Source organism: Panicum virgatum, chromosome 2N, assembly GCF_016808335.1.
Source record: "Panicum virgatum strain AP13 chromosome 2N, P.virgatum_v5, whole genome shotgun sequence".
Classification (NCBI taxonomy): domain Eukaryota; kingdom Viridiplantae; phylum Streptophyta; class Magnoliopsida; order Poales; family Poaceae; genus Panicum; species Panicum virgatum.
This window is the reverse complement of record NC_053146.1, coordinates 24,148,095-24,209,042: the sequence shown is the minus strand read 5'-3', so window position 1 is coordinate 24,209,042 and position 60,948 is coordinate 24,148,095. Positions and strand designations below refer to the sequence as shown.

The 60,948-nt window shown below is 45.0% G+C and overlaps 4 protein-coding genes across 15 annotated transcripts; 3 read left to right on the top strand and 1 right to left on the bottom strand.

Annotated features, from left to right (window-relative positions):
* Nucleotides 1-1,095: 1,095 nt before the first annotated feature.
* LOC120660102 (serine/threonine-protein kinase STY8-like) lies at nt 1,096-22,122 on the bottom strand. Of its 7 annotated transcripts, none has more exons than XM_039938453.1 (22): nt 21,967-22,122; nt 21,290-21,462; nt 20,588-20,846; nt 20,257-20,485; nt 20,010-20,160; nt 19,703-19,879; nt 19,390-19,523; nt 19,038-19,295; nt 16,110-16,224; nt 15,323-15,405; nt 14,275-14,347; nt 13,539-13,643; nt 10,617-10,667; nt 4,350-4,486; nt 4,161-4,268; nt 3,884-3,951; nt 3,454-3,632; nt 3,203-3,313; nt 2,580-2,660; nt 2,417-2,467; nt 1,726-1,866; nt 1,096-1,650 (listed from the first exon to the last, which is right to left on the bottom strand). In XM_039938453.1, the coding sequence occupies exons 2-22, from the start codon at nt 21,440-21,442 to the stop codon at nt 1,474-1,476; spliced, it is 2,841 nt and encodes a 946-aa protein (XP_039794387.1). In that variant the 5' UTR covers nt 21,443-21,462; nt 21,967-22,122; the 3' UTR covers nt 1,096-1,473. The 7 variants fall into 7 exon arrangements, 5 of the variants coding, with proteins under 5 accessions (XP_039794387.1, XP_039794391.1, XP_039794389.1 ...); XM_039938457.1 differs by having other exon boundaries at nt 2,428-2,467; XM_039938455.1 differs by having other exon boundaries at nt 19,390-19,520.
* A 1,888-nt stretch (nt 22,123-24,010) lies between these two features.
* On the top strand, nt 24,011-32,354 carry LOC120660103. 4 transcript variants are annotated; one of them, XM_039938459.1, is made up of 11 exons: nt 24,011-24,295; nt 24,565-24,738; nt 24,877-25,053; nt 25,191-25,364; nt 25,602-25,694; nt 25,870-26,463; nt 26,558-26,639; nt 26,716-26,782; nt 31,276-31,461; nt 31,563-31,623; nt 31,700-32,354. In XM_039938459.1, the coding sequence occupies exons 1-11, from the start codon at nt 24,217-24,219 to the stop codon at nt 31,894-31,896; spliced, it is 1,884 nt and encodes a 627-aa protein (XP_039794393.1). In that variant the 5' UTR covers nt 24,011-24,216; the 3' UTR covers nt 31,897-32,354. The 4 variants fall into 4 exon arrangements, with proteins under 4 accessions (XP_039794393.1, XP_039794395.1, XP_039794392.1 ...); XM_039938458.1 differs by having other exon boundaries at nt 24,012-24,295; nt 24,565-24,744; XM_039938461.1 differs by lacking the exons at nt 31,563-31,623; nt 31,700-32,354 and adding an exon at nt 27,605-27,778 and having other exon boundaries at nt 24,565-24,744; nt 31,276-31,413.
* Nucleotides 32,355-37,971: 5,617 nt separating this feature from the next.
* LOC120660101 (protein LONGIFOLIA 1-like) lies at nt 37,972-43,878 on the top strand. 3 transcript variants are annotated; one of them, XM_039938450.1, is made up of 5 exons: nt 37,972-38,599; nt 39,378-39,448; nt 39,542-41,614; nt 41,851-42,001; nt 42,813-43,878. In XM_039938450.1, exons 1-5 carry the CDS (start codon nt 38,455-38,457, stop codon nt 43,619-43,621), a joined length of 3,249 nt encoding a protein of 1,082 aa, XP_039794384.1. In that variant the 5' UTR covers nt 37,972-38,454; the 3' UTR covers nt 43,622-43,878. The 3 variants fall into 3 exon arrangements, with proteins under 3 accessions (XP_039794384.1, XP_039794385.1, XP_039794383.1); XM_039938451.1 differs by having other exon boundaries at nt 37,991-38,599; nt 39,381-39,448; XM_039938449.1 differs by having other exon boundaries at nt 37,996-38,599; nt 39,351-39,448.
* Nucleotides 43,879-53,607: 9,729 nt separating this feature from the next.
* On the top strand, nt 53,608-53,979 carry LOC120662497. The gene has a single exon (XM_039941632.1). The coding sequence runs from the start codon at nt 53,608-53,610 to the stop codon at nt 53,977-53,979; it is 372 nt and encodes a 123-aa protein (XP_039797566.1).
* Nucleotides 53,980-60,948: the final 6,969 nt, after the last annotated feature.

Sequence of the window (60,948 nt, the reverse complement as noted above, 5' to 3'; positions counted from 1 at the left end):
GTCGAAGGTTATCAAAGTGATGGTTACCGCCACAAACTCCCCTTGGTGACCCTCGCACTATCTCTGTTGTTTCCTTTACTGGTCCGCAGGTAGGAGTTCATCACAAGGAGTGCGCCCCCGCGAAGGACAAGAGCTAGGGACGGGCAGGACCTCCGACCTCATGGTCATCAACTCGCGCCTCGGGACGGGGGGGGGGGGGGGGGGGATCACGCCCGAAGGCTCCGGAGGACCCTCAGAAGCAGCGGAAAGCGTGCCGATCACAATTCGGAAAAACTGGCGTGGCGTGTATGGCTTTGCTACTCGAAGGCGAGAAAAGACTAGTTAGGGGCTCCGAAAGTGCTGACATAAGATGAAGATGTATGAGCAATATTGTAAAAACATCGCGAGGGTAGGGGGTATAAATACCCCCCGATTTCCCACACTGTAACAACTTTTTGATCATTAGAAGAGCTCGATTCGAGTTATCCGAAGGTGTTTAAGTATTTTTCCAGCATATTCTCCTTGTCTGTTAGGTGTTCTAGCAACCTTCGGGGTGCGAAGTCCCAACAATGATTATATAATTTGGTGGTACCTTTCAAAGACTAAAAAGACTTGTAACTGATATTCTTTTGTTGCTTTCTCACAAGAAGAAATGTGAGTGATCCAGTTATTGTTATGTGGGGCAGGGTCTATGAGAGGCGCCACAAGAAAAGGAAGGAGGCGCCGCCAACAGGAAGTCCTAATTAGTTAGGATTGCAGAGATTGTTTCCTATTTTCCAGGGATCCCAAGGCACATGCGCCTATATATATGTACTCAAAGGGTTAAGAAGTTAGGCAATACAATTATTCCCTCAATCCCTCTCCAAGCCGGTCGAACAGCAGGGCCTGACCCTGCCTTCCTCCGAAGACAAGCCGCCGGTGCAGCAGGGTAGCACCCTATCCACCGTCGAGTCCATCTGCCCACAACAGTTATTCAGTTATATCAAGGTTCCACAAATTGAGCAACACAAGTAATGGTAAAAAAATTGGGGACACAAATTGAGGCAGTATGCTTCCTGCCCTTTATTTCCACAAACTGAGGCACTCAACAAAACTTGAATTACGGTGACTGGAACATGATAAATCAGCCTTGTTCCAGTCATATCATATTGTATATATGTTTCTTCTAGTACACACACGAAAAAAAGAGTGCCTTCACGGAGATCTGAGTTTTGAGGCACTCGACAAACATGATAAATCATGGACAGAGTCAGTAATCTCGAAAACTTGAATTACGGTCAGATTTACATTTTAAACAATTTAAAATGGTCTGATTAGGCATGCTGCATCATGGCCATATATACAATATGATATGATACACAGGAAAAATGCAAATATATAGACACCAGATTTTTCATCGTCCCTGCTGTGTTCACAGTTCATTTTCCGACATTTTTAGCAATATTTATGTTTTTTTCTACTGCTTAGTGAAAATCATTACTGCCTGGGTAATCCTTATCTTTCTGGTTCGATGGTTCCTGTCGTAGCAGTGAAGAATGTTGTATTCTCAGATGTAGCAGTGAAGAATGTTGTGTGCTCCGAACCAGAGAGAGATTCATTTGAAAGCAACTGCAAGGGCTTGTGGTAGTGATCCTCTTGTTTCTGGCCAGTCTCCCGTGATGTCAATGTTCCCTAAAATAGCAGTGATCGTTGAAATGTCAGAAGGCTTCATTTGAGAGCAAGTTTGAGGGGCCTATGTAGTCATACCTGAGCATGTGCCTGAATGCCCTCCAATTCAGTAATTATATCTGAGAAGGAAGGGCGGGCAGATGGAATGGCGTTCCAACATCTCTGCATCAAGTTTGTTAGCCCTGGATGTGTTTTTGCTGGAAGTTGTGGGCGCAAACCCTGGTACAATCAGTACAATTCCTGTGAATACTCCTGGGACTTTTGGAAACATGTCTACTAAACAAATTGACGCCATATGCTCACAAAGCCAGCACCAATGGGGGGATAGCGACCCGGCCCCTTGCCCATTTAACACCACACCCGCTTCCGATGTAGTGCGTCGCTAAGAGGGTTACAACCTAACAAGTTTCTTATGGGTTTCATATCCATTAGAGTGGCTGTTTTTGACGCTGGTTCGCCAAACCTAACACAACCCTCCTCTTTTACCCGGACTTGGGACCGGCTATGTTGAGACGACTCAAAAAAGTCTTCCAGTCAACACAGGCGGAGTTAGCCAGGCACATGTATAAATGGGTCAAATCAAATCCAAGGAGAAGGATGTTCGCATAATTATCTCTTGTTGCACCTTCCGGTTAAAGATAGCTGCTAAAATGCTTCAAGCATATATATATATATATATATATATATATATATATATATATATATATATATATATATATATATATATATCTGCTACCAAGAAGCTGAGGAAGATGGGCAAGAACAAAACCTCTATCACACCTGCAGCTGCCTGGAGTGGGGTCATGATATCATAGGGAATCTGAAAAAGTCAGAGGTAAGACGACTTGAAAGACAAGAATTAGTAATCATGATTGGCAAACGAATTTCCTTGGCAAACATCTGTAAGCTTGTCATATGAAATAGTATAATACCTTGGATGTCATAAGCTCCCAGAGCACAATAGCAAAACTATACACGTCTGCTTTGGTGCCGTAGGCCTGATTGTTTATAACCTAAACATGCAGAACAAAAGTGATTGAAGAAGTTTACAGATTGTACTTGGGGAAAAATTACAAAGTTTCTGACGGAGTATTCAATGGCAACTAAGGTCTTGTTCGGTTATATGGGATTTATTCCGAGCTACTAAATCCCGATCCTTTGTACCTATCATAAGTATTTTATTGTAATTAGTTCCTGGCCCGGAACAAATCTTAATCTCTTATTGTACCTATCATGAGTTTCCTGGCTTCTTATACCTATTATTCCCGGTCCGGAATAAATCCCATATAGCCGAACAAGGCCTAAATGCATGACATGTGGAAAAATCAGAATTTAAATCCTTGTAAATACAACCAATCAAAACAATTATTTACTTGACAGTGCTCCTACAAAAATTTTGGAAGGACAAATAATTTATTCTTCAAATACATACTTTTCAATTTATCAAAGAACAAGCTCCATTTGGAGTAAAACAACACAAAACCCGGGGGGGGGGGGGATTTGGAATTGTGTTTCAAATTTCAGTTAGCTTTATCGGTCACGGCTAGAGCAATACCTCTGGCGCCATCCATCTACAGGTCACGGTTTCAGCCGTTACAACACCCTCTTTTATAACACCCTCTTGATCATGGAAACGAGCTAAGACAAAATTTGCCACCTTTACAATCTAGAGAAATGAGCAACAAAGATGACTCATAAATTGATATGCTCATCAGTACGTGCTTTCAATTTGTACAACCATGAACCTAAAGTGGGTAACAAAACATAAATAGTATGCACCACAAAATAAGAACTTAATAGTCATACGTGATTTTTATCCATTAGAAGAAGGTTAGCAGATTTCAAATCTCCGTGGATGATGCCGTTCTGATGCAAGTAAGACATCCCTCTGCATACATCTAATGCAAACTTCACAAGCATTGGAAGGTCCAAGACATTATGCTCATTGTGCAAGAAATCAAATAGGTTCCCTCCAGAAATGCATTCTGCAAGATGCAATAAGATATTGAGTCATTACATATAAGAAATTAAATGCTCTGTGGCGTGTATAGTTCTATGGATCAATAGACACGATTTTCTTTCCCACACACCTCCAAGGATGTGATATTTAACAGAGGCTGTAAGCCATTTTTTAGTGAATGGTAAAATACAAATCAAATTCTTTTGGAAGTTTGATTCTTTGTACGGGAATAGTCTTTTTTATCAAGAGACAAGTGTTGGTAGCATGATGTCTCACCTGTTATTATGCAAGGTGGCCTTGTGCATGAGTCAATCAGTCGAATAACATTGGCATGATCAAGTTCCCTGAAAAGAAGTGTGGAAGCAGAAGGAAATGTATGTATGTTCGTCTGATTCTTGTTACTTGTTATTACTTGCAAAAGATAAACTACCAACTTGTTTTCACTACAGCCTGCCGTGAGACTGTTTTCTCTAACCATAATATACCCAGGAAGTACAACATCAAGGAGAGAAGATAAAGACATAACAAGTGGTTTCGTATAAATGTAGAATACCTTAACTTGTAGAATTCTTGCTCAAATTCATTCCAAACCTTTTGATTCAAATTCTTAGAATTTAGTACATTAATAGCAACGTCCTTGCCAAAGTAAGTCCCATGAAACCTTCACATTAGCATGCACACATCATATGGAGAAAGCACTACAAGATGTTAGTCAGTCTAAGAGGCATACAAAGTGACTCACATATTGCCACAAGATTCAGAAGCAACCTTCTTCACAATCTTCACAAAACTTTTATCAGTATCTGACACACAATCATCTTCTTGGAATGGTCGTAACTTTGCTGAAGTTGAGCCGGACCATGAACCCCTTTCAATGTTCTAAAAGAAAGCTACTGTTAGACTTTTGGATAGTGGTTCTGTATGTCTTAGGATATATCATAAAGGAGTAAGTCCATTTTTAGTCCCTCAACTCTTATGTTTGTCTAGTTTTGACTCAATGTCATGCTCTATAAATTCTAGGAGTAGATCAAGTGGGTATAGAACTGTCTGTGGACGGCGTACCTTGTGCACTTGTCGGTGAAACTGTAGCCGGCACCATGGCCGGTGACGAGGTGGCGTTTAGCACATGGCAGCGACGGTCGGTGTAGAATGAATGCGCCATCACTGCACGTGGTCGAAAGGGTGGTGATGGCTTGCTGGTGGCGCATCCCGCCGCTAGCAGCCTCTCCCGTAGATCGGCTAGGGTTTGGAGGTGGGGAAACAGTGGCGGCGATGAACCTCGTGACCTGAGCCTCTAATCCCCACCTCCACTTTATAGGGCTGCACGACGGGGGCCCACCAACCTCATCTTGGGCTGGGCGTCCCCGATCAGGACGCGAGTTAAGGTTGGCCCAGTCGTTGGACTGGCCCGGTGGAGATCAATACTAACATTCTCCCCCTTGATCTCATCTTTGTACTTTAAAATTTCTCAATTTGAACTTAACTCTTTACTTTCTCTTTAGTTGCTTTGCTATTGGCCTCATCTCATTGCAGATCAGTACGTAGAGCGTGCCTCATCATGATGGTTATTAGTTACCGTCAGACTTAACAGCCACAATGTACCTTTCTGTATTGAAACAAGACCTTAACCTTTCTTTGAGCCCTTTAGTAATCCAGAAATCATAGGCCTCCCGTAAAACCCATGTCGACTTGGGCGGTAGGCCTTTTGATAAGCGGATCCGCAAACACTTGCTTGATACTTTGGTGCTCCATGATTTCATATGATTCTGGATTTTCTCCTTTGCAACATATAACTCACCGTCAATGTGTTTGGCAGCACACTTGACATGTTGCCATAGGAGACAAAATATTCGAATGGTATATTGCTGTTGTGTACCATTATCAATTCCGGGTAAAGGTTTCCTCAACCATTTTGCCTGTCCTGTAGCCTCATATCATGCTAAACTTTGGGTACACGACCCACGATATCACAACTATTTTGCTTTGGAGCTTTTCCACAATAAAACTCCAAGCGCGAGTGTTAGCTACTACTGTGGGCTTCACTAAACATCTCGCCAAAACTTAATTCCTTTTACTCACATCCTTTTGAGAGTACATGTTCCTTTCTTACTTAGCACGAGGCTGACAATATTTTGCAAAATTGCAAAATATTCTATAACTCCATTCCAGTGATCTATTGCTGGACTGGACTTCTGCCAAAATGTCCCGGATACTTGCACTATGTCAGGGTAAATTCTTTTGAGCACTAATTTTGCTTCCAACAGCTGAAGCACATGGAACTTTTTTCTTTTGATCGATCATACAACGATTCCTGGAATTCTGAAAATTCCAAAACTATTACCTTTGACAATAGGACAGGCGTAGGCTTACTCGCATGCATACTATATATATTTAGAACTCCTTTCTAAGTATGCTTTCTGCGATAGTCCTGATACCCCCTTTTCTTTTTATCCCGGTGAATTTTCTTTCCTAGAGTGAATGGCTCTTCACCGAGATTATTCTTAACAAAACTAGAGGTCATAATAACCTTATTTGAACTTTGCGGGAAAAAGAATTTCCCATCTTTAAACTTTGCATATTTGCAATTTGTCATCTTGACCTTTACTTAAAACTCTAAAATTTTATTCTCACAAAACTTTAGAGGCCACTGTTCTGTGATCTGATTTCATCAGGTAGTATTCCAATGTTCTTTTCTTTCCACAACAAAACCATTTAGTTATGTCATGTATATACTTTCTCGCACAAATCTCTGTTAGGAGATATCGTTCCAACATCCATCTAATATGATCCTAAAAGTAGTATGCACTAATGTCATTATGATTCTAAAAGAATCCTTTCATGAGACTGCATAAAACGTCTCATTATTTGCATAAAAACTTTTGCCACAAGTCGCGCTTAGCAACTTTCCATGTTCCCTCTGGAGTCACGTTTCAATCTTGTAGACCAATTATAGCCTACTGTCTTGACTCCATTAGGAACTTATTCTATGTTCCAAAATAAATTTAGAACTTTTAGGTCTCATTATATCTTCCATGGCTTCTCGCCACGTCGATGAATGAGACAACTCAATTTCTGTCATTCATACAACATCAAAACATATGTTGAGACAATTGTAGTGCTTGAATTATAAGAGTGAACATACCATCCCACTTCTCTTCAAGCCTTACTTCTCGGCATACTCCCCCAGATTATCTCATCTATAGTAAAATGGAATATCTTCGAGCTTGTGTTTGGATTCAGTCTTTACAAGCCTCGTAGGGTGCTTCAAGCACCACCTTTTCTTTTCAGTTGATTTGAGGCTCAACTATCTTTTCTTCCTATTTGGAGCTGAAAAACCTCAAGAATTTCACTTATTTTTGTGATTGGCGTATCAATGTTATGACCGTTGTACTCCCTTTTCGGTCGGTCATATTCACTTTAATAGATCATCTTTGCTTTTAAAAATGCATTGCATTTAACTTTGCGGGGAAATTCTCTCTAAATTTTAATCTTTCTTGTCTTTCTAATCTTTCTCCCCCTCAAAATATGGCACAAACTTTGCTGCCATAATTTCAAAACTATTTTTAACACTTGTGAACGAGGAGCATTTCATTACTAGAACTTTATTCATATGACCAAGTCATACAAAATAATGGGAGTACCATTTCCTCATTCCTTTTCAAGAGATCCTCAGAGTTATTGATTTGTTGCACTTTCAAGAACTCATCAAGTTCTTCATTTTGCTATACTTTTGCAAGTCATGCTTGCAATCTTGGTTCGCATACAACTTTCTTTTTGTCCTTCGATTATTTTCAAGTCACTATCCAACATGCCACTATAGTAGTGCATGAGAATTGTTGAGATAACTTTAAAAGCTTCCCCAGATTTCTTCATTTTTATATGATACTCATGTCGCACGTGAGTCATCACAAAAACTTTCCCTGTCATGCAGGATATGAATGGCACAAGTGCCAAAACTTTTCCGACTTGAGGTAATAAACTTTAAATGCATTGGTAACACATGTTTAATTCAACGTTGGTCAAATTGAATATGCGTCAAACTCATTTCAACCATTATCTTTACTGTTGTTGAATGACGAAAAAACTTTGGTCACAATGACTAAAACATGCATATATACTTTATTTTTTGATTAAATCTTCCCATTGGTTCCAATTTAATCAGAAAATTTAACGAATTATAATATTCGCAAAACTGAGAGAAACCAAAAACTTTTCGAAAACAGTTGCATCTCTTTTCCATATCAACTAAAAGTCAAAATGGAACAAGCACTTTTCTTTCTTACCCTCAACTATACAGCTGAGTAACCTCAAAACTTTATCTGTAGCGTTGATCGCAACTTTTGTCTGTTAATTTCTCTCTACTTGGGAAGGATTGTATGTCTTAATTTAACGTTGGTCAAAATTAAAATATACAACTTTCCTTTACTTTTAATTCTATATCACCGTTGGGCAGAAATAGAACACATGACTAGAATAAAAAATTATAATATTGCCATCATCAACTTTGGTCAGAAAATGACAATATCGTAATAAACTTTAAATTTCTTTTCTTTTAAGAGCAAACTAATACTCAACTTGACACTTACAATGGCAAAATGGTGCCAAAACATTCTTTCTTTGACATACAACAGCGGAAGCTTTTCTTAACCTTAAACTTAAAGGCTCATTTTTCCCACAGGGAAAAAAAACTCATCTGAGTTTATCTTTCTTTATTGCAGTGGAGGACTTTTCTTTCTTTTCAGAAGCAATACTTTGTCCTTCTCTATTGTCTAAAAAAAGATCACTTTTGATACAAAAATTTATCAGAGATATAAACTTTCAACCTTATACTCATAAATTATAATATTATTATCATCAACATTGGTCAGAAAATAACAATACCATAATTCAACTTTAAAAGATATCTTTTGACTCCTCTATTTAAATTTTTTCGTTGGTTCCAATTTAAATAGAGGATAAAACTTTTACTTTGCAGCGGAAATATGTGAACATATTCATATTCAGAAGCAATATCACTTTAAAACTTTACTATTCTCTAAAACAAATTATCCCGTTGGTTCAAATTTGAATAGAGAATCAAATCTATAAAAAAATCAAGAAAATGCTTCTGAAAATGATTAAACGTTGTCACTGTACAAGCCGATAATGTGGCCCAGCAGCAACTAGCGCCTCGGCCCGACCTGCTCGCGCGCGGCCTGCTCGCGCCCCGCCCAGACGGCCCAGCAGCACCCTCCCCTTCCCGGCTGGCCTGATCGCAGCCATCCGATCTGGATCGGACGGTGGAGCGTGGTTCTCGGAGGTATAAAACCGTCAGCGCCTCCCTTGGAACCCTAACGCCCCCTCCCTTCTCTCCCGGTCTGAGCCGGCGGCGGCGCCGCTGGCGGCTCTCCCTCGCCGGCGCGCCGCCAGGGTTGGCCGCCGCACCATGGTCGTGCCATGGCTGCACGCAGACCTGGGCCTTGCTTCTTCTTTCCCGTCCCCTTTCCTTTTCCACGCGAAACGGCAGCGGCCATGGATGGCCGGGGAAGGAGGTGGCGGCCTCCGGCCCCCGCGCTGCCCGGTCCGGCCGCCGCGCCATGGCCGCGGGACCTTGAGCCCTTGCCTCACTTGCTTCTTTCCCCTTGCTTCCCTGGACCCGAGCCGAGCGTAGGAATGGTGGCCGGCGGCGCCACTATGGCGCCCCTCGCTGGTGCATGCGTGCGGCCGGAGCCGCGCGCGGCGCCGTCGAGCGGCACCTCAGTGGTGCCCTTTGGGACCCGTGCTCACGCGCTCAGAGGAGCGCCGGGTGGTGTGCGGGGCGTCATGGAGCCTGTCCCGCGCCGGCGAGCCGGCACGGTCGTCTCTACCACTTCCGGCGAGCCGGCGGTGGCACAATGATGGCGAGGTCCCGATAAGTACCTCCGCTCATCCCTTTTCTTTCTTTTTCCCTTGCGGGTCCGATCTAGGGTTAGGGTTTGGGTTTTTCATTTCTTTTCCTTTTCCTTTTCTGTTCATCGATCCGAGATCGATCCTTTCCCCAAACTCAGATCTACTCGCTAAACCTAGCTCTAGATGCCAATGTCATGCTCTATCAATTCTAGGAGTAGATCAAGTGGGTATAGAACTGTCTGTGGACGGCGTACCTTGTGCACTTGTCGGCGAAACTGTAGCCGGCACCATGGCCGGTGACGAGGTGGCGTTTAGCACATGGCACCGACGGTCGGTGTAGAATGAATGCGCCATCACTGCACGTGGTCAAAAGGGTGGTGATGGCTTGCTGGTGGCGCATCCCGCCGCTGGCAGCCTCTCCCGTAGATCGGCTAGGGTTTGGAGGTGGGGAAACAGTGGCGGCGACGAACCTCGTGACCTGAGCCTCTAATCCCCACCTCCACTTTATAGGGCTGCACGACGGGGGCCCACCAGCCTCATCTTGGGCTGGGCGTCCCCGATCAGGACGCGACTCAAGGTTGGCCCAGTCGTTGGACTGGCCCGGTGGAGATCAATACTAACATGAACTGTAATCCCATCTAAACCTGGCACCCCAATGTGCCATTTAATTTTGAACCATGGGCATTAGTAACAACCCTGAACTATGTGAGCAGCTAAGAACCTGGCATGTCCTTTTACGAAAGGCCTGTCATGAAAGATGATTGACGAGGCATAGAGAGAAATGGGCTTGAAACCTATCTAAACTCTACCATAGTGGTAACATATCCTATGTGAACGGAGATCCCTTGGAGTAGGATAGTGACACAAGCTATTGGTAGGATGAGAGGTAAGTTGGGGAATTCTAGCTATCATTCACCCACATATTTTTTTGGGGCGGGGAGGGGGTTAAATTAAACAATATACATTGATTGAAGCACCAATTTTAGTTGGTATTGGAGTTTTTTCGAAGTGGGGTGTTCAAAATTAGACAGACATAAAAGTTTAGGGGGGGGGGGAGGGGGGCAAATATAGAATTATTCCTATCGTAAATGAGACAACTTTATGAAAGTGATAAAATTGCATATGATAAAAAATTAAATACCTTGTTTCTCAAAATCAATTCTCCTAGCGCCGTTTGCAAACCTTGAACATCCTGATCACTCCATGCAAAATTAACAATCTTGAGTAGAGTGTAGAAAAAAATTTATTCATATATAATTGGACCACAATGCTCATTATGTTAAATATATATGACACTGTCATTTCTATAGCTGTAGGATCGCGATTTCAGATGTGCATTTCTGTAGAAAATTCACTCCTTCACCACAATGTAGTAGAGATTGCTACCAAAAGTAGGAAAGCAATCATTGTATTATATACCTTACATTATAACTAAAACTGCAGAATTAATCTCCAAAACTAAATCGTTCATGATCTTAAATAGCCTTTATTAATTGTTATATGCATGTTTATATCATGTGTTAGGGTAGGAAGGATCTCCATAGCAGCTTAGTAGTCATGGTCAACTATTGTACCAAATAGGCTAGATCGCATGACTATAAGAACAAAAGCGAGAGGTTTCGAATAATTTCTTCTTGCTTTATCCGTGAAGTTGATCCCTGTTGACGCTCCTTAGCGCCCCGATTTGTATACCGCAAGCGCACGGTTCGTGTAGCTTTTCCCTTAGAGTATTTCCCCAAGGTTTATCAATCCGTGGATCGACAAAGAACTACCTAAGGTTTTCCATCTAATCTAACGGATCTATCCTAACATGAAGCATTGATTGCATATAAAGGGTAAACCTTTGATAGATATGAGTGATGTGTAAAGGTTGATCTCATCCATGAACATAGGCTTAATCATAGCAAAACCAAAGACATGACTAGGCCTATCATCATCTAGTTGTAGTTCAAGCTAACGAGCAAATAAATCATGCATCTCAATCAAAAGCATCTTTAAACTCAAAATCTCCAATCCGATCCCTCGATACTCCGCCTACTCTGTGGAGACGGCCTGTCACGACGCCCCCCTTTTGAACGAAATACCCTGAAGCAAGTCGAACCCCCTTTGGTAGTTCAGCCATGAACCTCTAGCCACCATGACTACAAGATCATGCTAAGAGATCTATCTCGATAATAGATCTAAGATGAAGCAAACCCAAAGAGAAGAACGAAATCGAAAGAGAGAATATGATCGCTAATAGATTCGGAAGACATGATTATCATTACTCATATAATAGATTTGTTTGGATCATCACCACCATGTGCACACCATCGATGAATCCAACTAGCTCATAAACTCCGCCATGGCACAACCACGCAGGGAGGCCACGGCGGCTAGGGTCGGCCTAAGCCATCTCCTAGACAACTTCGAAGACTTGCGACGGCCGTCGTCTCCCTCCGGTCTTGGCCCTAGGTTTTCGTCGAGTTCTGGGTGGGTGGATGCCTCGAGTTGAATAAGATGCAAGCTATTTATAAGCCGAGGAAGCCACCGGTCGAAGGGGAGGCCGAACCGCCTCAGAAAAGGGCTAGGCCGGCCGGCCCCATGGGTCTAGGCCGGCCGGCCTACCCCCTTTCGGGCTCGCCTCGCTCTCATTTTTCGCGTGCAGACTCCTTGCATCTTCTAGAGTTTATGTCCTTCACGATTGCACCCCTTTTGACGTCATTATCTTGGAGATATCTTCGAGGAAAGGATAGGATAGGGAATCCTTCCTTAAATCTTCATTTGCTTTGCTTAATCCCGAAGTATCTTGATCTCATCTTCATGGGCTTGGTCCTTTGGGCTCTCTTGGAGGATGGATGTGCATGAATGGGCTTCGAATCAACATGGGCTTTGGTCCTCCCTTTGGGCTTTGGGCTTCGTCTTTCTCCGTGTTAGTGCTCGATCACGGGCCTCGTCATTTCATGCTTCAAAATAGGCCAAAAAACCTGCAAAAATGAAGTTCCTCCAAAATATATGTGCAAGTGTGAAAATGACCAATAATTAGGCTGGGGTTAGGACGATTAGTGATTTTGATATTAAATTCATGCCATTATCAAGGATAAACAAGGGATAAAGTGGGTACTTAAGGAGCGCCAACAATCCCCTTTTACAGATCAATGGTGGCACTAACAATATGTTAGAATGGCAGTACCTCAGGCCATTAGTGGCCTTGATAGCAGATCAAATCTGCCTGTACTTTTGTAGCCTGTATTTATTAGGCTAGATTAGAGGATATTAGACTCTTCAATCAGCTATGCTATAAGTATGGCCTATGTCAATAGAGAAATGATCCATGCAATCCTGCCTTCATTCACAATCTACCTAACAACTCAATGAATCTAATACCAACTATACAACTATTTCTAGCTCTTATCTTAGTTGATTCTTGCTTAAATCAGTTGTGGTACAAAATAATAATCTAATGATCTACTTAAAAATTATCTAGCTAATGTCAACTATACCACATACTATAGCTCTTCTTAAGCTCTAAGCAAACACAATCAACTAAACAATTGATCCTACTAGGTTGACCTAGGTGAGTCAAGCTTCTTCTTTGGCATGTCGACGACTGTAGAACCATCCCACCATGTGGGTTTTAGGGTTTGAAATAACTAGAAAGAGAGACTGAGGCTAGGAGAATTTCCTCTTCTGCTTACTAATCCTTCAACGATAAACTTACTTAACCCTTAAGCAACTAAAAGAACCAATCTAATCCTAACAATCTGTATTTACAAGATAATAATGTCTACATTCCTAATCTGACACCTAAGTAACTTAATGGGAAAGAAAACCAACAGGGAATGTGGGTGGGCTGATGCTATCGCAGAGCAGGTATTGTTCATGCCCTACAAACCTAGAGAATCTTCACAGCCTTCCATAGATTTGTATCCCATTCACATAATAACAATGACAAAAGTAACCATATTGCACTCAAGGAAAGAATAAAAATGTCAAAAGTTTCCCCTCATCATCTATAGAAACAAATTCACACCTTCATTAATTAGGTAACTCAGGAAATCACACGATAAAAAACTAAAATTACCTGCAATCCATCAACAATAAAGATATAAAGAGAATAACCATCCAGTGTTGAGAAAACATGAGCTTCCTTAATTATCAGCCCAATGTCCAAAAGCAAAATGGACAGCTGTGAAAATGAGTTTTACACAATTAGATGCTATGTGGTGCCTAGAAAGTAAAGAAAGTACACCATAAACAATTGTTAGTTTGTTCTTAACACTAGGATATGATCAACGGAGGTTACCAAATATTAGTACCTGTAAGGGCATGGAAGATTAGAGTAAAGTGTTAGATATTGTTAGCAATGCTCTTGAACATGATCTAGAGCTAGAGGTAGATGAACACATGCACAAACATTTATTCTGCTGGATTAAAGACCCCAGCTTGCCCCTTCTCTATCTATATTTATACACAATTGATGATGTATGTCATAGCTGCTACAGTGCTTGGACTTACTGCAATGCAACTACTACCATTTTCTTGAGGTCATGCCTCAACCTATGGCAGCATGGTTGCTCTTACTGCTACTGCCTACCGCCTTTATATATGGCTTGTCTGATCACTAGGATAGAAGAGTTCGCCCAATAGAGTACAACCAAAATACTCTTAAAGATTACAACAATGGCTACAAAGTGATTACCATACAAGAAAACATGGTAAAACTATGCTAAGATCTAAGATTATTAAACAGAAAGTAGTAAATAATATATGTGGTTTAACTCTTACAGAAATTGTGTTGTTAGTGTAGAAAAGCTTACCTGTCTAAGGTTACTGGGACTTTTTATCGTGGATAATATAATCTCATGAATGTGCGCATATAATATCTCTGCCCTGTCGGATACATAGAGAGATACAATTGGTCAGTCCAGTCATGACAGCATCGAGCACTAGGATTTTATCTAGACAAAAAAGGGCTACTTACATGTGTACATGTACAGGTGCAGTGTTAACAAATCTAGTGCAAACACAAGTAATTTTTCATAATACTCAAGCTAGATAAGAGGTTGTATGGTGTGGTGCAAATAGAAGGGTGTGATATTTACTTTTTATTGCAATTGTGATGCCTTTATTTTTAAAAGTGTAATTAATTAATTACATGCATCAATTTGTTAATATGTTAAGTCCTTTTGTGGCTCAATGAACAATAGTGAAAACAGTGAGAATATGCCATTTTAAGCTACCATTGTATGGAGATGAATCAAGTCCATTTGTACCAACTGCAACTTAGCGTTCCCATTTTACTATTCTAAGCATATTTTGAATCATTTACCTCTGTTCTTATGCATCTATTGCTAGCAACCATACACCTCAGCATCATAAGTTAATAACTACTTGTTCTTTTAAAGGTTCGGAAAAGGTAACAGTGAGAACACGTTTTGAAACAGATGCATATGCGATACTATAAATCTTCATATCCAGACAATGCTGACTCCCTTCAAAATCATAGATTATTTGAAAACACAAATTGCAAAGCCCTTCTTCCTGCAGATAGTCATCATTATGTCTTGGAGTATTTGGACAGTTCAAAACAATGTTATCTTTAAGCAACAACTTTTTTTCTACTATAGCTTCACAAATGTCTGCAAGCATGAATTTTCCATGGTTGTCCATAGAGCAAATAAAGCTTACTTCCCGAGGATTGTAGAATGGTTCAAGAACATGTTGTAATGTTTTTTTGTGCTACTTTGTAACATGTTTTTATCCTTTTTAGTATATAACCATTAGAGGCCACAACCCCTCCTGTTCCATAAGAATAGGTCACTCCAAAATGAAAAGAAGAAGCAAGCAAGCACAACGCGTATGTACCTGGTAGATAGAGCAACCTCCGTAGCAGCCCTTTCCTGGCTTTCATTAGAGTCATTTATCTCATCCACATCTTTATCTTCAAGCTTCAATCAAAATTTAACATAAGTACGTAATCGTAACTTAATGTTATTTACTTGTAATAACTAAAAGAAGTTCTATTAGTGATATTGTAAATAAACATGCAAGAACAAAAAGGGAGATGAGCCTACTTTTTTTCCTTGATTTCTTTCTTTTTGTAAACTATAACTTCTGTCAGTATGTAACTAGTACCGGAAGATAGAAAAAATACCGTACAAAAGTAGCCTCAATCAGGAAAAAGTGGAAACAAAATTCAGACTATTGCAAATGAAATAATATATAACAAAATATTGTCCTAGAGCTCTATTTAAGCTTCTAGTCTAAAGATCTATCATTAATCTACACAAAATTCATCCAGACACTTCTTTTTTGTCCACAACATATAATTTACTTATGGATTCTTTTTATTTATTTATAATATGCATAAAAATATTATAACATAGTTATATTTGCATCCCAATCTAGTAGAGTAATTCTAATTAAAATATGAATTTTTGATGCATCATGACACATTGGTTTAAATAGTTTTCATGGCAACATGATTCATTTAAACTAAAAACTATATTATTGGAGAAAATAAAGATGGATATTTATCAACTTTTTAGTATAATATTGATAATAGTACTATGTGTTTTACAAGAACATTGACTCTTGGCCAATGCAACAAGAACAAAACAAAGATTCATACCAAAGTCAGAAATATATTTACCCTTAGGAAACGAACAGCAAATGCTGGGCGTTTATCAGAATCCTTTGCTTCTGCCAAAACCTTCTTGTGGATTAAGATGTCCTCTGCTTTATCAATATCTAGATTTATCTGATAACTATGCAACAATTGAAGAAAATTAGAATAGCATTAAAATAAATGGAGGAATTCAACCCTATTAATTTTAATCTTAAAAGTTGCACCTACAAAGCCACAACTATAGAGGATGTAGCAAAGGCGGCTCAAATTATACTTAAAGAATGATGATTGTCCCACTAGTAATATGATTTCGAGTTGCATTAGGAGAGAATAATATATGTTCAACAAGAGGTCGATGCCAGATCATGCAAATGCAATCCAAGGCTCATTCATGGTTGGAGCAATTAGAAGTGCTCAAGATAATTAGAGAATTGTTAATTCGTTAATAGTATATGCTTGTATAGTATAAGAATTTGAAGCTCCTAAAGCTCTGGTTGGGGCAATTTGAAGCTCCTAATGCTTCAAATTCTCCTTAAGTTCCAAAGAGTTATGTAAAGTGAAATGCTCTTGTGAGACCATCCTCAAATAATTTAAGGCGAGCTTGGCCAAATATCATTTATTGTTGTGGGTTGCTTCCTGGCAAAATGTGTGTGTTTGAGATAAAAGCTCAAGAGAAAGAGAGTGCTTTCCACCCCAAACATACTCCCTCCAATTCACAATACTTCTTTTTGACGTTCAGTCTCTCATCTGGGTACATGCATGCCCATCCTACTCACGCACACCTCACTCACACCATTATATGCAAACAAAACCGAAGACCGCGTCCTTTTAGAGATCACCGGAATCCCTGAAGATAAAGGATGAACACCATCCTGCCTTTACATCCAGGTAGGTAGACAACCAATTATTACAAAGTTCTGAGAGGCTACGGATTTAATTAAGAGGCAAGCCCCGGGGTAAGACGGGAATGTCGAGCCTGGGACTCGAACGCTCGTGGGCTGTTGGCGATTAGCCGCTCCCAACCACTGGGCTATCCGTCTGTTCTCTCCAATTCACAGTACTTGTTTAACTTTAGGCACAAAAATTAAGGGGCATAAATGACAGCCACCCTACCCTATGATGCCACCAACTAACACTCACCCACTCACCCCCTAGTTGTTTCTAGTTGAATGAATGAGGGATAAGATTGGGTTGAAATGAACTATCTCGAAGTTGTTAAACAAGTATTTTGAGTGGAGTAGAAGATGCAATAATTGAACAAGAAGTCTTGCGAATCAGAGGGAGTAATAAGGAATAGGGAGGGAGAGGAGCACTTTGGCCTGTTATGGATACGAATGATAGACGGCATAATACGTAGTCCTCGTGAAACATGCCTACCTAAGGTATCTGCACATTCTGAGATTAGGCTAATGGACGAAATCAAATACTGTCACATTGAAAAATAGAGTGGAAGTGATTCATTTAAAACCAGTACAACATGAATAATATTTCTTTAATATTTTTCAAATGACTTGGGTTATAATTTTCTTTATAATGCTTTTTTAAAATAATTACCAAGGGTTTTTGTAATTTATATTTTAGGAAAAGTATAAATTACTCCCTGAACTATAACCAATGTTTGGATAATCCCCTACACTATAGTTTGGTTCATTTTACACCACAAACTATGCCCTTTGGTTCAAATTACCCCCTAATACAATTTGTCTTTTTCATTTGTCCATGCATAGGTGGCATTTTAATCTGAAATTTTACAAGATGATAGTACACATCATAACACATCTTAGAAAAATACAGCATATTTTTTATCATTATATTGATATGTTAGTATATTTAATATTAAATTAATCATTGGAGTACAAAATTATATGAAAAATAAGGATAAAAAATTATAATTTTTTTTAATATGCATTGTGATGTATACTACTACCCTGCAAAATTTGAAATTAAAATTCAACTTATGTATGGTGAAACAAAAAAGACAAATGGTGTATGGGGGTAAAATGAACTAAGTTGCATAGTTTAGGAGGTAAATTCAACCAAGTTATAGTTTAGGGGGTTATTCAGACTTTGTCTATACTTGAAGGGAGTAAATTGAACTTTTTCCTTTAATTTATATAATCCTTAGGGTGAAAACAAATTAGCGACCAAGAACCCTTTGCCAACACTTTTCAACCAAAAAGATACCAACTATTTAGTAAATAACTCTTGAGAAATAACTTAATTAAAATAAAGATCTGTTGTGACCATTTAAAATAAATTATATAAAAGAAGATCAATAATTGTCCACCATTCTCACAAAGTACTCAAACATATTATAAACCTAGTAATGCATGGCATTTAATTTAGTAGGAAAAAGGAAATTAAGACGGATGTTACAGCAAACTTTGAGTATATCAACCAAAAAGGGTACATGGAAGTATTGGACCAGCGATCAAGGCTCATAAAAGATGTTGAATTGTTTGATATGCAAAAGAAATGGGCATAATAGTCAGGTTTAAATCCAGGCAGTAGAAAAGAGGTTGGAATATGGTGTAGTGAACCCCATACCATATATAGGGATCTTTATATTCTTAAATTGTTGTGAAGATTCCTAAAGAGTATGAGTCACGTATGAACATATTTAGATTGCAAATACTAAGAATTCGTGTTACCTTGGTTAGTTAAATTTATTTCCCTACGGTGGAACCTGTCTATTTAAGTCTCTAAGTAAGCATAAATGCTCATATTTTTCAAGTAATTGTGTTTTTAGTGGTACATCCCTTAGTTATACAAGGCGACTGACTTGTTAGTCTCTCTGACCATAGAGTTGGGATACCCATGCCTAGCTACGTCCATTGAGATGAATGCATATAAGTGTAGATAGAAAAAGAATGTGTCTTAAAAAAGAATGAAAATCTTGGTGCCGCAAATCATTTGGGCACATAGAAGCTTCATAGGAAGCAAGTTAGTCACCTCATGGGAAGCCGGGCAAAGTGGGCCTCGAGTTGCTCGCGGAACTCAGGAGCAAGCGCCTCCTCGAAACCTTTTTGGACGAGGCGTTGGTACACTTCGGAACATATGTCGGAGGCAGTAGCGTGCACGGGCGCGGCGGCGGCTGAAGGCGGAGATGAACTCTCGCTGACGTCCTCTTCAACGCCACCGCCGCTGTAACGGCTGCAATTAGCTGACGTGGGCGCAGCATTGCGAGGCAGAGACGAGGTCTCGCTTGTTCTGATCATTTTGTTTTTGTCGAACAGACTCCAATTAATAAAATCTATAAATTCAAATCTGAGTGAAACGAGAGTAGGCGCCAAGGTTTACTTACCTCATGCGGCCACGCTTTCCGTGACTGTTCACTTCTGGTAAGTGTGTATTAAAACTGTTAACATCATTGGCAGTTCCCGACGGCGTCCTCTCCTTCCTTTTATGCAAAGCTGGGGCATTTGGAACAGGGACCTGCTGAAGCACACTTATAACGATGTTATATGTACAATCTGTACTGTCTTCTGTACAGTTTTCTTTCTTTACAGGAGTTTATTACCTTTCTAAATTGGACAGTGACACTATGACAGCATATCTTTTAGCATTGAATTCCTAAAAATGTAATTAGTGGCGAAGAGAAAGTACATTGATCAGACCTGGTCCATCTCTGTCTCATTCAGCTTCTGGACAACATCCCCTATGCTCGGCCTTTTCCTTCGGTCAGTTTCCATACAGCTTAAGGCTATTTCGATGCATCTCTTCACTTGTTTGGAGGATGACTCAGGCATGCAAATTTGCGTTGCCTGTAGCCTGTTCCTCCAGTTTTCATGTACCTATATATATCAGATTACAACATAAACGGTACTATATCGGAAATACTATAGTAATCTTTTGCCAAGATTGTCAAGTGATCTTTCACAACAATTTTGTCTTAAATGATAATGACAAACAGCATTTTCTCACAATCTCAATGAATTGCTGGGAAGACATATCAGAAGTTTTGGAGTGGCCTGTAGGTCCTGTTATTATCTTTATGATTACAACACCCAAACTGAATATGTCGAACTTCTTTGATATTAAGTTGCTCTCTATGTATTCTGGCGGCAAGTACCCCCTGCATGACACCATATATGCATGGGTGTTGAGTAGTCAAAATTATTTGAGATTATGTTTCATGCTTAAAGGAAATTTCAGTTAGCATGAAGCTTACAGTGTTCCCATAGAACTTTTCGTGATCCGCGTTTGTTCTTCCCTGAACAACCTTGACAAGCCGAAATCTGCGATTTTTGGCACCATATTCTCATCCAGCAATATATTGGTTGGTTTTAAATCCAAATGATAAATAGGAGGTTCCAATTCCTCGTGAAGGTATTTCAATCCCATGCAAATCCCCTTAATTACCCCATAGCGTGTGTGCCAATCAAGTCCGTGATACTCATCTGTGTTGTAACAACAAACAATGATCATTATCAAAAATATTGGTTCTCGAATATCATTCCTAACTTTATATATAATTATATATATGTAGGGAACAGTCATACCAGAAAGATACTTGCCAAGGTTTCCATTTTGCATATACTCGAAGCAGAGTAACCTATATATCTTGTCAGCAAGAACATATTTTCCATTGTACTTAACAAGTTTTTTCTGAATTTCATAGCAATAGCTAACAACTTGCACAATGTTTTGGTGCTGGAGCCGTACAAGGTTGCTGAGCTCATTCTGAAATTGGTCCTCCTCAAGCCCTGGCATGTCATAAAGCATCTTCACTGCAATCTTCTCCCCATCTTTATGCACACCCTGTTCAACATCTCATATTGATGATATATTAGCTTGTAGTAAAGTAAAAAAAAAAGTGCCAGAACTTTAGGTCTATATATAGCGGCAAATCCCACACTTCGGGTCCATGTATATATCTCTTGTTCAAGCTAGTTTCGGGAAGCTAGGACTACATTCTTCCACCATAAAATACGATTAGAAGATAATAAAATATTGCAGGCCAATCTATTTCCAATAAGATATGTAGTCCTCCATCCGTTCTAAATTGTAGATTGTTTTATTAAATCTAGGTATATAGTTTTTGCTTGCTATGCATCTAGATAAATATTATATCTATATATATAGCAAAAATTACATATCTAAATTTGCTAAAACGACCTACAATTTGAATGAAAGGAGTACGTGTTATTCCTAGTTTGTTAAATATTTCCCCAATACCAGCAGCAAAACGCAAAGAACATTACCAGGAAAACTTGGCCATATGCGCCGGTACCAATTATCCGCTCCTTTGAGAAACCATTCGTCATTTCTTTTAATAAATGGAATGGGATGACCTTTGGCACATCACTGCTTTGTATGATCCGTGCTATGGCTTCCCATCTAGTAGAAAGCTGCATGGAAATTATTTAACCGTGTTCTGCAGAAGAGAAAGTACACGTTTCAAACTGAATTTTAAGGATTAGAATTAGAATTTCATAAAAAAAAACTAAGGCCAATGAATCTAATCCTCCTCCTCCTCCTATCCTAAAATACTAGACAAAGCGAGAAATTCACAACCATGTAAGAATAGCAAAGCAGTTTGCGGTGACCAAATAATACAAGGAGGAATAGCATGTGATCTACGTATGGATTAATTAACTGGCCAGGTTAAGATTTCTCAAGAAACACGCATAGATCTGTGATGGTCAACGAGCATGAACATGAGCACGTGCTCGGCGAGCCTCATGGCAGACACAGATATGATCTGGATATGAGCATCGAAGCAGCAGGTTCCTAAGATCACCGGAGAAATCACTAGCTTACTACCTGGAAAGAGGCCGGCCAGCAGGCTGCTGCTGCCGCGGAAAGGATGATCTGTCTCGTCGACCAGTGGAAGATCAGTATAGACGAAGCAGTAGCCAGTGGAAGAAAATCTACATACCGTGAGCAGACTAGACTAGCCTTCGGGCTGGAGAGTGGAGAAGGACCGCCGAGAGCTGAGCCTGCAGAGGGAGCCAACAGCCAACTTGCATTTGTTTGGGAATCCAGTAGTCGATTTGGGGAGATATAGATGGCGTGATCGATGAAACCACAGCTATTTTATTCAAGGAGAAAAAAATAAAACCACGACTACAGCAACCTGTGTATATGACCGAGGCGGCGTGACTATTTCGCAAGCACGACTTCCCTCTGCTCAGTTTTTATTTACGGAAAAATCTATTTTTCAACTTTGAACTATCACGTTTGTCCGATTTTGATCCTTAAACTATAAAATCGGACATCCTTCACCTCCAACTGCCGAAACTATTCGAAAAACAACCTTAGTCTTTACCTAAGACGGTTTTGCTACTATAAATTTCCGAATTTCTAGGATTTTACACCTCTCTCAATTAAATAATAGAGAAAGCTTAGTTAATATTATCTAAAAATTGTGATATTTTTCTGGGAGGTGGCATAAGAGGCAAAGAATCAATTTCAGCTAGATGTGCTACTTTAGACATAAAGGGACTTGAATTATAAAATATTGGAAAAATTCAAAATTCCTTTAATTTTGAGGCCAGCTAAACCTTTGCTAAAAATGCATTAGAAACATGATAATTCATAAATTTTTATTTAGTTTAATTATATACTTTTTATTGGTCCAATTTTTGTTGAAATTATTTGAATCCTTCACAATGCTCAAATTTGAATCAAATTTGATTATTTAAAATTCTAAGTTGATAATTTTCTATAGAACTTGGGCCAAGAAAAATAATTTATTAAACTAAATAAAAAATTTGAATTGTCTTGTCTTTAATGCATTTTTAGTAAAGGTTTAACTAGCCAACAAAATCAAGGAATTTTGAATTATACCTATTTTAAAAATTTTATAATTCAAATTCCTTTATATCTAATGTCACACATCTAGCCAAAATAGATTTCTTGTCTCTTTTGGTACCTCCCAACAAAATATCATGATTTTTAGATAATATAAACTATGCTTTCTCTATTATTTAGTTAAGAGAGTTGTAAAATCCTAGAAATTCAGAAATTATACTGTAGCAAAACCATCTTTGATTGAGTCATGGGTTGTTTTTCGAACGGTTTCGGCAGTTGAAGGTGTAGAATGTCTGGTTTCATAGTTCAAGGACCAAAATCGGACGATCATCGTAGTTTAGGGTTGAAAAATATATTTTTTCCTTTTATTTAACCAATTTATTTTTTTAACTTTACATCACTAGGTCCTACATGCCATTAGGTATTTCATCCAATTGCACGAAGAAATTATGAGGACAATTACAACCCGATGCTATCATGTGTTTCCTCAGATCTAGCAGATCCAGCATGTGTTTCGTGTGTTTCATCAAATCTAGCGGACACATTTTGTTCCAATGGAACAATTTGTTTCCAGGGAACATTTTTTTGTTCCAATGGAAAGATTTGATCGAATTGAACAAATTATAATATTTGTTCCGATGGAACAATTTGTTCCAATGGTGCGATTGGATCCAGATGAACAAATTCTAATATTTGTTTCAGTAGTCCAGTTGAATGCAATAAATTCAAATAACAAATTCTAAAATTTGTTTCATTTTTACGCTTGTTCTAATGAAAATTTTTGTTCTCGTCTGCGATGCAACCAAAATTGCAGTTCCAATTATATTTTTTCGGAGTAATAATATTTGTTGAGGCTGTTCGTTGGTTAGACGGAATGTTTTGGTTTGGTGTCACAATTTTTCATCATGTGGAAAAGAAGAAAAAGAAATTAAAGGAAGGGTAGGGCCGGCGGCCTGAGAATAAAGAAAGCAAATATCGGCCTAACCATTAATTTTCTTCCACGTTAATTTGCTTCTGCGACGAATTAGGCCCCAGTAAACGAGCCCATCCGTAGTAAACACAGATCAACCTTCTTCTTTTTTAGCATTTACCCATCCTCTGGGCCCAATAGCTCAAATCTGCGGCCCAGCTATGCGAGGTCTTGGAGCACGGACCCACCGCACCCGACTTCCCCCAAATTGTGCGTGAGCCGCGCGGCCGCGCCACCAGAGAGCAAGCCGCCGCCGCCGCTGCCGCCGCCGCCTGCTGCCCGCCTGTCCGCCTGCCCCGTGCGCTGCTCCTCCGCTGCGCTCCAGACCTACCCGGCGGTGCGCTCATGCCTCCGCTCTAGCTTCCTCTCCTCTCTGTTTTTCCCGCTTCTGGTTGGGGGCAGAGGATGTCAAATCTCGATTCCACCGCCGCGGCGGCGGGCAGGGGGACGGCGGAGCGGGAACCCACCGTTGCATCTGCTCCAGGTACGCGAGTGCACGCCCTCTCGCCTCGCCGCTGCTTTGTTCCGTAGCAACGTAGCCGTTATTTGCTAGGCCTTAGAGCTAGGGTTTATGGCATCAACTTGGGATGAGTGCTTCGGTTTGTGTTCATGCTCACATGGTTGCTTAGATGAGCGTTTGCTTCTCGACCTTGTGTGTACGGAGGGCCGTATTGCCTCACGCTATGCCAGTTCATTCCTGTTACTCTCTCCATGGAGAGGGCGTGCTAATTGGATTGGTTTGCTGGTTCCTAGCTTTGAATGGGACACCGAAATGCATGAGGAGGAGGAAAAGGAGGAATAAGATGCGGGAGCAACAGGACTCCCCACCGGGTTTGGATTCCACGGTGACAGCAGAGGCAGAGGAACAGGGAGAGGCAAAGGGAAGGAGGATGGAGGAGAGGGAGGCCCCCGATGCTGCTGCTTCTGATATGCGTGCGTGCTTGCATCCTTTGACCTTGCCATAATGTTGCGACAATGCTATGTGCTATGGCAATACATTCCTGTTACTAGTTCTGTGGAGGTGTGGAAAGTCCGTGCTAATTGGGTTAATTTTCATCTTCGTAGCTTGGAATGGGACACCGAAATGCAAGAACAAGAATAAGAAAAAGAAGAATAAGATGCAGGAGCAACAGGAATCCCCACCTGATTTGGATTCCTCAGCGGCAGCAGAGGCAGAGGAACAGGTAGAGGCAAAGGAAAGGGCGATGGAGGGACAGGAAGACACCGATGCTGCTGCTTCTGGTATGTGTGTGTGCATGTATCCGTTGATCTTGCCATAATATCGCTACAGTGCGACATGCTATGACAATTCGTTCCCGTTACTAGCTCTGTGTAGGTGTGGAAAGACCGTGCTAACTGGGTTGTTTTCTGCTTCCTAGCTTTGAATGGGACACCAAATTGCAAGAAGAGGATGAAAAAGAAGAATAAGATGCAGGACAAACAGGTATCCCCACCTTATTTGGATTCCACAACGGCAGCAGAGGCAGAGGAACAGGGCGAGGCAAAGGGAAGGGGGATGGAGGAGAGGGAGGCCACCGCTGTTGCCGCTTCTGGTATGTGTGCATGCACGTGTCCTTTGACCTTGCCATATTGTCGCTACAATGCTTAGGATAAGGCTCATAATTAAGTTTTATGTCAACTAGAAAGTAGGCATGCTTCACTCAGTGTTTACCTTTATGTGGTTACATAGATAAGCGTCCATCTTTGTCATGTCAGTTTAGTTTTCGTTTTAGTGTGTACTAATTTTCACAGTGAGAGAGTTGTGATTATATTTGGTTTCCTGATCTTAGCGTTGGGGGGGACACCAGAATGTGATCAAGAAGAGGCCAAGGTGAAGGACAGTGTGATGCTCAAGGAGGAAGCCACCAACACTGTTGTTTCAGGTATGCGTGTGTCTACACCCTTGGCTCTTACTGTGTGGCGCTGCAATGCTCTTACTTCAGTCTTTGCTATGTTTTGTCACATCAAATGGCAAGGGCCATTTCTGTTTGGTTCATGCTCAGGTTGACTTGTTCTATGGATTTGAGTGTTCTAATTATAGTTGCTTTTCAATTTCAGCTTCAGAGGGTACACCAAAACGCAAGAGGAGGAGAAAAAGGAACAAGATGCAGGAGCTACTAGAGTCCCCACACCCACAGACATCGTTGGGTATTTTTGGAGTGGATAAAATTATCATCAATAATGAAAATAGCCGCGCAGATGCGGTAGAGGCATCAGGACATGCTGATGTTAATATGGATCCTATAAATGGGGAGGATCCAAGTTGTGCTCAGTCAAATGCAAATGGTGCTGATGTTTTGGTAGACAATTGCTCCAATAACTCGCAGGAGAACTCTACAGGAAGAAAGAGACAGAAGAAAAAAAGAAAGTGGGGTTCATCCAGCAGATGGCCAGGTTTCTCTTCCGAGAATGATGGAATGGTTGCTGACAGCATGGATTCTTCAGTACATCATGATGTTAGCTGTGTATGTGCTTCATGTTTAGTTGAGACACACAACAATAATATCAAGAATATTTACTCATCAAGAGGATCGCTGGTGAGGTTTCACAGGAAAAAACTTCTGATATTGGATCTTAATGGTTTGCTTGCGGATATAAATCAAGATTACCACAACGTGCACAAGGCAGATGCAAAGGTTAAGGACAAGTTAGGTAAGCTTGATATCCTAATAGTTGAAACTGCTCTTCTCTTAGTAGGATCTACAATTGTAAACCATGCTAATTTGCAATTTACTCCTTTTACCAGTTTTTACAAGACCATACTATGATGATTTTCTGAGATTCTGCTTCCAGAATTTTGAGCTAGGAATATGGTCTTCAAGGAAAAGGTTACTTTTGTTCCCTCTTTTCTTTTCTTTTCTTTATACATTATATTGTTCTAATTGTTATATTCTAATTCTATAGGGAAAATGTCAATAGGGTTGTTAATATCCTTATGAGGAAGCTCAAGCACCACCTACTATTTTGTTGGGTAAGTAATAAAAAAGCTGGAGGTGTATATTGTTGTTAGTCATGAACTTCCTTTTTTTCTCATTGTTTTCATTAGAGTAAAATGTTGGTGGGTCATCAACTTGATGCTGTGTCATAGATTTTTAAGTATAGTTAGTGAGCCATTAATTAGGACTAGTTAACCCATTGTGGCATTATCAGTCAACAGAACAACTAAGCCATTGGCTATGTGCATCCATGGACACCTTTTGCATATCCTCTAGCAGGGGTGGAACCCAGTGGAGGCAAAACTGGGGTCTGGCCCCTCCTTCCCTGATAAAAGTTCTGAAGCAATCAATGATGCATCGTGAAAATTCTAGTATTTGTTCAGCTAATAGCTTCATGATAAACAACTTCTTTGGCAATTGACTCCCCTTCCTTTTTGCTCAAGGTCCGCCACTGTCCTCTGGCTAGTCACTATTGAGTTGCATGCACCAACCAATTCAACCCAAAAGCTGAAGCTGATAGGGAAAGAAGGGCAATTCACTTATACTTCAACATACCCCCTCACGTGTAGGCTCCCTAAGGCCTCAAACGTGGAAATAGGAGTCGGCTGCAATTATTTTATTTAATCGTGCCCTCTAGGATTTGAACTAGAGACCTTTGACCCTGATACCATATTGAGTTGCATGCCTCAACCAATTCAACCCAAAAGCTTAAGCTGATAGGGAAATAAGGGCAATTTACTTATACTCCAACAGTCACTTTAGTTTGTTCCTAGACTATATAATGCCCAGTCAATATCTGATTCTCCTCCTTATTTAAAAAATATCTCATTCTCCTCGTTTTCCATTGTGTATTTCAGATACTCCTAGCAAATTTAAGCATCTTGCCACTCGATTTTTCCTTGGTTATATACATATTTGGTTGGTGTGTTATCTGGTCACCATTTTGGTTGGTGTGTTATCTGGTCTCCATCATGCTGCATGCATTTGTGAGATGAGAATTTCTGCACATTTGAAACAATGAGATTTAACTGGTATTGGTCTTACAAACTCATACTTGTTAAATTCTTCGCAGCTGTTGTTGAGCAGAATGTTGCATTTCATAATTCAACGCTTCACACCATTTTACTGGGATTTCCTCCAGATACCATAAGTTTCATAGTTCTAGGCCATCATTCTTTCCATATTTGTAGACCAGTTCGGGTTGCTTGCTCCATAAATAAACCAGTGATCGCAGTTGGTTTATCAATGATTTACCCTTGTACCATGCTTGGAAGTCATAATAAAAGCTTCTCACACAATCTACGGCCATCATCAGTGAACACATCCCCACAGCTGGTACTGAGGCCCACAGTACAAGAAAACAATAGGAAACTAATCAATGAGGCAGAACAGAAACAATAGACATAAAGTATATCCAGATGCTGACTTTTTGCCTTCCAGTTATGATGGTCCGAGATGCATTGTTATCTATGCCTAAATCATGTCAAAGGTTTGCAGGAATTTCCGGGACTTGTCTCCACTTGCTCTATAGTGATGGCTTGTGCATGGGAATATACTATCTTTTGGGTTAATCTCAAAAGATATCTTGCTCTCCAATTTTTCTTAAGGTGGCAACCATCCAAGCAAATTAGAGGCCAGTGGCCACGCACAAACCTTCGCTTGCAGACATCAAGTCATGGTTCGTAAGGCGTCGCCTAGGCCATGGGCCAGGGTGCTCGCTGGGTGCAAGGCGCCCCCGATGGCTAGCCATAAGAGGGAAGGAGAGAGGGAAGAGGTGGCCGTGCGACTTTCCCCCCTTTCCCATCCTTGCCGGCTCTGGTGCCATTACTGGTGCAGCTCTGCCCGTTGCTTCGAGCGCAATTGGTGGTGCAGATATACCTCTGCTCAACTGCGATGGTGGCGATCTGAACGGGACAGCAATGAGATTCCGTTTGAGTAGGGGGAAGGGGGCGATTCATGGTAGGTGGAGGGGCTTGGGCGGAAGGCATGCTCGTTGGCTCATCATTTCTCGTGGTGGCGTTGGGACGTGGCGGTGTAGAAGGGAACTCCAGAGGATAGGGGTAGGTGAGGTAGGAGGGGAGGGGAGGGGTTCTATGTGGGCTGCTGGCTTGGGTTGGGATTTATCTAGTGGGCTCATTAATCTTTGTGGTTATGGCCCATTGATAGATTTATTTTCTCCTTTTCTAATTTATCCATCAGTATGGTGTCAGCCTTACCACCTCGCCTCAAGCACCTAGGCGATAAGAGGTGGGAATGGCAATGTTCCACAAGGCGCTATTCCGCGCTCGCCTAGGCGCGCTTATGCACTAGGCGGCGGGGTACCGCCTCGCCTAGGGGGTAGGCGGACCCCTAGGCGGCGCCAGCTCGTCGGCGCCGGCGGGGGAGGTGGTAGGGGCCGGGGACAAGGCAGATCCGGCGACCCGGGGAGGAGGCAGAGCAGAGAGCGGCAGCGGCGGCGGAGGAGGAGGCAGGGGACGCGCGCCGGCGGAGGAGGAAGCAGGGGACGGGCGGCGGCAGAGGAGGAGGTAGGGGCGTGCGCGCGGCGGAGGAGGTGGTAGGGGCGTGCGCGCGGCGGAGGAAGAGGCAGGGGCGGGCGCGGAGGAGGAGGAGGAGGAACGGCGGCCTGCGCGTCGCAGGCAGGGTTTTAAAAACCGACCGGACCGGCCTAACCGCCGCCCTCCGGTACCGGTTTACCGGACCGGTTAGGCCGGTAACCGGTGGAAACCGGTTGAATTCAAATCCAAATTCAAATAAATTCAAAAACTCCCATGCAACCGGTTCCGACCGGTTTACCGGCCGGTTTGACCGGTTTACCGGCCGGTTTGACCGGTTTACCGGCCGGTTTTACCTGTTTACCGGTCGGTTTGACCGGTTTGAAATTCAAAAGCTCCAGTGCAACCGGTTTACCGGCCGGTTTGACCGGTTTACCAACCGGTTTGACCGGTTTACCGATCGGTTTGACCGGTTTGATCGGTGGGCCTTCATGGGCCGGCCCATTTTTTTTCTTTTTCTTTTTTGATTTAACTTTAAATTCCCACAAACTATACTAAATGAATGAATTTTTGAGAAAATTTGACACCATTAGATTCATCACACCTTGAAGTATTTTTAGAAATTTTTTAGGAATTTTTTATTTTTTGAATTCAAATTTAAAATTTGAATTTTGGCCGGTTGGGTACCGGCCGAAACCGGAACCGGACCGGACCGGTTTGACCGGTAACCGGTCAAACCGGACCGGTTCCCACCGGTTAGGTTAACCTTGGTCGCAGGTGGGCGGGCGGGTGGACTGGGCAGAGGCGGCGGCGGGTTGGAGGCAGAGGTGATGGAATCGAATGGATAAGGTGGGAGTGGGGTTGAGATTCGGGTTGGGCTGCTTTGGTGGGCTGCTTTGGGCCTTTCTTTTCAATTCAAGGCCCACTAGTTCCTCATTTTTCCTTTTCTTTTTAGAGTATATGGTGAAGTATACGTAGTATATTGTACCGCCTAGGAAAACGCCTTGAAACGCCTAATCCCGCTTAATCCGGCCTAGGCTCTAGGCGGTGGGTCACCGCCTAGAATCCGCCTAGCGCCTAGCCTAACATTGGTTGCCATGCTCGCCTTAACCCTTTAAGAACCATGCATCAAGTGATATACAAACACATGCACAATACTAAAAAACAATTTCACAAAAAAAAATTGGCTTTTTACATAGTCCCTCACACAGCTGGTTTTTATTGTGCAACTCCTTGTACAGCCTTGAGTGTTATTCTTTGAGCCTTTGCTAGCTTGTGTTTGAGCTATGCTCGCACAATCTTTTGCAGACTTGCTCAAAGTCTCAAACTCATTTTATGCTTGCCCACATAAGTTTTGACCATGAAAGCTTAGGAAAACTGCTATCTGGGGTGTAGTTCAACTGCACTTTGAAGATTCCGTGCCCTAAACAGGAGGGAAGTCAGGCCTCCTAATCAGGGACTGGGAAGTCAACCTGTTTCCTCCCTACGCAGAACACCGTTGAACCTGACTCAGATTCGTGGGAAGGCATACCAACTACCATCGGGGCAGCCTAGTTGCTGCCACCATCCAAATGAATGATTCGTTTTGCATGAGGCTTCATAAGGGCTGCTATTGAAATGTGAACATTTTTTTCAAAAGAACATCTAGGGCACCCCTTTTCTGAGGTGGACTGCCACATGTGCATTTCACCATGTTGGTCTTTTTAGACACACCAATGACCCACTAAACGTACTTTATCGACATGATCTAGTCATAAGTACAGTGACCCCTGACCCAGATGATAGTTCAACAAGCTGAGTAACCCATACACTTACTCTTTCCATTAATATGGCAATGGACGTTATGGATCTGTGCTGTTCATCTCTAAATCAAAAGAATCAGTGTTTTCAATATTTCTGATTGGTAAGTTGGGTTGTGGCAGTTCTTATCTTTTATTGGATGTCCCCTGTGTTGCCTTATTATTTTATGTTATGATTCCTATATTTGGGTCAAGAGTTACTCATGTACTAATGTTTTTGTCGATCTTGTTTATCAGGACATGTCTTATTGCACTGTTACGGGGTGCAACACAATTGAGAAGAAGGGAAAACCGTTAGTGCTGAAGGAACTAAAGAAGTTGTGGAATAAGGAGGACCCTGATCTCCCATGGGAGCAGGGAGAGTTTTCACCTTCAAATACATTACTAGTGGATGATTCACCCTACAAGGCTCTGTGTAACCCGGTACTAAGTTCATCATGGCTCATATATCTGCGATCTCTGTTAAAAGCATGGCCCATTTGTTGTAATTAATGCACTTTGCTTTTGTTATTTGCTTCGGGCAGCCAAACACTGGCATCTTCCCCCTTCCCTACAGTTACCGTAACCAGAGTGATAATTCCTTGGGTATGCTTTAGCACATCACAATGATGTTTCTATTTTCTAGTATACTAGATTCTAACATTCTGTACACACTAAACAGGACCTGGTGGAGACCTTCGGATGTATCTGGAGAGAGTTGCTGCTGCAGACAATGTTCAAAATTTTGTCCGGGATAACCCATTTGGTCAGAACTCCATCACGGAGAGTGATCCAAACTGGAATTTCTATGTGCAGATAGTTGATAAAGTTGAGAAAGCATATAGAATAGTTGATAAAGTCGAGAAAGCAAATAGTTGATAAAGTGGAGAGGTCCTTAGCTTTACAGGAATGAATGAAGGGTTCAAGCGGCTTAAAGTTTTGTGTTTGTTTGCGTTGCTTGGCAGAAGTTTTCCGTTGGGCCAGTGCAACCGTGTGCAGTACTAGTTTATAAATATGTTGTTTCGCTAGACAAAACTTGATTCAACTTTTTTGGATAGTTCCTATTTCACCACTCCCTGCTCGTATCGAACTAAAGAAGCTACAAGGGTGGTTTTCCTGCACTTTAAATATACCAGACTGAGTGGTGAATCATAGTTTCCCTTGTATCGAAAGAATTACAGGGTTTTTGTAAGCCTGTAACTTAGTTACCATTGGAAGTTTTGATGATTATGTGACTGCTTCAAATACGGAGCTGTAATATTTTTTGCGAATTGTTGTAATTCATCTCGATTCCATGGTTTTGTGCCAATGACAGATCTAATAGTGTCGTTGCATAAGAGAACTGTTATTCAGCAGAAACTTGTGTGCCGTCGTACCATTCTCTTATGTTTAACCCTTGACCTGCATTGTGGGTAGAGGTGGTAATGGGCCATGGCTCTAATGCTCTCTTCACAATTCTATTTGACTCAAAATTATATAAGATTAGAGTCCGACTCTTTTAAAGCCCGGCTCTTAGATTATTTAGGCAAAAAATTAAGACCCTTTACCACCCCTTGTGGGAGACCACTGAGAGCCACGAGTAGCCTGCTCTTGTCATTTGTTGGCTATTTGGCCATGATGGTATTTTGTGGAAGTAGCAAAATCTGTGCACACAAGATCCTCAATTGATGCCAAATATAATCTCTTCTTGAGTAAGGTAAACATGTTTCAAAATCTGATCTCTGTTTCATGAATCAGTCCCGTGAATGTTTGATAATGCATCTCTGACTCTCATGCGCATGAATGCAACTTCTTTGGATGGTTCAGGAAACCATTATTGAAGATCCAATCTCAGATGCTGCATGCCCAGGGAACTGAATGCAGCATGAAGTGCCTGATGAGCATGAGCCTGCTTGATGTCTAGGGCAGGTTACAGAGTCACGAGTCCCTTGCTGAAAGTGCAGCATGGTATGGCCACAGGACTCAGCAGCACATCCTGGAAGACAAGGAGATCTCACCTGATCCAGCTGAAATCTTCAATTGCCACGCCATTATGAGTTTCTGATATCCAAAAGACAAATGCTGTAAGTGTTCAACTATTTTTTTATCTTGGTTTGCAAGTTGGCCTGTCGCATTAATTACATATCATCCTTAGCGCTGCACCTGCATATTTGGACTTTGGTTCAGCTCAAGCTTCTTTTCTGATGGAACCTACAACTGGCAAGGCTTCTAGTCCTATATAGAAGACATCAAATCAATTTAGGAAGAAGTCTACATAACCCTTTCAACTATTGGACCTAGACTAATTAACCCTCCAAACTACAAAACCGATTATTCTACCTCTGAACTTTCCAAAACCGGCCAAATAACCCTCAAGGCGGTTTTGTCTTTTTTTATTATTTATTTCAGTTGAATCTATGAAAAATCATAACAAATCACAGAAAAATTTAAAAATTGATAATCAAATTTTGTTGGACTCTACATGAGTAGATCTACATAGTGAACATATATGGTATGCTTTAGTACAAATTTTTTGTTGTAGATTTAGGTCTATACTTTTTTGCAATTAATAGAAATAATTCATATCTGCAATTTTCATTGTCCAATTGTAGTGAATTTTTATGGTGGGCTAATTATTGTATGTTTGAACTTTAGTAAAAATTTCATACTCATTGGATCATGTATAATTTAGTTATAGATTTATTTAAATTTAACCAGCATGAATATAAATAAATTTATAACAAATGTATACATGATCCAATGACTATGAAGTTTTTAATAGTGTTCAAGCATACAATAGTTAGCCCACCATAAAATTTTCACCACAATTGGATAATGAAAATTGCATATATGAATTATTTCCATTAATTGCAAAAAAGTATAGATCTAAATGTACAACAAAAAATTTGTACTAAAGCATATCTATTATATGTTCACTATATAGATCTACTCATGTAGAATCTAAAAAAAATTGATTTTCAATTTTTAGATTTTTCTGTGATTTGTTATGATTTTTTAAAGATTCAGCTGAAATAAATAAAAAAGACAAAGACAAAACCACCCTCCAAAACCGTCTTGGGGGGTTATTTGGCCGGTTTTGGAAAGTTTAGGGAGTAGAATAAACGGTTTTGTAGTTTGAGGATTAAGTAGTTTAGATCCAATAGTTGAGGGTGTTATGTAAACTTCTTCCATCAATTTATGATGAAAGATTCAAATGAAAAAAAAGTTTGGGTATACAATCGAACACTGAGTTGCTTGCCTGTTGTATTTGCCAAAAAGAGCTGCTCATTGCTTACAGTTACACTTCACAATCAACACGGTACAGTAGCAATGCAGTGTGCATTCGTGTATGCACACAGCACACTGCATTGCTCCATATATGCTTCCCGCCACACCAGACTACAACACTAGCGGCATGGATATGCCCAAACTGGTGCTGCAACCTGCATCGCATTGATCGCGCATTCGTCTACCTTGGAGCCTTTGGACCCCATGAGCACGATGGAAAGCGTCTACCTTGGAAGGCTTGGACCACGCAGCATCATGAAAGATTTGGCGCAACTTGTCTGGGCTGGTAACGACAAGCACATCGCCTTCAGGGATGAGGGAGGCCCTGCGTGGGAGGCTGATACTGATATGGAGGGAGGCTGCACTGCATTTGGTTCGGTCGTCCCATGCGGCTTGTGAACGCCGTCCTTTGCTCCTTTCCCTTTGGGCGATATCCCACGGACTCCACACATTTTCTTTGCTCCTTTTCTGTTCCGGATGACTGCGAAATCGCACTCTTGGGGTTCCACTGTTCTAGTGTAGGCGTGCACAGTCAGCAACTCTTGTTTAGCAGCAGCAGTACTTAGCACAGTAGGTTGTTTTATAACCGTATGTGTTTTTCGATAAGGTTAATCCATTTCTTATTCGTTGCCCCTTTCAACGACCCAATGTCGAAGCAAAGTGGGAAGACATGCCGTTGCATGCGGCCAAACGCATGGTATACTACATCGAGAAGTGGAGCTGTCTGCAAGAGAAGAAAAACTAATTCCATCCAAGTAAACAAATCATCTTGATACCTTGAAGAGCTAAACTAATCTCCTGTTCTAACGGTATTAGCTGCGATCTCGATGCTACTTCTGATCAGGCGAGCGGTTTAGATATGATATATTGGTATGGCCATCAGCCTCCATCCACATGTGAATGTGATAGATGGCTGCCATGTGCATTGCAATACTTTTCTGACAGCTACAAATATCTATCCTTTTGACCGGACTCACACTGCATGCAATGCAAGGAATCAAAGATCAAAGAATTGCTTGGTCTGGGTTGTTTGCTACTGACTAGTTTGTTTGTTAAGGGAATCAATCAGTCAGCTGTGGATGATCAGATCAGGAGGAGGAGCCCTGACCTACCATGCTGCTGCTGCTCAGACTTTTCTCTTCATAGAGGTCACATGGGTGCTGGTGGAACCTTCTGATGACTTATGCAGGGGGAAAGGGAAAGATATACGGTGTGCTTGCAGCAGCAGCAGGAGCATGTGCTAGCCAGCCAGCCAGTCTAGCTGGTGCTGCACATAGGTCTCCTGCTTCCCTGAAATGCATTGCAATTGCAAGATTGTTGGTGGTGGCCTCAGCCTGTGTGGGTGGGGGCGCACTGGGCACACCTCTCCCCTCTCCTGTGTCCTGTCCTTGCTCGCGCCTTGATAGCCTTGCTTTGCCATAGCTATTGCCTTGGGTCGCCAGTTGCCACCACCAACTTTCCTCTTTTCTCGTGTGCTGGTGGCATCCCAAATACTAGTACTATTCAGAACATTTTAATCCCATCCCTAGGCAATTAGGCATGCTAGACAGCTAGAGTAGAGAATTCTTCATTCCCGCGACAGTTCCTAGCTGTAACTGACAGAAGCCAATGAGCAGTCAGTCAGAACTCAGGAGTGAAATGAAGCAGTTAGCTGAATAGATCTGACCTTTTGCAGTAGATGTTACCCTGAATTGAGTAACCTACGTGGACTACTACTAGTACCATCAAATGAATGGCACATCATGATTCCCGCCCAGAAAATAAAGGTAGAGAAATGCGCTGGAAAGGTAAAGATGGAGACTGACATCAGATCTCGCACACCACCTTACCACCCAGGGAATTTCTTGGCCAGCACCATTATTACTTGAATACTCTATGCTTAGGTAGCCCAAGCTAGCAGTGATGAGGATACTGTCAAGATCATGTGTTGGGTGCAAAGAGAAAACGTACGATTAAAACTGTTCCTTTTTTAACTTATTACCACATCTCTTTTTTAACTTATTACCACCTTCATGCTGCAAAAAAATTATGCATTAGGCCAGTTTCAATAGAGTTTTCATGTAGAGTTTTATGATATTAAATTCTATGCAATATCATCAATTTTGATGATATAACGAGGAGAGAAGGAAAGAGTTTTATAGGACGAGAGATGAGTTTCATCCCGTAAGACTCGACCGTCACAGTTACTTAATTCTCAGTCTTCGTAAATGTGTATTGAAACTGTACACTGAAACTGACCTTAACAGCACCGGCAGCAGGAATCCATATGGTACATCTTACTTATATTAGACTTTAATTATTAGCTCCTGTTTAGCAGTCAAGGGGCCGGTCCCCTAGGAATGTAGATGGCGTATCTCTTTCATCCAGAATGCTCATCAATAATTTTTTTTATTTTCAGGAAAATTAGAGGATCATACATCGTAGACTCTTGACTGAAACACACATGATCCATGCATATATCATTATGTCCAATAACTGGAAAAATCGAAGCAATAAGCGTCAACTGTTGCTGAATGCTGCTAATCATTGTTGCAGGTACTGATGAGGCAAATGAAAGTTAGGCTGCATCTTTCAGGCTCAATCAGATACTGGGATCCAATCCAGTGGGGCAAATGAATCATCACACCTGCAAGCGCAAGCCTCTTTTCTGCACCGTCCATATGAAGAGACTCCCAGCTACATAGGTTGTTTTCAAGCAGCACCTAAAGAGCGTCAGTTTTGTTTCCTGTCAAAATCTAATGAAGTCTCTAGGTAACCGACAATCATGTCCCCTGTGATTTCCTTAATCTCCTTGCTTAAGCTGCATAGTTTTACCGGGCAAGTTCATGCTTTAAACTCTTTTTTTTTTTAAAAAAAAAATGTCACATTGGAAATCTCATTTACCCAGCAGGTTGTCTCATTGAAACTGCAGGTGGTGGTTGTCATCGGACTGCTCTTTGCTGAGCAGTTGGCATCACTGCAACTGCATATATATCCTGCAATGCTTCAACGGCACGACTTGGAGGTATGGACAGTGTGGTCTTCACGGATGAACACCATGAATGCACTGTTGGGCAGTAGCAGCTCCCCTGCCCGCTCGCTGGCCCGTGCATTCAATGCTTCCTACCATAAACCAGAATCACAGTACAGATGATTAACAGTAACCCACACAGCTAATCCCTGCACACACCACATCGTTAGTTAGATTAGATTTTACTGAACCCAGTAACCAGGCTGTCAGGAACGACCGAATTTTCCCTCCTACCCAACTGAACCCAACCAAACAATTCTTCGCCGGTCTTGGTTGCCTTCAGGCTGTCCTCCACGCCACCAGATGCCAAAATTGTTGTGGGTGTACACGTACACGCGCAGAGAGAGAGAGAGAGAGAGAGAGATGGGGCACATGGGCTGCCGCTGACAGAAGAGAGAGGGAGGAGAGAGAGAGAGAATGGGTTTCCATGGCTGGTCTGGTTCTGGTCCCAGCACAGCAAGCGCAAGCGCAAGCGGTAGGCCATGGCAGTGCAATCCAACCATATTTTTGTCTGTCAGTCTCCCCCATCTCTCTCCCCGTGAGATTGAGAGCTACCTGCCTTCTGTAATTGCAACTATCAGGATCATAATTGACTCGACACCTCACCTTAATCTCCATGGTAACCCCCATTTTTATTTATTTTAACAAAAGGGAGGCAGCAAAGTCATACGCAGCACAGTGCCAACTTGCCAGCCTATGCTCTGTTCCCAGTTTCTCACTGATTCTCTAGTCTTCCTCACAAGGCTGGCCTCCCCTTCCCTCCCTCCCTCCCGGCCATAGAAACAGGAAACAGGAAACAGGAAACAGGAGGAGGCATCGTGCTACCTGGAGGCCTGAGCTTTGGTAGTGCGTGAGAGTGAGAGTGAGAGTGAGAGTGAGAGGCAGCACTGGTGGCTGGCCTTCTTGATCGGTTGATGCTCACCGTCAGGGAGGCACGAGCGTCTCCCTCTCCCGGGAGCGTCTCCGGTGAGGTCCCCCACCTCCTCCTCCGGGAAATGCGGCGGGGCAGCCAGAGATGACGCCTTCTTCTTCTTGACCTGCTTGCTACCTGCTACTACCAAGGGAGCAGCCTCCTGCATTTCCGGATTCCCTTGTGGCCTCCTCTGCTTGCTACCCCTCTCTTGAGGCCGCAACGGCAAGAGGGGAAGGGGAGTCGGAGGATGCCGGCCAAGTACTTGGGGGCGTTGGCGGAGGACAGGCGCCCGGATTTCCACCGTCAGGTGGGTTGCGTCACCGGGATCTTGCAGGCCTTCGACCGCCGCCACCCGCTCGCCTCCTCCCACAAGAGGCTCCTTCCCCCAGCAGGTTCGCCCCCTTGCTCTGCCTTCTCTTCTCTTGCCGCCTTCTCCGTTCTGCAACTGCAACGATGGCAATCTAGCTTCTGTGTGCTTCAAGCCGTGATCTGTGCCTTGGATGCGCCCTATTTCAATTCAACCCCGGTCTCATCGCCTTGTGATCCCTACCTGGAATGCGGGCAGCAAAGAACTCAGCTTTTTTCAAGACTTAGATCAGGTCCTATTTGTGATTTCAGCATGGATAAACAAATGGTACAAACTGCCCCACAGGTTCAGTCACTGCAGATGCTTGCTCCAGACTTCGGTGTTCATTCCAATCAACCTGCAATGAGTTCTGCTGGGTGCTGGTGGTAACAGATAAGGTACCACTTTTTTTGGCGAAGATGTTGGTTGGCTGTAACTGATGATGAACCGCCTCTTTTTTGGACGAAAAGTTGGTGCTGGCTGATGACACACCAAGAAGCATCCTTTCACATCCATTAACTATCTTGAAATCAGCCATGGCCACTGACAGAAACTAGCCCTTGGAGTCTTGGAGACTAGGAACCTTGCTTCAGATAAGAAAATTGTGCCTGAGAGAAAGGTGGCACTGGAACCTGGCTTTATGCACTATCCATTAGATTAAAGGAAAAAATTATTTCCTCAAATTTGCTTGTTTAATTTGGCAGTGATGCTGACACTTCGTTTCTTTTCTATGTCATGTGACTAATGTCTTCCTTTTTCCCTTTTGTTGCCATGCTTGCTTCTTTTGTCTGGCTCAGCACTGAGAATCATTTCACTTCCTGCAGCAGACCATGCGCTGTCCAGCAGCCCAAGTGTAGGGGGAGACTGCACACGATTTTCACCCCAGATTGTCCTTGTGAGTTTCCGAATTTTGCATATGTAGCAGAGTAGTTACACATTTTTTTAACTGACATCCAAATCCTGATTGAGTTACTGAAACTGCATTCAGGAGAAGAACTCGAGCAAAACTTGGGCTGAAAACCAGAGAGCACCAGCAGCAGAAATGTCGCAGACCTCATATTCATCATCACCATCTTCGTCATTCTCCTCCCTTGATGGAAACAAGTCAACTCAACAGGATCTCTCGTCTACTGACCGAATGCTATTTCCAGAGAGGTCTTTCAAGTGCTCGCCGATGCTCAAGAGCTCTTTTGACAGTGAGAATGGACTCGACTACCCTGATGATGTGCTTATCAAGCCCGATAATATGACCGCAGCTCAATCCAGCCTGCCAACTCTCGGTATAAAAAATCTTGTGAAGGATTCAATCTACAAGGATAGCCGTGACCTGTCAGTTAGAGTTTGCAACGGGGATGAAGTAAAAGATCACCCATTCAACTTTGGAGATCCACCCAGGCAATTGGATGGGCCTCCCCGCAACAATATACAAGGAAAAAGCAAGGGTCTCATGGACATCAACGAATCACTTCGTGTGCTAGCCAAGCTCAGGGAAGCCTCTTGGACTCCATCTGAATCAGGCCATCATGCAAGACTTTCATGTGATGCTCCTCGGTTCTCATACGATGGGAAGGAGGCAGCATCAAGAATGAGGGAGGTACCAAGGTTGTCACTGGACATCAAGGAAGGTCACCTTTTGAATCGTGAAGTGAACTCTAGATTGAAGCCAATCTTGAGTTCTTCAGACAGAAGCAGCAGCAATAGTACTGGGTCCAATGCAGCCCTGGAGACTCAGCAGGAACAGCCTGCCTGCAAGCGTCTTCCTAGTGTTGTTGCAAAGCTCATGGGATTGGAAGAGTTGCCTGAGCATAATGAAAGTACAGCATCATCACAGGCATGCAAAGCAGTCAAAGAGAGCAAGCAAGAGACCACGCTGAATCCTTTGAGCATCTCATCCCACAACGAGTCCGCTCCTCGACAACAAAGGAACCAGGATTCAACAATAAGAAATTTATCCAACTCTAAGTTTCCTGTTGAAACTGCACCGTGGAAGCAACAAGATAGAATTGTCCTACCTCGAAAACTACCAAAGGGATCAAAAGGAGCCCATGGAAGAGAACCTGCTGCATCAATCTTCAGCGACATAGAGAAGCGGCTCAAGGACCTTGATTTTCAGCATTCGAACAAGGACCTTAGAGCGCTTAAACAGATCTTGGATTCTATGCAAGCAAAAGGACTGTTGGAAAACAAGAAACGGGAGGAAGCATCCATGTCAAAGCTATATGATGGAAACCATGATAACCAAGAGATCGTCAATCTGGATGCGAGAATGAACAGTAACACCAACTCCATATGGGTGCCTGAAGAGAGCAATGCAGAAACCTCTTTCAAATCGCCTATTGTGATCATGAAGCCTACGAAATCTGCAAACCTTTTCAGTGAAGTGGATTCTTCTGTCATTCCATTGGGGGTTCCATCTGATCTTCCACATCTGCAAACAGGCAATAGCACTGATAAAAGGAAAGCTTCAATGATCAATAGGACAGCTAAAGAGCAGCATGCGAAATGGAGTCCTAGAGTCCCTACTTCTCAACCCCTTGTTTCTTATGATAGGAAATCAAATGGAAGGAATGAAGATAGCAGCAACAAGCAAAAATCTAGTTCACTGCTGGTTACTGAGAGCTCATCCAGAAGACAGCAGCTGCCAAGAGACAGTAGCATAAATTCGCAAAAGAACAAAAAATCCACTAGCCCAAGATTAATTCAGAGAAAACTTGATTCAGAGTGGAGGGCTAGACCGCCTATTTCTTCTGCTGAGTCAAACAAAAGCCAAAGGCAATCTGGAGATAGGAATAATTTGGACACCGTGTCACCCCGAAGCAAATTCAGAAGGAAACCTGTGCGTGCACAAGAAGGTAATGATGGCATGCCCTGTGGACTGAATAATAGGACAAGGAGCCTGAATCAGCAAGGCAATGATGTGTCCACAAGGTCAGATGACAGTATGTGTGTTGCTTCAGAGGTGGATATAGAAGTTATAAGCAATGACAGGTCTACAGAAGTGAATGTTTCTAACTTCGAGCAAGGCAATGGAACTCCATCAGGAAGGAATCCTCAAAAAGTGGTAGGGTTTTGTTCAAATTATGCCTTTTTTCTAAAGCGTCATTAATTTTAAGATGAAAATATCATTTCCAACACTTAACTATTCTGACTGAATAATAGTATAGAAATATTGCCTGGTTTTTGTCTTCTGGAAATCTCGCTCCTGGCTAGTTGAGTCAGGAAACAATAATAACAAATTAAATCATACAATGTACAATACTGCATGTCTAATTTTTGTGGTTTGCGTCTTTTCTTTAGAAAACCTCATATGATGCAAGCAAGGATGTATCATCTGTAGACCCTTCCACTGCTATCTCTGAACGGCCAAGTCCAGTTTCTGTGTTGGACTCTTCGTTTGATCAGGAGGAATTATTTCCTACCAGCGGGACTTCAAATTCACTTACTGCTGGTAAGATCATCTTTCTACCACTCTCCAAACTCTTGGTGTTAATCATAGCAACTAGAATCTCAAATATGATTTTTGTTTCACTTCACTGTAGTTTTAATTTAGTTTTCATCCATTCTGAATAGTTTGTTGCACTTTGGAAGCAACACTTGAACCAAAATTTTGTGTACTCCATTTTGTATACCCCCAATGCATTTTCTGATAATGTTGTGGTAGATGCTTCTAGTGCAGTCCACGCTGGCTTGAATAATGTTGCATAATTAATAAGTACTGGAATCTTTACTAGGATGGAAAGGACTGAAGCAAAAGTACTTTTCTTTGCATTGGCACCTACCAATTCGACATTCTTCTGTATCCTTTACATCATGGCTTGTTCAGTATCTGAAGCACTATATAACGCATATTCCATATGTCCTCAAGTATTTGGCAGTGTAAATTCTTAGTGATATTGCCCTATCTTTGCTTCATGAACCCACATTATAAATTTTTACTACCACTGCATCAATATTCATGGACTTCTATGCAATTCATCAAATCATCAATGATCACTAACAATCAATTCCTTTCATTACAAATTCATTGTCAAATTTTTGCATAGGTTATAATAGACTCACAAAATTTGACAATTGTGACTGAAAGGTACATGATGGCAATATTAAGATCTCTTAAATGAAAATGACTAGGATACTGTTTGAGTTCTTTTTCTGAGTTCACTTCCTGATGTGTGCCGGAAAGATCAACTAGCGTGCTTGATTGTTTGCTGAAATTTTTACTGCTGAGACTTACCCATTGGCATGTTCCCTAAAACCTGCAGATGATGAGCGCCACACATCAGAGGAACCCTGGAAACCTTCTGATACAAAGCCAAGAGAGGCTGCTATGCAATCCAAGAACAATAAGCTTGCTAATGTTGCTAGCTTGCTTGAGAAGCTCCAGCAGCTTAGCGTTAACAAGGATGAGGATGCCCCACCAGTTGACCACATTGCTTTCTTGTGTGAGACAGAAAGCCCAGAGCACCGTTACGTGTCTGAGATACTACTGGCCTCAGGCCTTCTGATGAAAGACCTAGGGTCAGCACAGTCAGGTCTCCAGCTCCACTCTTCTGGCTACCCAATCAACCCTGACCTGTTCCACGTGTTGGAGCAAAGAAAGGCAGGATGGGTCAGTAAACCTGATGCTATCCATCCGAGCAGAAGCGGTGCGAAGTCTGATCCGAAGAGAGCACATCGGAAGCTGATGTTCGACACTGTGAATGAGCTTCTCCTTCAGAAGTTTGAGCAGGAAACTGCAGTTTATTCAGTCAGCTCATTCACCAGAGCGAAGGATCTAACTACAAAAACTCTTAGTGGACAGCAATTGGTGAAATTCATATCTTCAGGAATCAAAGACCTGGAGATGGAGCAATCACGTATCTGCCAGAAGGAAGGCAGCGTGATACCTGATGCAGAGATTCTGCAGAGGCTGCAGGGATGGACGAGCTTCCACAGGGAGCTCCCGGGGATGGTGCTGGAGATCGAGAGGTCGCTATTTAAGGAGCTAGTCGACGAGGTGGTGCATGGTGAGTCTGCTGACAGCCCACAGATGAAGGTAGCAGGCAGGCGGAGAAGGCGGCTCTTTGCTTGACATGGTTTGGTTGACCATATGACCATTCATCAGGTTGTCGAAGTGGATGGACTTGATTTGTGAAGATGTAACTTTGTTTGCCATGCGAGTTTTTGTTCCTCTAAAGAGGAGGTATAGAAGTTTTTGTATTAGCAGCGCAGATTGCAGAGACCTGGAATGGGCATTCATTTGTGCTATGTAGATACTATGTATACCAGTGCTTTTGATTGACTCTTTGTTTCATTGGGAAGGTGCTATTTCAGTTGAAAAATTACAAATTGCAGGTTCTTCCAATACTCAACTTGTGAATGCCTTAGCCACATAACCCACATTGTAGTGTATCCCTGTCGGCCCTCTCAGATGAGTATCGCCTGCTATCCAATATTCAACTTTGTTTCATCAGTTTCAGCTCGTTTTGCCACCATTTAGGCCTGAGAAACAATTTAAGCCGAATCAAAGACCTACTGTGCACAACCCAATAACCTTGCTCTTCGTGTAGGTAGGCCTTAAACTCGCCGTCTTGCACGGCCCAAAATCCGAATACGCTGGACTCTTTCCTAAACTCATCGCCGACAATAAAGCCCTCTATCCTCAGTTTTTTTTTTAAAAAAAACTTTCGCGAGTAGAGCGGCACGTTTTCATGCTGTGTGTGCTGATGGCCTTTCCACTGCATAGATACAAGCCATTTGTAGCATGATTTGTCAATGTAGTTTATGAGATGTCTGTTAATCATTGAAGAGTAATGCAATGATATCTATGCCAAAATAAAAAAAATCAACTATATCAATCAAATTTTTTTTTTGCAGTTAAGTAAGTTCCGTTGCTGAAAATGAAAAAAAAGAGAAAAAAGAATGCTGACCATTTCAGTGTTCTGGTGAGCAGAGGACCAAGTGCCGCAGGGCTGGTCCTGTTGACAACACTTGCGAGTTGCAAGGATTTGATGAACTGCCCTTAGCAAAGGCTCGTGGTGCTAAACCTCACGAAAGAAAGTCATGGCTATATGGTGAGAAATATAATAAGATCAGGGTATACCATGTCACAAACACGCTGAGCTTACTGGCAAAGTAATTTACAGTATCATTGTTTTCTCTGGACTTTGTTGTTCAATGTACGTTTGTCTTGCAAATATTACAAATCCATAAATAAAATTCAGACTTGAGGTTTAGGCAAGGACAATAGGTTAAAGTTTTTCTATTCTCATTTGCTTCATTGATAAAATAGAAGTTGATTCAGTACGCAACAACACTACCCATCGTAATTTTGAAATTTACAGTATGCATCTCCGAGGGGATATTTAAGCTAATTTTCAATGAGATTCAATTGAGCACTGGTGTTCTGTCAGAGAAAATTTGTAAATGTGAAAATTGTAAAGGAGTACATTTGGTTGGCTATTCGTAACCGATGTTGGACTGCTGCTCGCCTGTAGAAAAGAGGACTCCCTCATCCTGACTGCTGTCCGCCATGCGACCAAGTCACCAAGAAGAGGAGACAATCCAACATTTGCTCACTACTTTGTGTTTGCACGCCAGTTCTGGTTCAGCGTTCCAGCCACTGAACCTCTCCCGCTTGACGTCTGGACGTATGTCTAGCTCATTTGCAGATTGGAAGAAGTTTTGGAAAACATCACAGAAACAATGAAGAAAACTGACGGTGAGTCATGGACTCATTTTGATGAGATTCATCGTGAGAAAACTGAAGAAGCTCGGGGTTGGGATGTTGTGTATAAAGTATCGCCACACGGCAAACTGCCTCTCCCAAACAATGAAGATTACAACAATGATAGAGAGTTCTTTCAAGAAGAGGGGCTACAAGAGAGTTTCGAGATAGACTTATCCGACGTAATCGGAATGGAAGTCGACAATGAAAGAGTAGATGACGAGGAAGCTGGAGAGGACTTACAATTACTAGAGCGACTACGTTTAGGCAGAGACAGTGAAGACGACATTCCTCCTTCGAATTTTGCTGGTTATGTTGACATAGCTGATAGTGATGATGAGGATTACGATCCAGCTAATCCCGATTATGATGATTACTTCTAATACATATATGACTCGCAATATTTAATATATATTATGTTAATTTGTAGTTATATTTCCTTCATTTTCATCTGTTTGCAAGTATTGTTTATCTTGACTGATTCGTTCACTCCTTTTGATTTCAGGTAACAAAATAAAGATGCCAGGCGGTGACAAGATGACTTGGCTGAGCTCCTTGTACAGGGGCAGTGGTGGAGGAGGTAGTGGGTCCGATGCACCCGAGGGGTCCGGGAGCCGTAGTGTTCGCAAAGGTGGTGGAGGAGGGAGAGGGAGAGGTGGAGGAGGTAAGGGGGGAGGAGGAGGAGGAGGGAGAGGACACCTTCTCCTGTAGAGGATGACGAGGAGAAGGAGGCCGAGGAGGGGGCGGCAGGTGTGGTTGCGTGGACCGTCGCAACTCCCGCGACGGCCGATACCTCCAGCGAGATGCCCGATGATTCAACCAGCAGAGCCTAAGTAAGTATGTTAGTACTTCTTTATTTTGCATTATATATATTTAAAATCACAATACTAACTAAAATTTTATCTTAAACACTCTTGCAGGGGGTGGGTTTTTGTATAGCCTGGTGGCCACAAACGGAAGCCCAATGGTATCTTGGGTCTTCTGTGTAGGTTGCACTTCCCCACACTCGTGATGCATGCCGGGGTCCTAGAGCCGGCATACACGTGGGACCACTACATGGCCACCCCGGATGCAACTGATCGCGAAGGAAGGAACTTCGGCACCAAAGCGAGGCGGGTGGTCGGGGAGTTGTGGGTAAGTCATCCTCGCACTAAAATGGTCGAAATATCGCATTCTGTTTCAATTTTTGGAATGATAATTGCAATTATCTGGTATATATGCATGATTTCTACAGGTGCGAGGAAGGCCATGAGGCCCGGGCGAATGAGCAGGCTCACATGACTTGCTACAAGTTGGTGAAGGACATGCACTATGAGGCGCGTGTCCAGGCCATTATTGTGTACTGCGCCGACGTCGAGAAGAGGAGTGTCAATAAACCAGCCGCAAGGGATATCTTCCTCACGCGAGACCAGTACTTAAAGGTAAATAAATGCCATCTCTACCCATTTATCTTGAATTTGATATTACAATATGTTATACACTTCATTACGTTTAGGTGCCTCCGAACTGGTGCGCAAACAAGGGCGAGTGCTGTTCTATGATGGTAGACAATTGGATCAGCGAGGACTGGGCCCGCCAGCACGCCTTACTCCGGGAGTGCCGTTTGATGATGCCGGGTTCGGCACATCATCAAGGGAGCCGTAGCCTCGCCGAGTACAAGGAGACTTGGGTAAGTTCACTAATTTCTTCATTCTTTCTAAAGCTAAATTTTGAATTCTTACTAATCATCGTGTTGATTTCTTGGCAGTCGGGGTCACATTCAGGCCAGTCTTGCAACGACCTCACGGCATACGCCATGTCTCACAAGGGCAGGGCGACGTCCGACGTTGCCTACAACCCAGCGGATCCACCAGAGGCCTACACCAACCCCAGCATCCACGCGCGCATCAATGCGTACACGGAGATGGGAAGGGCGCTCCACGGGGAGACTTGGGATCCGGCCACCGCGCCACTCTCTGGAGAAGCCATCATGAGGGCGGGAGGCGGGAAGAAGCACGACCGGTACTGGATCGCCCACAGCTTGGTCGACACGACGAGTACGCCCACCCTCTCGCAGCTTCGGGCAAGTACCACCGACTCGACCCCGCCCATACACCCACGGCCTGAGATTTCAGTGGCCAGCATGCACCAGTGATAGGTTAGTTCAGATTCAGTTGTTATTCTATGATTTTTACGCAACTTTGCTTCGCATTGTAACATGGAGGTTAAAATCTTATAGACCGAGATGGAGGCCAAGTTTGAGGAGGAGATGAGGTGCCGAATGGAGATCGAGGCCAAGCTAGAGCAGGAGCGCAAGCTGAGGAAGGAGCAGGCCGCTATGTTCCAGAACATGGTGGCCTGGGTCTAAGGACTTGGCGTGTCGGTAAACTATGGACCGCCGCCTCCTTTCGCCTTTCCACCTCAGCCCTACTTTCCTCCGGGACCTGGAGGCACTCCTGTGAGTATGCTTTGTTAGTAGGTATTGTTATATCTTTGTTATGCTTCTTTAATTTATGTGTTCCTATTTGCAGAATCAGTCGTGGAACGCATCCAATGGCCCTCCTCCGGACCAGAACTCGCTGACGGCGCAGTGGCCAACTTGGCCCTCCGGATCTGACCAGTGAGTGACTTGTAGTACTAGTGGTCTTGTGGTATTAATCGTGGACATGTTCTATGTATCGGGCTCGTTCTATGTATCGGGCTTGTTCTATGTATCGGACATACTTGTGGTTATATTTGTGTCGTACTTGTTCTATGTATCGGACTTATGATATATGTGATGGACTTGTGTTATTTGTATCGGTGCTATTGTGGTATTTGTCAATTATATATTTATTATAATAACTGCTTGTAATGTCCCTATATTGTGATATATTTTTGTTATATTTGTATCGAAAAAAGAGAAAACAGGAACAAAAAAAATATGGTCACTTTTCCGAGTGCATAAGCCATAACACTTGGCAAAGTGACCATACAGGGCATGCATTAAACCTACTTTGCCGAGTGCTAAAGCCCTGGCACTCGGCAAAGATTTGAACTTTGCCGAGTGCCGAACCCCTGGCACTCGGCAAAGATTTGAACTTTGTCGAGTGCCGAACCCCTGTCTCTCGGCAAAGTTTAAATCTTTGCCGAGTGCCGAGTGCCCGTCACCGTCGCCCCACGTGGCCATTTTGCCGAGTCTCGTTTGGCTCTCGACAACCTCTTTGCCGAGTGCCCAAAAAAAGACACTCGGTAAAGCCCACTTCGCCGTTAGGGGCTTTGCCGAGTGGGCTTTGCCGAGTGTTACACTTGGCAAAGTTTTTGCCTAGAGTATTCCGGCATTTGCCGAGTGTTTCTGGCACTTGGCAAAGTTCCAGAATCCGGTAGTACATCAAGAGTTGGCCAAAATTCTTCAAAATGAAATCTAGCTTTGGCAGGTTGCACATCATTCAACCCCAAAAGTAATGGACAGTGGTCAGAGCCATCAGATACACTGCTTTGCAGGAGACAATTTGGGAAAAGTTGTTCCCATTCAGCTGAGTAGAAAACTCTATCGAGCTTGACAAGTGTAGGAGTGTCCTGCTGATTGGACCAGATAAATTTTCGCCCTTGCAAAGGTAGTTCTTTCAGTGTTCATTAATCAAACGACGAAATCTGCCCATCGTTGCTCTATTGAGATTCCCATTATTTTTATCTTCAGCACTTGTGATGAGATTGAAGTCCCCAAGAACTGTCCGTGGTCCCTAGCAAGCAGATCGCACACAACGCAGTTCCTGCATAAAGAGGAGTTTGTTATCATCGCCTTGGGCCCGTACACACAAGTCAGCCACCAGGGTTGGATGTTGTTAGGAGAGAACTGAATGGAAAGGCTGTAATTATCAATTCGAGTAGCGTTGGCTGGGCCAAGTCCGTGACGCCAAACTACCACAATTCCTCCGCTTGCACCAATAGCCGGTAAGTCAATCCAATTGGTGAAATCAGAACCCAGCATTGAAAGAATAGCGCCTATGGGCATAGCTGACATTTTTGTTTCTTGTAAACACACGATATCAACCCTTGAACATGAAACCAAATTTCTTACTGCATCTTGGCGTGCAATAGAATTGAGTCCACGTACATTCCAACATAAGATTCTTGACGGATTCATTTCCAACAAGGTGGGTGAGATACGATCACGGTAGAAAATCAGTGGGAAGATGTCAGTGCTTCCAGCTCTTCCTCATCAGGGGCTGCCCACCCGAAAAGAGCAGCCAAAGCCATAACATATGTGTCTGGTAGCTTGCAGGAAGAAGAAAAGAGCCTACTATACTCCTCCAGACTTTGCTGATCAATGCCTTCTGTCTCCCCAATGAGGTCCAAAGCACGCATCATCTTTTTCTTTGCTCTTGAGGAAGGACCAGTACACGGGGTTTCTTGTCCAAAACCAGATATACGGCGGCTGCGTCGCAGAGGAGCAGGAGCAGTGTCGCGGGAGCACAGTCTATTGGCCCTCGGAATGGGCAGGATTTTCACTGTCTTCTTCGTCATTCTGGTCAAGAAGTGTGCCCTCGGGGACGAGGCCGGGGAGCTGCGATCTGGAGAAGTTGTCACTGAAGCATCACGTACGCCGCCTCGGCATCCGGGTGTAGACAATGAGATCATCGGGGAGGATCCGCTAGTGTAGCGCAGGGGCAATCAACGGACAAGCAGGTGGAGAAGAGGGGGCGCCGCTACGGCGCTACCCCCGTCTTTGCCACCGTGGTAGTCACTGGGGGCATGCATGCCTTCTATGTGCACTGGTTGCACGTCTTGGATGTGAGCAGGTTGTTCATCGAGGAAAGCGGCCGCCACCGAAGCCCCGGGGGCCGGAGGTACGCCGTCGACGGGACACAAGTTCACCGGAGGCGCACCATCAATGGCCAAGGATGGAGGCACGCCATCAACAGTGGACAAGACCACCGGAGGCATGTTATCCAGTACAGAGCAATTCGCAGAGGTGTCAATCACAGCCACCGCAGGGGTCACCGCGACCTCTGGCAAAGGAGAGGCAGTTAGCTTGTATGGAGGCGCGTCCGTGGCGCCCATGCTTGCCGTGGTATGCACGGCTACAGCATCCGTTGTGGACAGAAGCAGCGGAGGCTCATCCGTCACGATCGGAGGTGCCGGGGTCGTGGACATGTCGAGCAGCTCGTCCACGATGTCTGCAATGGGTTCGCCCACCAGGACGCCGATCTCAGGGACCGAAGGAATGCCATCAATGGCGGACATAAGCACCGCACGGTCTGAGACGCAGGGGTCGTGAACATCGGAGACGCAACAGCCGAGTTCCTGATGTCCTCAAGCTCCAGAGAGGCGTCTTGCATGTGAGGGGTGGACGCGGAGGCTGGAGCAGATCCATCCACGGTGGCCGCGGGCACGAGTTCAGCTTCGTCGACAGTCACGAGCGCCGTGGTTGCACCCGATGCAAGAAGTGTGACGGGCGTGGACTCTGGATTTCTGTCTGTGGGCCCAGAAATGTCGTCCACGCAAGCTGGTGCCGAGTTCGATGTGACGGGGGAAACCGAAGTCGTCGCTGCGGCAACGGCCGAGGGACCCGAGGCATTGGGAATGGCTCCCGCCGCCGCAGACGCCTCGGAGCTCTCACACGGTGCCGCCCGGGGGGCAGGAGCGGAAAAAAATTGGGTGCGGATGGTCCTCACCCGGCATCGTGCGAACGCCCAATCAAATTATGACGCGTGTACAGGCTTGGGAATTCCGGCTTGAACTAGCTCGCCAGCCTCCCGGTGTTGCTGGCTCGGCTCGCTTTTCCATCCTCACGCAAGGTTCTTCCCCACCGCATCTCGCACGGCACCCGTCCGCCGCCCGCGCTCGCTCTTAGGGCCGCGAGGCCGCCCGATGTTGCCGTCGCTTCCGCCGCCCCGGAGGTCGCTCGCTGCTGCCGCCGCCCTGAGCTCGTCCGCCACCAGCCTCCTCGCCGTTTGCCGCCACCGCCGATGGAGCATGTCTGCCGCCACCAGCGGAGGCCGGAGCGCCCCGCGAGGACCGGAGGATGGTGGTGCCGGTGGAGGTGAGGATGCCGGTGGCAGAGGCGGCGCTGCTCCTGTCTGTGCTCATCGCTTGCGCAGAGGTCGCCACGGGCGGCGGCGCGACGATCTGCGACACGGCCAAGTGCAGCAAGGGCAGCTGCAGCGAGCTGCCGGGGCCAGTCCCCTTCATGACTACCTCGTACAACTGCACCTAAGACCGTCGTAGCTTTCACCCGTGAGCATTCAAGGGTATCGTATCCACAGGGAACGTGTGTGCACTAACTCCTAACTTAGTCGGTCCAAGGACACACCAGGATATGTGGCGAGGATAGAGAGAATTCCCGCGGTAGCACTAAAGATGAGTTAAAGGTCGATCTCTCGGGCAGAATACTCGCTTCGGGCACCGGCTTACCCCTGAAATAGTCAGGAGACTCCGACCAACAACTCTACGCTATATCCGAATGTGGAGGACTACGAAGGACCGACAGGGCTGTCACCACCTACGGCCTACCTCACATACTGTTGGATATAAGGCAAACGAAGGTAACCCTTAACCCAGACACCATGTCTGTGCTACTGATTAGTACCATAGTCTAACTACGTTTGAGCTCCCGTAGCAAACTATGGCACTCTGTATAAATACAGAGCGACGAATCCGCGAATAAGAGAACTGATCTCACTCAAGCAATAGTACTATGCAATACAAGAATTATAAATACTAACTTACTCATACCAGAGGAAGCCAGCTTCCGTAGAGGTACAAGACCGGAGAAGACTGCCGACAGGCCCGGCGCTTCCCCGAACTACTCCTCACCCTCCTCCTACTCTAAGCACTAGCCTAGGCAGGGCCTCGCCTTTGGAATCGAGCACTACATCTTCTCTTGTGAAGGAGGAAGAGGACTTGGTGGTGTGTGTGAGAGGGGGTGAGGGAGGCCTCTTATATAGTGCCCTGAGGTCGGTTCCCGCCAAGATAAATATGGAAACATCATCAACCGCCTTCAGGAGGATCAGAATCGCTTTCCCGCCAAAATGCACCTGGACACGTGCTTGTCCAGGTTCGGCCGAACCCTTGGTTCGGCCGAACCAAGGGTTCGACCGGCCCCACTTTGCCGCCTCTGGCCACCGTCTTTCTCTGGTACACTGCCTAGTGGGTCCTGATGTCAGATGGTCGGTGCCGGGGCTTCGTTGGTCGGTTTGGTCTGTCAGGTGGGCCTCTTTTGGATAGGTTACGCAGGATGCGATCTTCTGTGGTTTCGTCTGCGTATTCTTCATGTTTTCATCTTATTTCCGACTTGTGTCCCTGCAATCAATAATTCACCAACACTCGTCGAATTCGTTAGTAATAACTCCTATCACTACTGTTGATGTTCATTTTTCATGCTTATATGTAGGAGTTTGACGGCATATATTTTGGACTTAACAGCCATCAACAAACCCAACGAGTCCCTCCGCGACTACATCAAGAGGTTCTTCGCTAACCGTAATACCATTACAGTGGTTGATGACAGGGATGTTATCCACCACTTTCACCAAGGCCTCCATAGCATCGAACTATGGAGGAAGATATTCGAGAGCAACCCCAAGACCGTGGACGACATGATGACGGTCGTCAACAAGCACACCAACATGGAAGATGCCGAGCGAGCCCACCGCCGGCACAAGTCCAAGAACGACTCCTCCAAGCGTCCCTCTCAGCGGGATAACCGCTCGGAACGCCGACGCGACGATCGTCCACCTCGTCATGGGAAGAAGCACGACCGCGCCGAGTCGTCCAAGAACCGAGACCGCAAGCGTGGCCCCAAGAACACCGTCGCCGTCGCCGAGAGGTCCCAGTTCCGCTCCACCCTCAACCAAGCGGACCTGGATCGGCTCCTGGATGGCAAGTGTCCTTGGCACAAGGACGCAAACCACACCGCCCGGGAGTGCCGAGCACTCTCCAACGGAGTCGTCAAGCACGATGACTCCAAGCGACCCTGCCGCGATGATCGCGACAGGCCGAGTGGTTCCAGAACCACCCGGGCGCGCCCACGGAGGCGCAACTAGCCCAGGCGAGATGATGATGAGTAGAGGGAAGATTCCCCAGGGAACTTCCAGGAAGAAGACAGGGCCGTCAACTTCATATTCGGCGGCCCCAGCAAGCCATCATGCCGGCGCGAGCTGAAGCTGGATGATTGCGAAGTCAACCTGGTGTTCAAACACCTGGTTGAACCCCTATGGTGGTTGGAGACGCCGATCTCCTTTGACCGCCACGACCACTGGGTCCACCTGCCCAGGCCGGGTGCCTACCCTCTCGTGGTCAGCCCGGTGGTCAGCTAGGTCCGCCTGGCCAAGGTACTCGTCGACAGTGGGAGCGCCCTCGACATCATCTTCACCAACACGTTGGAGAGCATGGGCTACGACATGACCTCCCTGGTCCCACCCGACCAGGCCTTCTACGGCATCATCCCCGGAGCCGGGTCGACCCCGGTTGGCCGGGCCACCTTGCCGGTCACCTTCGGCACCCGTGACAACTACCGCACCGAGTACATCAACTTCGAGGTCGCCGAGTTCGAGACCTCCTACGACGCCATCCTGGGAAGAACCTCACTCGCCAAGTTCATGGCGATCCCCAACCACACATATCTTCTCTTGAAGATGCCAGCTCCAAAGGGGGTCCTCTCGGTCTACGGAGATCTGCAGACCTCCTACGCGTGCGAGGCCAAGAACATTGAGCTCTCCGACACCCTGGAACGATCCAGGAACTCGGTTCTTGTTGCCTAGGCAGCAAAGAACCTCCCGGCGGACCAGCAACAGATCCCCGAAAAGGAGTCGACTTCCGAGTCGCAGCTCGCGCTAGCCGTGGCGACCAAGACCATCGTCCTCCGGGACGAAGAGCCGGACAAGACTGTCGAGAGTCCCAAGGGAGGAAGGTGCTCACCTCTTTCCTCCGGGAGAATTGGGACATCTTCGCATGGAAGCCATCTGACATGCCGAGAGTCCCAAGGGAGGAGGCTGAGCACTCCTTAGACCTTGACACGAAGGCGAGACCCGTCAAGCAATGGCTCCACCGCTTCACGCAGGATCGAAAGGAGGCTATTAGGGTAAAAGTAACCCGGCTCCTTGCCGCCGATTCTATCAGAGAAGTCGCACACCCAGATTAGCTGGCAAACCCAGTCCTTGTAAAAAAGAAAAAATGGTGAATGGAGAATGTGTGTTGACTATACCGATCTCAACAAACACAACCCTAAAGACCCCTTTCCTCCACCACGCATCGACCAGGTCGTCGACTCGACGGCCGGGTGCATTCTCCTCTCTTTTCTTGACTGTTACTCAGGGTACCACCAGATAGCCCTCAAGGAGTCGGATCAAGAGAGGACGTCCTTCATCACCCCTTTCGGGGCTTACTGCTACAACACCATGACATTCGGCCTCAAAAATGCCGGCGCCATCTACCAGAAGGCCATTCAGAGATGCCTTCAGGGGCAGATCGGGCGCAACGCTCAGGCCTATGTCAATGACATTGTCGTCAAGACAAAACATAATGATTAGTTCATTATGGATCTCTCCGAGACTTTTGAAAATCTCAGGAAATTCAAATGGATGCTCAACCCGACCAAGTGTGTGTTCGGTGTCCCATCCGAAAAACTACTCGGCTTCATTGTCAGTAGCCGGGGCATCGAAGCCAACCCCACCAAGATCAACGCCATCAGGTTCATGAAGCCTCCTAGGAGCAAAAAGGAGCTGATGAAGCTCACAGGGTGCTTGGCCGCCTTGAGTAGGTTCATAAGCCGACTCGGTGATAGAGGCCTACCCTTCTTCAAACTTCTCTGGATGTCCGATAAGTTCGAGTGGAACGACGATGCTTCCAAAGCATTCCAGGAGCTCAAGGATTTTCTCACCTTGCCACCTGTCCTAACAGCACCAGAAGACGGGGAAATCCTCCTCCTGTACATCGCCGCTACCACCAACATGGTGAGTACGGTCCTGGTCGTCGAGTGAGATGTGCCGGGTCACGTCTACAAGGTGCAGCGACCGGTTTACTTCATCAGTGAAGTACTCGGCGAGTCCAAGGCACGCTACCCCCAAGTGCAGAAGCTGCTATACGTCATCCTCATCACATCAAGAAAGCTTCGGCACAACTTTCGGGCCCACAAGATCAAGGTGGCCTCATCCTATCCACTCGGCGACATCCTGCACAACCTGGACGCCAACGGCCGAGTCGTCAAATGGTTAGTAGAACTCGGCACCTTCACGATTGAGTTTATGCCATGATCCACAATCAAATCTCAAGCGTTGGCCGACTTCGTCGCTGAATGGACCGAGATCCAAGACCCTCCACCCGACACCAGATCCGAGCACTGGATCATGTATTTTGACGGCACCCTCAACCGTGATGGAGCCGTCGCTGGAATCCTCTTCATCTCCCCAAAATGTGAACAACTCAAATAAGTCCTCCTGTTACTTTTCAAGGCTACCAACAATGCTGCTGAGTACGAAGCTCTCATCCATGGTCTCCGGATCCCTGTCACACTCGGCATCAAGCGTTTGTTGGCTTACGGTGAGTCCAAAGTCGTCATACAACAAGTCAACAAAGATTGGGATTGCACCAAGGAGAAGATGGACGCCTACTGCTGGGATATTAGAAAGCTCGAAGCTAAATTCTATGGTCTGGAGTTCCACCACGTTCCTAGGGACGACAACGTTGTGGCGGACGTTCTGTGCAAGCTCGGATCCAAGCAGTCCATCGTACCACCTGGCGTGTTCATTCAAGCACTCAACAGCCCTACGGTCAAGATGGAAGAGGAACCTCCCACAAAGCCCGACTTGGTCCCGGCCATAGGGCAGGAGGTTCTGACTCTCGACGCTGACTAGTGCTCCCCCATCATCGACTTCATCAAAAACAACAAAAGCTACTCAAAGGGAAAGGAGCACGAGAAGCTTGCGCTCCGATCCAGCAACTACGTCGTTATAGGAATCGAGTTGTTCAGGCACTCGGCATCCTCAGGAACCCTGTGCAAATGCATCACATAGGATGAAGGAGTCCGACTCCTTAGCGATATCCACTCGGGTATCTGCAGCAACCACGCGGGCGCCTCTACCCTCGTGGGGAAGGATTTCCGATCAGACTTCTACTGGCCCACGGCACTGGCCGATGCTCGAAACATTGTTAGGCGATGTCCCGAGTGCCAGTTCTTCACCAAGCAACAGCACGTCATAGCTCAGGCCCTACGGACTATACCGCCTTCCTGGCCATTCGCTTGTTGGGAACTCGACTCGGTGGGACCCCTAAAGACGCCAGTCGGCAGATACAGCCACATATTCGTGGCGATTGACAAGTTCACAAAATGGATCGAAGTTAAGCTAGTGACAACCACTACAGCAGCCAAGGCAGCCGAGTTCATCGATGAGATATCACACCGATTCGGAGTGCCTAATCGGATCATCACCGATCTGGGTACTTCGTTCACGGGCTCCGAAGTCTAGGACTACTGCTAAGAGAGTTGCATCGACGTCAACTACGCCTCTGTAGCGCACCCCAGGTGCAATGGCCAAGTTGAAAGGGCCAATGGCTTGATCCTCCAGGGGCTCAAGGCCAGAATTTTTGATCCAGTCGAAAAATACGGTGCAAAATGGCTCCAAGAACTACCCAGAGTAGTCTGGGGGCTCCGCACACATAGAAGCCGGGCTATCGGCTATTCGCCATTCTTCATGGTGTACGGTTTTGAAGCAGTCTTGCCATCGCACATAGCTTTTGGTGCTCCGCGCATCCAGAACTACGACGAAAACGAAGTCGAATCGACTCGATGCACTGACATGGACTCGGCAGAGGAGCACCACCTAACGGCCTCCATACAACATGTGAGATATGAGTAGCAGCTCCGGCGCTATCATGATCGCAATGTCCACGAGCGTGACTTCAACATCAGTGACCTGGTTCTACGACGAATCCAGTCGACTACCGGCGCTCACAAGATGTCCTCCCCATGGGAAGGGCCCTTTGTAGTCAGTGGGATAGTGATTCCCGGAACCTACCCCTTAGAAAGACTAGACGGTACAGACGTGGGTAACCCATGGAATATCGAGCATCTACGCCGCTTCTATCCGTAGAAGCATACAAAATGCAAAGCTATGTACCCATCTACTCATTTAATAAAGTTTGTCGCATTTTATACATCACATTCTACTTGCTCTCGTTCTTTACCGAGTCGTTACCAACACGCTCGGGGGCTGTGTCTCGGCCACCCAGCCAGTCCCCACTCGGAGTCCGACCAGTCAGACAAGAACAACCCGGTCTGCTCATAATGAACACAGCCGAGTACGTTCTAGAGCCAGTCTGTGTCACCCTAATTCACAGCGCATATTGATGATCAGCTCTCAAGCGCTGTCAAGGGCTCAGAGTCCGCCCTCCACCTACTCGGTAAATTCAAAAAAGGGCACGGACCGTGGCATAGCTTAAAAGCAAATAAAAATAAACATTATTTACATAAATATTGTTTTTAATTCGGTCCATCCTGGTCAACTTTTCTTGCAGCAAAATAAACAACAGAAATCCCTGGAGACCGGCAGCCTACAGCTCGGCCACGATGCGCTCAACAATCTCCAGGACAGCGGCGTGGTTGGCCTCCCAATCTGCCACGGAGCAGTCTTCAGGGATGCCATCTCCCACCGGATCCAGATCCGCCTCTGGGAGATGGGACTTCACCAGTCCCAGTGTGTGTTGCACAGCATCCCTGGCAATCCCCTTGACGAAGGCCTCCAGTCGGCCACGGGACGCCTCCAGCCTCTCAGACAGGCTCTCGGCCGCCACCACGCCCTCGGGCTCGAACGCCCCAAGCAGAGCCTCCAGCGGCCTGCTCAGGCGACCCAATATCGCCCAGCCCTGCGCCGCCTCCCCCTCCGCTTATGCAAAAAGCACTCGGCTGGGTCAGCCCAAGCCGCAAGAACAACATATAGAAACAAGTCGTATGATTTCCGAATCGTACCTCATCGAGCCTGCTGCTCCAGGAGAAGCTTCTCTTCAGTGGCGGCCTCCCGGGCCTCAGCCACCTCTTGGAGTTTCTGCAGCTCCTCGTTGGCCTTGGCGCAGGCCTCTAGCTCTAAACAAAAAGCAAGTCAGAGGCAAAACAGCGCAAAAAGGACTCGGTAGGCATTGACCCGATTCCTTACCGCGCTTCTCCTTGCGCAGAGCCTCCTCGGCCTTCACCCTCTCGGCCTCCAACTGGCGGCTCTGCGCCTCCATCTCGGCCACCCTGGCCTCGAGCTCTGTCACTCGGCCGATGGCGGTGCTCCCCTCGGCCAGCTCCTGAGTGGCCTGCTCCGACTGCTCCACTAGAGCCTAGAGAACAACTCGGCGTTACAAGGTGACACCTACAAGAACAAGTCGGCTACACTAAGAGCGAGGCAGGAGACTTACCTCGACCCACTCATGGGTCACCTTGGCGCACTCGACTAAGTGGTCGCTGAGTGAATCGTCCTCCTCGGCCTCCTCCCTAACCGACGGGGTCCTGGCCCCCTCGGAGGGCTCGTCCTGGGTCCTCTTCGCCTCGATGGCTAGGACCTCTTCAGTCCTCACCACCTCAATGGCCGGGACCTCGCGGGCCTCGACCACCACGTGCTCCGCCCTTCCGTCAAGGGGCGAGTCTTGCATCTCCACATCCAGAAGAGGAGGGGAGACCCTATTGCTGGCCTCCTCCTCCTCCTCCTCCTTCTTCTCCTCCTCACAGCAGGTGCGGCTCTTCGCCGGACTCGCCCACGGCGAGGCCAGCAGCGCGGCATCACCGGAGCCGCCCTCGGTGGACGACTCCCCCGCCTTCCTCTTAGCGCCGCTGAGCGACGCCCTCCTACATCAACCAAAAAGGCGCTCAGCATAGCTCCAGGAATGAAAAATCAAGCAATAATCAAGACTCAGATCCAGAAACTTACCCGCCGCTCCAGCGCAGTGCGAATTTGAGCTTTAGCGGTGCGGCCGGCTGAGCCCCAGAACTGGGACGCGGGGGTGTCACTTCCCCGCATAGCTAGCCCAGTCCTTGGGCTGCTTCTCTCTCGGCTTAGGGGCTGGCCGACGCCGACCCCACTGCAGCAGCAGCCGGGGGCGTCGACGCTCCCCGGACCTTGCTCGTCCCCTTGGGGGTCGAGCTCCTCAGCGACCTCTGCGCCGCCGTCAATCCCGCCTTTGATATCGGGATCTTCCTCACGGCACGGCGCGTCTTCCTCCTCGGGGCGGCTAACGATGGCGGCCCCGAGGCTCCGGTGATCTCCACCTCCGACTCGCTCCCCACAGAGGAGTCGGAGGAGAACTCTACCTCCCCCTCCACCGGCTGGCGCAGCTCGATGGGGGCGGCGACATCTTTGCCAGGACCCCCCTCAGGCAGAGGAGCGGGGGATTAGTACTCCATGACTTTAGCCTGCAGAAGATCCGAGTTGCATTACAACCCAATGGGTGCAGTTGGAAAAACAGAGCTAAAGTAGAGGAAACAACTCGGAAATTAACAAAACGACTCGGAAGATTTGAGAAGACTTACAGCGTCGGTCAGCCGCTTCAAGCAGAGGGCTTTTGGGCAGCCCTTTTCCTGGATCTGCCCCGCCATGATGCAGGCGACCCGGTTCGCGATCTCATCTCGGGGGACTTTGCGTTCCTGCCCCCGGGTTGGGTCCTGACGACCCCAGTACTCGAAGGCCGGGTGGACCCACTCCTAGATCGGCTGCGTGAGCCGCTTGCAGAAGGAGAGGGCCATCACGGCCCTTGTTAGACCTTGCGCCGACAAGTCAGCGATCTCCTTGAGGAGGCGCTCCACCTGCGCGCATATCCTCGGTGGTCGGCGGCTCCTCCCAGCACGCCTTGTACTACGGCGCGCACCACGCGCCGGGAGGCAGGGCGCCGGGTTCAACACCACGAACCATTCCTGCGCCCACCCCTTGTTGGTGTCGCGGAGCTCGAAGTCAGGGTAGACGCTCCCCTGGCGCAGCGAGAAGGTGGCCCCGCCCACAACGTTCCGGCAAACATTGGATGGGTGCCCCTTGAGGCGGTACAGAGCCCGTCACAAATTGAAGTGGGGAGTGATCCCCAAGTACCCCTCGCAGAGGTGGATGAAGACAGCAATTTGGGCAATCGAGTTGGCTTGAGATGCGTTACCTCGAGCCCGTAGAAGTGAAGAAGCCTGCGGAAGAAGGCTCCCGTGGGTAGCATGAAGCCCTTCTCATAAAAGGACTTGAACACGGTTGGCGCTCCTTAAGTACCCATTTTATCCCTTGTTTATCCTTGATAATGGCATGAATTCAATATCAAAATCACTAACCGTCCTAACCCCGGCCTAATTATTGGTCATTTTCACATATGCACATATATTTTGGAGGAACTCTGTTTTTGCAGGTTTTTGGCCTATTTTGGAGCATGAAATGACGAGGCCCGTGATCGAGCGCTAACACGGAGAAAGACGAAGGCCAAAGCCCATGTTGATTCGAAGCACATTCATGCACATCCATCCTCCAAGAGAGCCCAAAGGAACAAGCCCACGAAGATGAGATCAAGATACTTCGGGATTAAGCAAAGCAAATGAAGATTTAAGGAAGGATTCCCTATCCTATCCTTTCCTCGAAGATATCTCCAAGATAACAACGTCCAAAGGGGTGCAATTGTGAAGGACAGAAACTCTAGAAGATGCGAGGAGTCTACACGCCAAAAATGAGACCGAGGCGAGCCCGAAAAGGGGTAGGCTGGTCGGCCTAGGCCCATGGGGCCGGCCGGCCCAG

What these genes read in the sequence shown, in the direction of transcription:
- LOC120660102 (XM_039938453.1), bottom strand. Translation starts at nt 21,442, where the DNA reads ATGCAGCTTTCTACTAGATGGGAAGCCATAGCACGGATCATACAAAGC. An exon ending in CCTTGGCAAGTATCTTTCTG is followed by an intron (nt 20,486 to 20,587) that starts GTATGACTGTTC and finishes GTTACAACACAG; the next exon opens with ATGAGTATCACGGACTTGAT. An exon ending in TTTGCCCGGCTTCCCATGAG is followed by an intron (nt 16,225 to 19,037) that starts GTGACTAACTTG and finishes ATTGTTGCATAG; the next exon opens with TTATCAGATAAATCTAGATA.
- LOC120660103 (XM_039938458.1), top strand. Translation starts at nt 24,217, where the DNA reads ATGTCAAATCTCGATTCCACCGCCGCGGCGGCGGGCAGGGGGACGGCG. An exon ending in CACCGCTGTTGCCGCTTCTG is followed by an intron (nt 25,365 to 25,601) that starts GTATGTGTGCAT and finishes TCCTGATCTTAG; the next exon opens with CGTTGGGGGGGACACCAGAA. An exon ending in ACCACCTACTATTTTGTTGG is followed by an intron (nt 26,783 to 31,275) that starts GTAAGTAATAAA and finishes CTTGTTTATCAG; the next exon opens with GACATGTCTTATTGCACTGT.
- LOC120660101 (XM_039938449.1), top strand. Translation starts at nt 38,455, where the DNA reads ATGCCGGCCAAGTACTTGGGGGCGTTGGCGGAGGACAGGCGCCCGGAT. An exon ending in GAGGCTCCTTCCCCCAGCAG is followed by an intron (nt 38,600 to 39,350) that starts GTTCGCCCCCTT and finishes TGTCTGGCTCAG; the next exon opens with CACTGAGAATCATTTCACTT. An exon ending in TTCAAATTCACTTACTGCTG is followed by an intron (nt 42,002 to 42,812) that starts GTAAGATCATCT and finishes TAAAACCTGCAG; the next exon opens with ATGATGAGCGCCACACATCA.
- LOC120662497 (XM_039941632.1), top strand. Translation starts at nt 53,608, where the DNA reads ATGGGCTACGACATGACCTCCCTGGTCCCACCCGACCAGGCCTTCTAC.